The sequence below is a fragment of the Oncorhynchus masou genome, chromosome 3 (genome assembly GCF_036934945.1).
Source record: "Oncorhynchus masou masou isolate Uvic2021 chromosome 3, UVic_Omas_1.1, whole genome shotgun sequence".
Lineage (NCBI taxonomy): Eukaryota > Metazoa > Chordata > Actinopteri > Salmoniformes > Salmonidae > Oncorhynchus > Oncorhynchus masou.
This window is the reverse complement of record NC_088214.1, coordinates 21,260,385-21,331,966: the sequence shown is the minus strand read 5'-3', so window position 1 is coordinate 21,331,966 and position 71,582 is coordinate 21,260,385. Positions and strand designations below refer to the sequence as shown.

The following is a 71,582-nucleotide window of genomic DNA, read 5'->3' as shown; positions in this document are numbered from 1 at the left end:
GCCTGAGTAGCCTTGTTTCACTGCCAAAAAAAAAATTCAACCATCTAGTGTTCAGCGAAATAACACAATGTCAAATACAGGTAGCCTTGTCAAATAATTAACATCCAATCACATTAACCGTTACTCCACTAACAATCCGTATGTAGCCAAACGTAGCTGCAGCTCATGTTGGTATCTGTACTGATGGCGCAAAAGCCATGACAGGCAGTTGCTCCCGACACCACTTGGGTCCACTGCAGCATCAACCGAGAGGCTCTTGCTGCCAAGGGAATGCCTGAAAGCTTGAAAGACGTTTTGGACACTACAGTGAAAATGGTTAACTTTGTTAAGGCAAGGCCCCTGAACTGCCGTGTATTTTCTGCACTATGCAATGATATGGGCAGCGACCATGTAATGCTTTTACAACATACAACATAAACAGAAGTGTGCTGGTTATCAAGGGGCAAAGTATTGACACATTTTTTTGAATTGAGAGACAAGCTTAAAGTTTTCTTTACCGACCATAATTTTCCCTTGTCTGACTGCTGCATGATGACGAGTTTCTCACTCGACTGGCCTATCTGGGTGATGTTTTTTCGCGCCTGAATGATCTGAATCTAGGATTACAGGGACTCTCCGTAAATATATTCAGTATGCGGGACAGAATTGAGGCTCTGATTAATAAGTTGGAGCTCTTCTCTGTCTGCATTAACAAGGACAACACACAGGTCTTTCCATAATTGTATGATTTTTTTGTGCAAATGAACTCAAGCTTACTGACAATGTCAACTGTGATATAGCGAGTGAGTTGGGTGCGCATTTACTTGGGACTATAAAAAGTTTGGGAACTGCTGCTCTAAGGGATATTCAATGTCAGATTTGTTCATTTTTACCCACGAATGGGTACGAATGGGTGCTATTCTTTGTGAGTCATTGGAAAACCTCCCTGGTCTTTGTGGTTGAATCTGTGTTTGAAATTCACTGCTTGACTGAGGGACCTTACAAATAATTGTATGTGTGGGGTACAGAGATGAGGTTGTCATTAAAAATCATGTTAAACACTATTGTTGCACACTGAGTGAGTCCATGCAACTTATTATGTGACTTGTTAATCAAATGTTTACTCCTAAACTTATTTAGGCTTGCCCATAACAAAGTGGTTGAATACTTATTGACTCAAGACATTTCAGCTTTTCATATTTAAATAATTGGTAAAAATATCTAAAAACACAATTCCACTTTTACATTATGGGTTATTGTGTGTGTGTTGGCCAGTGACACAAATCTCAATTTAATTTCAGGCTGTAACATAACAAAATGTGTAAAAAGTCAAGGGGTGTAACTACTTTCTGAAGGCACTCTATTAGTGTGAAAACTACTACTTTTTTACATGAATGGATGCAGACGTAACGATGGCCATTATTTATAAACTAAAAGCGAGTGTTTCCACATCCTATTCTACTCAGTGGCTATCAGTTTCCCTTTCCTTTGAATACAGTTTGGGTCAGTAGGGTAAGAGTTAATCGTTTTTCTACTCTCTGAGGTGGATGGGATGGTTACTGCCGATAGTAAATCAAATTGGATCTAACAGGATACAGATTTTGAGATCTCAAATGCATTGTTTCATTTCAAGCTGAAACAAAACACACGGCTCGGCTGACTCACTTTATCTGTGTTTGCCATGTCAGTGTAGTGCTCTTTAATTTGTATTATTGTTCTAGAACTCTGGTGGGTAGATAAAAGGAGCATGCATGGTGACAATGTATTCCAAGGCCAGAGAGTTAGCCATTTGCCAGATGAAGGCAAATCCACACCCAAGCATAATCTTCCAAAGCCAAGACCTAGGTTCAAAAACAATTTGAGATAATTTCAAATAACTGCACTTGATTGAGTTTACCGGTTGCAATGGAACCAAAAAGGTCCCAAAAGTACAAGCCCTGCCCACCTGGCACTCCAGGCAGGCACTAAAGCAATCACTCAAACTATTTGAAAGAGAGAGTTCAAATGGCATTTGAACCCAGGTCCGCTGCAGCCTTTTTGCAGCCAACAGGGTTAATAAGTTTATCGGTACCACATCTAGGCGGTGCCAGCAGGGTTGTAAAGCAGCCTTTTACTACTGTTGGTTCAGCAACAACATGCTAGCTACGAGGCAGATCCTGGCCCTCATAGGTCGAGAGAGAGGGAGAGCTGTGTGAGCTGTGCACTTACTTCCAATGCATTCAGTGCAGACAGGGTAAATGAACACATTTTTTAGGACAAGCCAGGAACATCGTGTTCCTGCTCTCTGTAGCTAGTTAAGAGTGTGACGTCTGCTGGCACTCTGCCTAGCAGGGCCAAGTTGATTCAAATAAGAAAACGTGCTGCTGGGCTGCTGCTGCGTGGGCTAGGGTGGGTGGTTGACAGGGTAGGGGGCTAGTAGGCTGCACTGGGGTGGGGTGAGTGGCTGACAGGGAAGGGGGCTGGTAGACTGGGCTGAGTGGCTGACAGGGAAGGGGGCTGGTAGGCTGCACTGGGGTGGGGTGAGTGGCTGACAGGGAGGGGGACTGGGGTGGGGTGGGTGGCTGACAGGGAAGGGGGCTGGTATGCTGGTCTTGTCTGCACATGACAGGGTGGAGAGAGAGTGTCTTTAAGATTTTTCCACATGGGAACCTATATCCAGGTGTGCTGTGAGTGCCCAACAAAACAGTAGTAAAACACAGTGTTCTGTTATTGTTAGTGTAACAGCATGTTCCTTTGTGCCCACCCTTTATAATTCCACATAAGTTCCTTAATCCTCATTGATGACAGTTTAAGAGAGGTTTTTGATCCTATTGTACATAATACTAGATTTGCGATAATATGCCACATAAAGGCATCCAAGTGTTGGATCAAATATTTGAATGAAGGAAAAGACCTGCCAAAACAATGACAGTTGGAATGAACATATTACATTGATATTATGGTATGATGTGTAAAGCTCTTAATAATAGACTAATGGCAGACACTGACATCTCCAACTACCCGTCTGATGGGGATGGAGAAGGAAAGAGCAATGACACCCTAACCTAGAGCAGACTGGAAGCCGGGGTTGTTGCTGAGTGTCCTATGCAGACTGGAGGCTGGGGTTGTTGCTGAGTGTCCTATGCAGACTGGAAGCTGGGGTTGTTGCTGAGTGTCCTATGCAGACTGGAGGCTGGGGTTGTTGCTGAGTGTCCTATGCAGACTGGAGGCTGGGGTTGTTGCTGAGTGTCCTATGCAGACTGGAGGCTGGGGTTGTTGCTGAGTGTCCTATGCAGACTGGAGGCTGGGGTTGTTGCTGAGTGTCCTATACAGACTGGAGGCTGGGGTTGTTGCTGAGTGTCCTATGCAGACTGGAGGCTGGGGTTGTTGCTGAGTGTCCTATGCAGACTGGAGGCTGGGGTTGTTGCTGAGTGTCCTATGCAGACTGGAGGCTGGGGTTGTTGCTGAGTGTCCTATGCAGACTGGAGGCTGGGGTTGTTGCTGAGTGTCCTATACAGACTGGAGGCTGGGGTTGTTGCTGAGTGTCCTATGCAGACTGGAGGCTGGGGTTGTTGCTGAGTGTCCTATACAGACTGGAGGCTGGGGTTGTTGCTGAGTGTCCTATACAGACTGGAGGCTGGGGTTGTTGCTGAGTGTCCTATACAGACTGGAGGCTGGGGTTGTTGCTGAGTGTCCTATGTAGACTGGAAGCTGGGGTTGTTGCTGAGTGTCCTATGCAGACTGGAGGCCGGGGTTGTTGCTGAGTGTCCTATGCAGACTGGAGGCTGGGGTTGTTGCTGAGTGTCCTATGCAGACTGGAGGCCGGGGTTGTTGCTGAGTGTCCTATGCAGACTGGAGGCCGGGGTTGTTGCTGAGTGTCCTATGCAGACTGGAGGCCGGGGTTGTTGCTGAGTGTCCTATGCAGACTGGAGGCTGGGGTTGTTGCTGAGTGTCCTATGCAGACTGGAGGCTGGGGTTGTTGCTGAGTGTCCTATTCAGACTGGAGGCTGGGGTTGTTGCTGAGTGTCCTATGCAGACTGGAAGCTGGGGTTGTTGCTGAGTGTCCTATGCAGACTGGAGGCTGGGGTTGTTGCTGAGTGTCCTATGCAGACTGGAAGCTGGGGTTGTTGCTGAGTGTCCTATACAGACTGGAGGCTGGGGTTGTTGCTGAGTGTCCTATACAGACTGGAGGCTGGGGTTGTTGCTGAGTGTCCTATGCAGACTGGAGGCTGGGGTTGTTGCTGAGTGTCCTATGCAGACTGGAGGCTGGGGTTGTTGCTGAGTGTCCTATGCAGACTGGAGGCTGGGGTTGTTGCTGAGTGTCCTATGCAGACTGGAAGCTGGGGTTGTTGCTGAGTGTCCTATGCAGACTGGAGGCTGGGGTTGTTGCTGAGTGTCCTATGCAGACTGGAGGCTGGGGTTGTTGCTGAGTGTCCTATGCAGACTGGAGGCTGGGATTGTTGCTGAGTGTCCTATATAGACTGGAAGCTGGGGTTGTTGCTGAGTGTCCTCTGCAGACTGGGGAGGGAGAGGACAGCAGATGGTCGGTCACTGACTGGGTCAGGTCCACTCAGGCAGTGCGGCAGACGCCCCAGAAACATACCGACAGGAACTCCAAGGACCCATAGGACTCCAACAAAAAGAAAAGGACATTTCAAAGGTTTGAAGACTAAAGACAAAATTAACATTTTCCATACATACACTTTGGTTGGAGTCATTAAAACTTGTTTTTCAACCACTCCACAAATTTCTTGTTAACAAACTAAGTCATTTTTCCAACAATTGTTTACAGACAGATTATTTCACTTATAATTCACTGTATCACAATTCCGTAGGTCAGAAGTTTACATACACTACGTTGACTGTGCCTTTAAACAGCTTGGAAAATTCCAGAAAATGTTGTCATGGTTTAGAAGCTTCCGATAGTCTAATTGACATAATTTGAGTCAATTGGAGGTGTACCTGTGGATGTATTTCAAGGTCTACCTTCAAACTCGGTCCCTCTGTACTTGACATCATGGGAAAATCAAAATAAATCAGCCAAGACCTCAGAAAAACAAATTGTAGACCTCCACAAGTCTGATTCATCCTTGGGAGCAATTTCCAAATGACTGAAGGTACCATGTTCATCTGTACAAACAATAGTATGCAAGTATAAACACCATGGGACCACACAGCTGTCATTCCGCTCAGGAAGGAGACGCGTTCTATCACCTAGAGATGAACGTACTTTGGTGCGAAAAGTGCAAATCAATCCCAGAACAATAGCAAAGGACCTTGTGAAGATGCTGGAGGAAACAGGTACAAAAGTATCTATATCCCCAGTAAAACGAGTCCAATATCGACATAACCTGAAAGGCAGCTCAGCAAGGAAGAAGCCACTGCTCCAAAACTGCCATAAAAAACCCAGAATACGGTTTCCAACTGCACATGGAGACAAAGATCTTGCTTTTTGGAGAAATGTCCTCTGGTCTGATGAAACAAAAATAGAACTGTTTGGCCATAATGACCATCAATATGTTTGGAGGAAAAAGGGGGAGGCTTACAAGCCGAAGAACACCATCCCAACCGTGAAGCACGGGGGAGGCAGCATCTTGTTGTAGGGGTGCTTTGCTGCAGGAGAGACTGGTGCACTTCAAAAAATAGATGGTATCATGAGGTAGGAACATTTATGTGGATATATTGAAGCAACATCTCAAGACTTCAGTCAGGAAGTCAAAGCTTGGTCGCAAATGAGTCTTCCAAATGGACAATGACCCCAAGCATACTTCCAAAGTTGTGGCAAAATGGCTTAAGGACAACAAAGTCAAGGTACTAGAGTGGCCATCACAAAGCCCTGACCTCAATCCTATAGAACATTTGTGGGCAGAACTGAAAAGGCGAGCAAGGAGGCCTACATCCCGGACTCAGTTACACCAGCTCTGTCAGGAGGAATGGGCCAAAATTCACCCAACTTATTGTGGGAAGCTTGTGTAAGGCTCCCCAAAACGTTGGACCCAAGTTCAACAATTAAAGGCAAAGCTGACAAATACTAATTGAGTGTATGTAAACGTCTGAGCAACTGGGAGTGTGATGAAAGAAATAAAAGCTGAAATAAATTCTTCTCTCTACTATTATTCTGACATTTCACATTCTTAAAATAAAGTGGTGATCCTAACTGACCTAAGACAGGGCATTTTTACTATGATTAAATGTCAGGAATTGTGAAAAACTGAGTTTAAATGTATTTGGCTAAGGTGTGTGTAAACTTCCGACTTCAACTGTATGATCTCTCTCATAATAAGCTCGATCTTGGATATTGAGAAACAATGCGAGGGAAATAATCATCGTTGCATGGCACGCACACAAACATTCACAAGGTCTGCAGATGTTTCCAGGACGATGCTGCTGATCAAACGGCTACCTGGGTGACATAATGTCGGTACCACATGTCACTATCATAGCTAAGACCCTTAGATAAGACATCCTTTCTCCACAGAGTGTAACTACTAGCCTAGCTACTTACTTTCTTTTGAAATTCTACAGTTCCATGTACAGAATCATGTATGTGGACTTTTCACAATCAATTTAAAGTACCTCAACCCGAATTGAGTGCTATTTATGCAGTATTGTTGAGGATACTGAAGGTGGGGTCTATGTGTGGTTTCCTGCAGGGGCGGCCTGGTTGAGTGACTGAACAGGCTCCAGTGCAGACAGAGGTCAACCATCAGCTTCTGGAGGCACCAGTCCATCTCTGACATTACTACAACAGCTACAGGTAATACAGACAACACATGTACAAACAACCAACCAAACACACCAGTCCATCTGACTTTACTGTAACCACATGTAATGTGGGGTGGCAGGGTAGTCTAGTGGTTAGAGTGTTGGACTAGTAACTGAAAGGTTGCAAGTTCAAACCCCCGAGCTGACAAGGTACAAATCTGTCGTGCTGCCCCTGAACAGGCAGTTCCTAGGCCATCATTGAAAATAAGAATTTGATCTTGACTGACTTGCCTAGTAAAAATAGAGAAATACCTAAATATTTTTTTTTTACCTTTAGTATGCATGTAAAAACAAGGAAACAGCATACATACAGAAGTCAAATGAAACTGTTGTAGCCACTTGCATGATCACAGAAAATGGTTATTAGAACAGCACAAACATTAGCATTACAAAACATAATTGTGCAGGGTGGGGAAAGAAACCTAGTGGTGCTTATGAAAGGGTCCTCATTCTTACCACACGTTCCTACCTACATACACTAGCTACTCTCCGTTTAGGGTTCAAAATGAACTTTGATTTTATGCTCTCTCTCAAGCGGGCATGATGTTATGCTCTGATCTGTGGTCTCGTGAAGACTGAGGGCGCATGGAGGAAATGCTGGTTGCGGCAACAGTGAACTTGGTCGCGGCCAGTATGTAGGTGACAGAAAACGCTCTGCTTGCTGACTTGCTTTTTGTCTTTCCATGGTGTAACCGGAGCACAAGTTTGTCACTCAGTCATTGGCTCTTAGATAATTAGGTTGAACAACATAACGTGACAGTTGATCGTGGAAAAAGACAACACAAAAAACGCCCACCTTTTCCAACTCACGTTCAGTCAGTACAGATGACTTGGTTATCTTTTGACGGAGTGAGGGAAGAACATGAATATAGAATGTTCAGGCAAAGAGTTTTAGCAGGGCTGGGAGTTGCCAGGGATTTCGCGATACAATATTATCATGATCATTAGGTGCCAATATGTGTATTGCGATTCTCACGATTCTATATGTATTGGGATTTGATACTTCGATTTTATTGCATTTTGATGTTCCAAACATATTGCTCACTATACAGTGCATTCGGAAAGAATTCCGACCCCTTGAATTTTACCACATTTTGTTAACTTACAGCCTTAGTCTAAAATTGATTAAATACATTTTCCCCATCAATCTACACACAATACCCCATAATGACAAAGTGAAAGAGGGTTTTAAAAAGTAAAACAGAATTACCTTATTAACTTTCAGACCCTTTGCTATGAAACTCAAAATTGTGCACAGGTGCATCCTGTTTTCATTGATCATCCTTGAGATGTTTCTACAACTTGATTGGAGTCCACCTGTGGTAAATTCAATTGATTAGACATGATTTGGAAAGGCACACAACTGTCTATATAAGTTCCCACAGTTGACAGTGGAGGTCAGAGCAAAAACCAAGCCATGAGGTCGAAGGAATTGCCCGTAGAGCTCGGAGACAGGATTGTGTCGAGGCACAGATCTGGGGAAGGGTACCAACAAATTTCTGCAGCATTGAAGGTCCCCAATAATACAGTGTCCTCCATCATTCTTAAATGGTAGAAGACTCTTCAAGACTCTTCCTAAACCTGGCCGCAAGGCCAAACTGAGCAATCGGGGGAGAAGGGCCTTTGTCTGGGAGGTGACCAAGAACCCGATGATCACTCTGACAGAGCTCCAGAGTTTCTCTGTGGAGATGGAAGAATCTTCCAGAAGGACAACCATTTCCGCAGCATTCCACACTTTTTAAAAACCTTTTTGAATTTATACTTTATTTAACTAGGCAAGTCAGAGGACAATAAATAAGAACAAATTCTTATTTACAATGATGGCCTACTCTGACCAAACCCTCCCCTAACCCGGACGATGCTGAGCCAATTGTGCTTCCCTATGGGCCTTTACGGTAGAGTGGCCAGACGGAAGCCACTCCTCAGTAAAAGGCACATGTCAGCCCGCTTGGAGTTTGCCAAAGGCACCTAAAGATTCTCAGACCATGAGAAACAAGATTCTCTGGTCTGATGAAACCAAGATTGAACTTTTTGGCCTGAATGCCAAGCATGACGTCTGGAGGAAACCTGGCACCATCCCTGCGGTGAAGCATGGTGGTGGCAGCATCATGCTGTGGGAATGTTGTCATGGTTTACCTTCCAACAGGACAAAGACCCTAAGCACACAGCCAAGACAACCCAGTGGAGGCTTCGGGACAAGTCTCTGAATGAACTTGAATGGCCAAGCCAGACCCCATACTTGAACCCAATCGAACATCTCTGGAGAGACCTGAAAATAGCTGTGCAGCGATGCACCCCATCCAACTTGGTATTTGGTATTTTATTAGGATCCCCATTGGCTGTTGCAAGAGCAGCAGCTACTCTTCCTGGGGTCTATACAAAACATGAAACATGACATAATACAGAACATTAATAGACAAGAACAACTTGCTCAAGGACAGAACTACATCAATTAAAAAATATTTTCAAAAGGCACACGTAGCCTACATATCAATACCAATACATACACACAAACTATCTAGTTCAAATAGGGAAGAGGTGTTGCTTTATCTTTATTTTTTTAAACCAGGTTTTCTGTTCATTTGAGCAATATGAGATGGAATGGAGTTCCGTGCAATAATGGCTCTATATAATCCTGTACACTTTCTTGAATTTGTTCTGTATTTGGGGACTGTGAAAATACCCCTGGTGACATGACAGAGCTTGAGAGGATCTGCAGAGAAGAATGGGAGAAACTCCCCAAATACAGGTGTGTCAAGCCTGTAGCATCATACCCAAGAAGAGTCGAGGCTGTAATCGCTGCCAAAGGTGCTTCAACAAAGTACAGAGTAAAGGGTCTGAATACTTATGTTAAATGTGATATTTCTGTTTTTTATGTTTTATACATTTGCAAAAAAAACACACAAAAATGTTTGCTTTGTCGTTACGGGGTATTTTGTGTAGATTGATGAGAGAAAAAAAGGGTTCTGAATACTTTCCAAATTCACTGTATATCTGTTGCAGATAGACAAAAGAGAGCCTGAGAAAACGATCAGTAATAATGGTGCTGAAAACATTTTGGCTCACTATTTAAAAAGAAGATGGAGAACAGGCTATTGCGCTAGCTAACGCTATCTATAATTGTTTTGTACAAATCGATAATTGGAGTCATATCAATGCAATATTGTACAAAAATAATAATGCGAAATGTAACTGTATCAATTTTTTTCCCCCCATCACTGGTTTTTAGAGTCATGTGACATCTAGTGAGTATTTGGTTTTCCTGGATCTTGCTATACTACTGTTGGCACTTGTTTGTTGACTTTCTCGCGTTGATTTACGAGCAACTTCTCATAAACAATAATAACGGCAGTTATTAGAACATGACGAGCTTGAGCTATAAGACCCCTGTTTGTGTTCATTCTCACAGGAATTAACTGTATGTGTGTGTCTGTCATTTATGTTATTTCTTCACACACACTTGATTAGATTGAGTTCCAAAGAAAAAGTCATATCTCAGACTGGCCAATAATAATAAAATATTAAGAAGGGCAAAAGAACACAGACACTGGACAGAGGAACTCTGCCGAGAGGGCCAGCATCCCGGAGTCGCCTCTTCACTGTTGACGTTGAGACTGGTGTTTTGCTGGTACTATTTAATTAAGTTGCCAGTTGAGGTCTTGTGAGGCGTCTGTTTCTCAAACTAGACACTCTAATGTACTTGTCCTCTTGCTCAGTTGTCCACGGGGCCTCCCACTTCTGGTTAGAGCAAGTTTGCGCTGTTCTGTGAAGGGAGTAGTACACAGTGTAGTACCAGATCTTCAGATTCTTGGCAATTTCTCACACGGAATAGCCTTCATTCCCCAGAACAGGAATAGACTGACAAGTTGCAGAAGAATTTTTTTCTTTTTTCGTTTTGAGCTTGTAATTGAACCCACAAATGCTTATGCTCCAGATATTCAACTAGTCTAAAGAAGGCCATTTTTTTCCCTTCTTTAATTAGAATAACAGTTTCAGCTGTGCTAAAATAACTGCAAAAGGGTTTTCTAATGATTAAAATTTTAAACTTGAATTAGCTAACACAACGTGCTATTGGAACACAGGAGTGATGGTTGCTGATAATGGGCCTCTGTACGTAAAATTAGTTTCCAGCTACAATAGTCATTTACAACATTAACAATGTCTACACAGTATTTCTGATCAATTTTATGTTATTTTAATGGACAAAAAATGTGCTTTTCTTTCATAAGGAAGGAAATTTCTAGTGACCCCAAACCTTTGAATGGTAGTGTACTTTATTCATTCACAACATCTCTCGCCATAAGAGATATTACATCAAGAGTGACACTGACAGTGAAACTGAAATTGGAATTGCTATTCAACTTCCTCAGTTGAAAACTGAATTGAACCCAACCCTGCAATACAAGGTGCCCCACACAGACACTGACACCATCTGTGATGTTCTTGTCCTTCCTCCATTGCCTGGGATTCTGGAGGTCCTGACAGTCCAGGAGGCGAGCTGTATGCAGCTGGCCCTGTGTGAGCAGCACTACCCCCCTGCTACGGACCAGCGCAGACCCCCTCTCACCACCAGAGCTAACCAGAACCACTCCCCCACTACAGACCGCAACAGACCCCTCTCACCACCAGAGCTAACCAGAACCACTCCCCCACTACGGACCACCACAGACCCCCTCCCCCCACCTTCCTCACTCCCAGCAGCAGTGCCCAGATCCTGGTACTGTTTATTAAGGAGACAGCTGCCCAGCTCATGCCTGAACCTAGAGACATCATCAATGTGTACCCACCATGGTGAGAGTGCACCAGTCTGCAGTAGTTACTGTATTGGTAATGCCCAGCTATGGTGTCATGTTATAATTTTAATGGCACAGGAAATTCCAGAATCATTATGTCATCTATCATCGAGCACGTATCCACCTCATGCAGTAAAGCTATGGTCATATCTCACGTTGAACCCAGTTTATATGTTTTTATATAAGCCTACCAGTACTTTTCTGTTTTAAAATGTGTCATAACGGGAAGCACTATTCGGCTAGTGAGAGGCCCAATAGCCCTCTGTTGCGGTGCAGTAGTGTTATACACACAGAGTAGTTGGGGCGTGTGAGGTTGTTTTGGAACAGGAGAAAGGCAGAGGCTGGTTCCAGCTGTTGAGGGTTTACTTTGGGAGTTCAGCGGTCACCTCTGGAATATCCAGGCTGGGGCCTGGCCTGGTGGAAGCCCAGGGGCCTATTGTCAGCTTTGGAATATCTCGACTGGGGACTGGCCTGTTGGAAGCCCAGGGGCCTACTCTAAGCTCTGACGTCACCAGCTGCTCCAGGGAATGATGCTTCACATTCCTCTTCCTGGCAGTAGAGTAGTTAGGTCATTTCCAGCAAGCCGGCCTGGGAAAAAACACACTGGGATTATTTTCTGGAGCATTTGGGAACTATGTGGAAGAAGCCAAAAGGACCGGATTGAAAACACATGCTGCTCTGCTGCAGACACACACGAATGTGCGCACATGCACACACACACACACACACACACACACACACACACACACACACACACACACACACACACACACACACACACACACACACACACACACACACACACACACACACACACACACACACACACACACACTGTGTAATGTATCATTGATTTGGAATTATTAGAGCAGTTTTATTTTCATCAGCAATAAAGAACAGTAGTCTCCCGCTGACTGTTATTGAAAGCAAAATAATTTCAGCATTTCTAAACAAATGTATTTATTTATTTGAATGCTCTTTCTACTCATGGTCCTTGCCATTGTCTTATTTTGTAAATTAAAATATAGGCCTACAAATTTTCCTTAAATACCCTCCCCCCCAACTTTACTCAAAATATCCTATTTTCTGATATAGAGATTTTTAGAACGTCCAAAAGGGGTAAACACATGTAATTCATAGAATCCTCGGTGCTGGTTAAATTTCTATTTCTTATCTACCAGCTTCCTGTGTGACATGTGAATGGTTCCCACCCCCATACTCCTTCACTGATTGTGCCCCTCCATCCCCCTAGCCGCCTACCACTCCTTGTGAGACAGTGGAGCGGAAATACCTGCCAGCATTATTCACCTTTGCTCTGACGACAGCAGCCGCTCCTTAACCTAACTACCTGTCTGATGACACATGTACTAGTTCCCAACAGTCACCTGCACTGTGCAGGGTAACACTTTATGTACTGTTGTTCCTCCAAGAAAGCCTTTATCACTGATAGTTGAGCGATTTAGGTATAGATTCAATTTAGAATATGGAGTCTTTGAAACCTTAATAATGACACTGATTGAGTGTGATGAGGCACTCTATATACCCTTTATATTAAGAGGGTTTATTAACATTGAGAGATCGTAGGCTAAACTATAACTAAAACATTACATGTGTGTAGCTAGAGTGTGTGCACTTGTTCACTTCTGTCCAACATCTCAAACATTAGTCTATTCTTGATCATTTCCTGATGATTCGACACAACAGAAATGTACACCTTTTGAATAGCAGATAACATATTATATTTTAAGTGAACTCGATGACATGAAATTGCTAATTTGTTATATTGACAGCACCTGTAACCTACATTTTTATGAAGTGTGATTAATTATCCTGCCTCCTCTATCATATCACCAGTCAGAGGCAGGCTGGAACATGTAGGCCTAGCTGGATCCACAGAGACTGTGGTTGTCTCTGAGTCAACTATAAGCCATGTTGTTATTACCTGTGCCAAATCAACATAAAAAAATTGAGTCAGAACATTGCCTTATCCACATAATAAAGATGATGCGATCTAAATAAGATTTCTTTTTAAAGGCTGGATATTTCTTGGTATATTAACGTTCAGGAAACCTTAAAGTGAATCCCCTTTACGAGCTGTAATACTTGACTGTTGATTTAAAAAACTTTTATTTTCTCAGTATTTGTCCTCCTGGTATGAAAGGAACACCACATGTTTCTCCATGATTAGTCTCCCCAAAAAATATAATATTTTCATTTCACTGCAGCTATCATTGCACCTACTGTGCATTTGGAAAGTATTCAGACCCCTTAACCTTTTCCACATTTGGTTATGTTATAGCCTTATCTTAAAATGGATTAAATGAGTTGTTTTCCTCATTAATCTAAACACAATACCCCATAACGACAAAGTGAAAACAGGTTTTTAGAAATGTTGGCAAATGTATTAAACAATAAAAACAGAAATACCTTATTTACATAAGAATGCAGACCTTTTGCTATTAGACTCGAAATTGAGCTCAGATGCATCATGTTTCCATGATCACCCTTGAGATGTTTCTACAACTTGATTGGAGTCCACCTGTGGTAAATTCAATTGATTGGACATTATTTGGAAAGGCACACACCTGTCCATATAAGGTGTCAGAGCAAAAACCAAGCCATGAGGTTGAAGGAATTGTCCATAGAGCTCCGAGACAGGATTGTGTAGATTGTGTCGAAAAAATGTCTGCAGCATTGAAGGTCCCCAAGAACACAGTGGCCTCCATCATTCTTAAATGGGAACCACTCTTCCTAGAGCTGGCCACCCGGCCAAACTGACAGAGCTCCAGAGTTCCTCTGTGGAGATTGTAGAAACTTCCAGAAGGACAACTCTCTGCCGAGCTCCACCAATTAGGCTTTTATGGTAGAGTGGCCAGTTGGAAGCCAGTAAAAGGCACATGACAGCTCACTTGGAGTTTGCCAAACGGCACCTAAAGGACTCTCAGACCATGAGAAACAATATTCTCTGGCCTGAATGTCACATCTGGAGGAAACCTGGCACCATCCCTATGGCGTGGTGACAGCATCATGCTGTGAGAATGTTTTTCAGAGGCAGGGACTGGGAGACTAGTCAGGATTGAGGGAAAGATGAACAGAGCAAAGCACAGAGCGATCCTTGATGAAAACCTCCAGAGCACTCAGGACCTCAGACTGGGGGCGAAGGTTCCAACTGGACATTTAAGCAGGAGTGGCTTCAGGACAAGTCTCTGAATGTCCTTGAGTAGCCCAGACAGAGCCCAGATATATTTAAATTATTTTTTTTAAACCTTTATTTAACTAGGCAAATTCTTATTTTCATTGACGGATTTGTACCTTGTCAGGACAGGGGTTTGAACCTGCAACATTCTGGTTACTAGTCCAACGCTCTAACCACTAGGCTACCCTGCCACCTCACTTTAACCTGATCGAACATCTCTGGAGAGACCTGAAAATAGCTGTGCAGCGAGGCTCCTCATCCAACCTGACAGATCTTGAGAGGATCTGCAGAGAAGAATGGGAGAAACTTCCCAAATACTTGTGTGCCAAGCTTGTAGCGTCATACCCAAGAAGAGTCGAGACTGTAATCACTGCCAAAGGTGCTTCAAAAAAGTATGAGTAAAGAGTCTGAATACTTGTGTAAATATAACATTTCAATAGTTTATTTTTAATACATTTGCTAAAATCTCGAATAATAACCTGTTTTTGCACAACATCAACCCAGATTATATGGGACTGCTTTTTTCTACCACATCACCAGATTCCTGCTGCAAGCTCTGGACCATTCCACCGGATCATCGCAGCTAGCTGGCCTCAACTGAGTGGCTATTGCTGGCTAACGCCTCTGTCCTGAAGCAAGTACCAGTTAGTCTTGAGCTAGCCTCGAGCTAGGCCCATCTCCCGGCTAGCCGAAGAGGTTTACCAGCTATTTTTTGGGCTACAATACCTCTTTTGCCAATTGGCCTGGACCCTTTATTGCCTACACGGAGCCCCGCCGATCAATCACGACTGGTCTGCCAGTGAAATCGTTCGAGGTGGTTTCAACAGGCTTTTCTGTTGCGATGTCACCGAAGGTCCATCTGCTAGCCCCGGCCCACTAGCTTTCTGAATCGCCGTGTCTCCCGCTCGCCTAGCGTAGTAGCGACTACCGAATGGCTCCCTGACTCACCTATTGCTGCTCATTGGACCCTATGACCACTCGGCTACACGTTTCTTCCTAATGTCAATATGCCTTGTCTACTAAAAAACATCCTGTGGCGTACTGCATTAGCATCGAATAGCCCCCGTGATATGCAACTTCTCAGGGAAGTCAGGAACCAATATACACAGTCAGTTAAGAAAGCTAAGGCAGGCTTTTTCAAACAGAAATTTGCATCCTGTAGAACTAATTCCAAAAGGTTTTGGGACACTATAAAGTCCATGGAGAACAAGAGCATCTCCTCCCAGCTGCCTACTGCACTGAAGCTAGGAAGCACTGTCACCACCGATAAATCTACGATAATCGAGAATTTCAATACGCATTTTTCTACAGCTGGCCATGATTTCTACCTGGCTACCACTACCCCAGCCATCAACTCTGCACCCCTCGCAGAAAATTGCCCAAGCACCCCCCGCTTCTCCTTCACCTAAATCCAGATAGCTGATGTTCTGAAAGAGCTGCAAAATCTGGATCCCTACAAATCAGCTGGGCTAGACAATCTGGACCCTCTCTTTCTAAAATTAACGGCTGAAATTGTTGCAACCCCAAATACTAGCCTGTTCAACCCTTGTTTTGTTTTGTCTGAGATCCCCAAAGATTGGAAAGCTGCTGCCGTCATCCACCTCTTCAAAGGGAAACACTCTAGACCCAAACTGTTATAGACCTATATCCATCCTGCCCTACCTTTCTGAAATCTTCGAAAGCCAAGTTAACAAACAGATCATCAACCATTTTGAATCCCACCGTATGCAATCTGGTTTCCGAGCTGGGCATAGGTGCACCTCAGACACGCTCAAGGTCCTAAACGATATCATAACCGCCATCGATAAAAGACAGTACTGTGCAGCCGTCTTCATCGACCTGGCCAAGGCTTTCGACTCTGTCAATCACTGCATTCTTATCGGCAGACTCAATAGCCATGGTTTCTCAAATGACTGCCTTGCCTGGTTCACCAACTACTTCTCAGATAGAGTTCAGTGTGTAAAATCGGAGGGCCTGTTGTCTGGACCTCTGGCAGTCTCTATGGGGGTGCCACAGGGTTAAATTCTCGGGCTGACTCTTTTCTCTGTATATATCAATGATGTCGCTCTTGCTGCGGGTGATTCTCTGATCCACCTCTACGCAGACAACACCATTCTGTATACTTCTATCCCTTCTTTGGAGACTGTGTTAACAAACCTCCAAACAAGCTTCAGTGCCACACAACACTCCTTCCGTGGCCTCCAACTGCGCTTAAATGTTAGTAAAAATAAATGCATGCTCTTCAACAGATTGCTGTCCACACCCACCCGCCCGACTAGCATCACTACTCTGGACGGTACTCTGGACTTAGAATATGTGGACAACTACAAATACCTAAATGTCTGGTTAGACTGTAAACTCTCCTTCCAGACTGACATTAAACATCTCCAATCCAAAATGTAACCTAGAATCGGCTTCCTATTTCGCAACGAAGCCTCCTTCACTCATGCTGCCAAACATACCCTCGTAAAACTGACGATCCTACCGATCCTTGACTTTGGCGATGTAATTTACAAAAATAACCTCCAACACCAATACTCAGCAAATTGGATGCAGTCTATCACAGTGTCATCCGTTATGCCACCAAAGCCCCATATACTACCCACCACTGTGACCTGTATGCTCTCGTTGGCTGGCCATCGCGACATATTCGTTGCCAAACCCATTGGCTCCAGGTCATCTATAACTCTTTGCTAGGTAAAGCCCCACCTTATCTCAGCTCACTAGTCACCATAGCAGCACCCACCCATAGCATGTGCTCCAGCAGGTATATTTCACTGGTCATCCCCAAAGCCAACACCCCCTTTGTTCGCCTTTCCTTCCAGTTCTCTGCTGCCAATGACTGGAAAGAATTGCAAAAATCACTGAAGCTGGAGACTTATATCACCCTCACTAACTTTAAGCATCAGCTGTCAGAGCAGCTTACCGATCACTGTACCTGTACACAGCCCATCTGTAGATAGCACACCCAACTACCTCATCCCCATATTGTTATTTTAATTGTTTTGCTCTTTTGCACCCACTATCTCTACTTGCACATCATTATCTGCACATCTATCACTCCAGTGTTAATGGTAAATTGTAATTATTTCGCCACTATGACCTATTTATTGCCTTACCTCCCTAATCTTACTACATTCATCCCATGTGTAACTCTGTGTTGTTGTTTTTGTCACACTGCTTTGCTTTATCATGCCCAGGTCGCAGTTGTAAATGAGAACTTGTTCTCAACTGGCCTACCTGGTTAAATAAAGGTGAAATAAATAAGACATTTAAAAAAAATAGGGTATTGTGTGTAGATTGATAAGGCGAAAACTTTTTTTTAAATCAATTTTAGGATAAGGCTCTAACGTAACAAAAAGTGGAAAAAGTCAAGGGGTCAGGGTACTTTCTGAATGCATTGTAGTTTATTGCTCAGAATTTAAATTGAACATGGCATCAAAAGAACAGCAAAGAAGCAAAGAACCAGGGCTCGACTTTCTCTGACTGAGAGCTTTGGATCTTACTGTGAAATACGTTTGGTCGGGCTTTTGCTTCTCACACTATTCTGAGCAGCCCGTGTTTGAATTCACTGTTCTGGAAAATAAAATGGCACCTTTATATACAGTGAAAGATTCCAAACTTATCAGTTCAGTTGTATTTTTCCATGGAGCATGAGGGCGTTTAACCCACCTGAACCTGCTACGTGCCTGGGGGAGGGTGTTTAGAGTGTGAGGAGACCAATGGAGGTGGAGGTGGCTGCCTTCTTATCAATCTATCTACATTTGATATCATACATCTTCTTCAGACTTCCTGCCTCTGCCTGCAGTCTTATGCAAGAACAGAACTCCCCTAGTCCCCTCTATATGTTTACTCAACCCCTTCCACACCCCTTAAAACCTCAATATTGCTTATGTTACAGATAATCTACCTTAAATTCCTTCTGTAGTTTTATGTCAGTTTGGAATTATGTTCTGTATTTCAAACAGATCCCCCCTCCACTCTTTGCAGTCAAAGTCTCATGATCGAGGGTGAACCCAATACTGTTATTCTCAAAACACACTTCAGCCAGAAGGTCTACTCTGACACCAAACAAGCCAGCATGTCCCTCACCAGGGCACTGGTCCCAGTAGAGAGAGATGCATCCCATACTGTCTGACCAGGTCGTTTGGCAAGCTGGAGATCAACAAGAACTCACCAGAGGGAGACAGCACTGTCAACCATGTAGGTTGGGTTTCATTACTGTCACGTTCTGACCTTTATTTCCTTTGTTTTGTCTTTATTTAGTATGGTCAGGGCGTGAGTTGGGGTGGGCAGTCTATGTGTGTTTTTCTATGTTGGGGTTTTGAGTTTGGCCTAGTATGGTTCTCAATCAGAGGCAGCTGTCAATTGTTGTCCCTGATTGAGAATCATACTTAGGTAGCCTGGGTTTCACTTTTGGTTTGTGGGTGTTTGTTTCCTGTGTCAGTGTTTGTGCCACACGGGACTGTTTTGTTTCTATTCACTATGTTATTTTGTATTCTGTCGTGTTCAGTTTGTGCTATTAAAACATGGACACTTACCACGCTGCGTATTGGTCCGATCCTTGCTACTCCTCTTCAAACGAAGAGGAGGATTGCCGTTACAGAAACACCCACCACAAGAGGACCAAGCAGCGTGGTAACGGCGAAAACACAAGACTCCTGGACTTAGGAGGAGATTTTGGACGGCAAGGGACCCTTGGCACAAGCAGGGGAATATCGGCGCCCTAAAGCAGAGCTGGAGGCAGCGAAAGTGGAGAGGCGCTGGTATGAGCAGGCAGCATGGCAGCGTGGCTGGAAGCCCGAGAGGCAGCCCCAAAAATGTATTGGGGGGGGGAACGGGGAGTGTGGCTAAGCCAGGTAGGAGACCTGCGCCAACTCCCCGTGCTTACCGTGGAGAGAGAGGGCGTCGTACTGGGCAGGCACCGTGTTATGCGGTGGAGCGCACGGTGTCCCCGGTGCGTGTGCATAGCCCGGTGCGGTACATTCCAGCTCCTCGTATTGGCCGAGTTAGAGTGGGCATCGAGCCAGGTGCCATGAAGCCAGCTCTATGCATCTGGTCTCCAGTGTGTCTCCTCGGGCCGGCGTACATGGCACCAGCCTTACGCATGGTGTCCCCGGTTTGCCAGCACAGCCCAGTGCTATTCCACCTTGCCGCACTGGCCGGGCTACGGGGAGCATTCAACCAGGTAAGGTTGGACAGGCTCGGTGCTCAAGAGCTCCAGTGCGCCTTCACGGTCCGGTCTATCTGGTGCCACCTCCACGCACCAGCCCTCCGGTGGCAGCCCCCCGCACCAGGCTGTCTCTCCGTCTTTTGCCTACAGGTGCTCCCGCCTGTCCAGCGCTGCAAGATCCTTCCTCCTCTCCAGCGCTGCCAGAGTCTCCCGTCTGTCCTGAGCCACCAGTCTGTCAGGAGCCGCTAGAGTCTCCCATCTGTCCTGAGCCGCCAGAGTCTCCCGTCTGTCCTGAGCCGCCAGTGTCTCCCGCCTGTCCTGAGCCGCCAGTGTCTCCCGTCTGTCCTGAGCCGCCAGAGTCTCCCGTCTGTCCTGAGCCGCCAGAGTCTCCCGTCTGTCCTGAGCCGCCAGAGTCTCCCGTCTGTCCTGAGCCGCCAGAGTCTCCCATCTGTCCTGAACCACCAGAGTCTCCCGTCTGTCCTGAGCCGCCAGAGTCTCCCAACGGGAATCGCCCTTCACTCCGGAGCTGCCGGAGTCTCCCGCCTGTCCGGCGCTGCCGGAGTCTACCGCCTGTCCGGCGCTGCCGGAGTCTCCCGCCTGTCCGACGCTGCCGGAGTCTCCCGCCTGCCCGGAGCTCCCGGAATCTCCTGTCCATTCGGGACCCATGGCTACGGTCCCCAGTCAGAGGTCAGCGGCGAGGATCACCACTCATAAGAGGCCACGGGGGCGGTTGAGGAGGCGGACAAAAAACTGGTGGTGAAGTGGGGTCCACGTCCCGCGCCAGAGCCACCACCGCGGACAGACGCCCACCCAGACCCTCCCCTATAGGTTCAGGTTTTGCAGCCGGAGTCCACACCTTTGGGGGGGGGGTACTGTCACGTTCTGACCTTTATTTCCTTTGTTTTGTCTTTATTTAGTATGGTCAGGGCGTGAGTTGGGGTGGGCAGTCTATGTTATTTTGTATTCTGTCGTGTTCAGTTTGTGCTATTAAAACATGGACACTTACCACGCTGCGTATTGGTCCGATCCTTGCTACTCCTCTTCAGACGAAGAGGAGGAATGCCGTTACAATTACATTTACTGGCACATATCTGACCTTGGATGGACAATAAAGTTCTATTTAGTTCTATTATTTTCTATTCTATTGCTGTGAACCTAGGTTTGATTTATCATATCATTTTGATGGTCTGCCCTGCACTTTACAAAGCGTGGGGTGTGACTCCCTCCTGGAGGCCATAGAGGGGCCAGGCTAGGTTGGTGCAGATGGTAGTCCAGAGGGTTTACGTTACCCCTGGCAGATCCCGCTCCAAGGCAAAAGCAGGTAGAGTATAGACGTCACATCTTATCGTGTTGTACAAAACCCATCTAGCTCTCTTTTAATGGTCTTTCGACAGATTTGAACCAACGATCTCCCATCCGCTCTTTTCTTCTTTTTTTGAGATCTGGTGCTCTTGTTACTGAAGCTCAAATGGTGTGTTACTCATGTAGGCCATGTACTTCCTCCTCTGAATTTGATTGAATGTAACTGTATAATATCATTTTGGTTTTTGACCACATGGAAAGTTTATGCCCTCAATTAGGGTGGCAAAGGGTCGGAAACCTTCCAGAAATTTTCCAAGGGACGCTAATCCCGGGAATTTTGCTTAAATTCATCAACATTTAGCTGACAACAGTGAAACTTTTTTGTGGGATACACATAAGGTAATTCTAGGTCTTGTGGCATATTTTGGTTAAACTATCCCCAATTCAATGGAATTGTAACCCTCTGCATGCACAGCACATTGTTCCATCACATGTACAGTGCACTCTTCCATCACATGTACAGCTGCTTCTCAATATCTTGCACACTAATGAGATGCTATTGAGCCCACACTACTACACTGTCTGAGCCAAGGACTACATGCTTTCTGGTAAGTTTTGATTACAAAACTGGGTGGGGTGAATATATTTTATATGACATACATGATTTTTTATTAACTAGTAAATAGTTAAGTGTGTTTAAATAATTTCTAACTTGTTAACAATTTCTGCTAGTTTGTTTTTGCTATCATGTGGGTTTTAGCTTGCTTGAGCCTGCTAACTGAGGAGTGTTAATTGTTTCCATACATTATGTAAAGTGTGCGCTGGAAGTCGGGAAACAAGTTCAGGGAGTGAATAATTTAATCAATAAATGAAACATAAAAAGCAAGAAACACAAACAACGCACAGACATGAAACAGAAACAGTGATGCCTGGGGAAGGAACCAAAGGGAGTGACATATAAAGGGCAGGTAATCAAGGAGGTGATGGTGTCCAGGTGAGTGTCATTATGCACAGATGCGCGTAACGATGGTGACAGGTGTGCGCCATAACGAGCAACCTGGTGACCTAGAGGATGAAGAGGGAGTAGACGTGACACGTTTAATTTTAAAACATTTATCTTACAAAGGAGTTGTTTAATCTAACTGCTTATCTATTTATCTTTACATGGAATTGTATTTTTACTAATTTCTTTTTAATCTTTACAGGAAAATACCACGGGCACTATCTGATGTGTAGAGACATTTCACTGCAGCTAATATAGAAGGACAAGCTGTGTACATTTGCAAATACTGTGCCAAATCATATGTGAAGAATACAACAAAGATGCAGAAGCATCTGGCCAAGTGCATAAAGTTCCCTCGGCGCTCACAACAAGCAACCTCTGACAAATGTCCCTCTACTTCTATTCAAGGTGAAAATGATGAATCAGACACCTTATTGATAGCAACAGTTTGTGGTTCTACTGGAATCAGACATTTTTTGACTCATTGGAGGAACGCATTCAGAGAAATGCTGATGAATGTCTTGCTCGAGCTGTGTATGCAACTGGTTCACCTTTGATGCTCACATGCAATGTGTATTGGAAGAAATATCTGAATGTTCTTTGCCCTGCATACACCCCTCCAACCAGACATGGTTTATCTGCTAATTTGCTGGATGCAGAGTTCATCAGAATTCAAGCAAAATAGAGAAAGCAGACTGTATTGCAATCATCTCTGATGGGTGGTCGAATGTACATGGGCAAGGAATAATTAAGTACATCATCTCCACCCCTCAACTAGTATTCTACAATAGCACGGACACAAGGGACAACATACACACCGGTCTCTACATTGCAGATGAGCTGAAGGCAGTTATCAATGACCTTGGACCACAGAAGATATTTGCACTGGTGACAGACAATGCTGCGAACATGAAGGCTGCTTGGTCTAAAGTGGAGGAGTCCTACCCTCACATCACTCCCATTGGCTGTGCTGCTCATGCGTTGAATCTGCTCCTTGAGGACATCATGGCACTGATAACAATGGGTACACTCTAAACTCTACAAGAGAGCCAAGGAAATGGTTAGGTATGTGAAGTGTCATCAAGTTATAGCAGCAATCTACCTCACCAAGCAAAGTGAGAAGCATAAGAGCACCACATTGAAGCTGCCCAGCAACAACTGTTGGGGTGGTGTTGTCATCATGTTTGACAGTCTCCTGGAGGGGAAGGAGTCTCTCCAAGAAATGTCAATATCACAGTCTGCCGATATGGACAGCCCCATCAAGAGGATCCTCCAGGATGATGTATTTTGGGAGAGAGTGGTAAGCAACCTGAAACACCTGAAACCTATATTGCCTTACTAAACATTAACTAATTTTCGACCAAATGAGCAGTTACTGCCTTTTTGCTTGGTAGGGCAGTATAGCAGTAGCCCTTGCACGGATTGAGGGAGACAATGCCATCCTGTCTGATGTTCAGACTCTGCTTGCAGATGTAAGAGAAGAAATCTGTACTGCCCTGCCATCTTCACTGTTGCTCCAAGCAGAGGAATCTGCAGTTCTGAAGTACATCAAAAAGCGTGAAGACTTCTGTCTGAAGCCCACACAAGCGGCAGCGTACATGTTGGACCCCAAGTATGCTGGCAAGAGCACCCTGTCTGGTTCAACAAGGCCTATGGTGTCATCATTACCATGTCTTGCCACCTTGGCCTGGATGAGGGCAAGGTTCTTGGCAGTCTGGCGAAGTACACTTCCAAGCAAGGGCTTTGGGATGGAGAAGCAACATGGTAGTTTTGCCAACATATCTCATCAGACACCTGGTGAAAGGGACTTTGTGGATCTGAGGCTTTCCCCTGTTTTCCCCTGTTGCTTCCATCATCTTCCAAATTCCACAAACATCAGCTGTTTCAGAGCGCAACTGGGCCTTGTTTGGGAACACACAGACCAAAGCACGCAACAGGACGACCAATACAAGGGTTGAAAAATTGGTGGCCATCCGAGCAAATTTTGGACTTTTTTAGCCTGACAACGAGCCATCCTCAATAAGGTTGGAAAGTGGCAGTGAAGATGAGGCCTCAGAGTCTGATATTCAAGAGGTGGACATTGAGGAGGTCCAGGGAGAAGACATGGAAGCCTGAGAGTAAGACAACCAAAGCTTTAGTTTATAGACTATCATTTTACAGATGTACTGTATGTTTAATGCTATGGATCATTGGGGATCATTTAATATTCCCTTTCTTTTGTTGTTCAGTGAAATCCTCCCATGTGAAGAGTCAACTCATTTAATTAAATTTACATTTGTAATTAAATAGTTTTTTACATTTATATTGGAAGGATTTAATCATTTATGATAAGGTAAAAGGTTTATGTTTCTGTCTCCATATGATATGGTAAATATATCCAATGCAAAGAAACATCTACATTTAAATGGTATTAATATTAATTTGCATATATTCCCGTTAATTCCCATATCTTCCCAATAATTCCTACGGAAACTTTCCACCGCTGAATATTCCTCAAAATGTGCAACCATACCCTCAATGATTATTTTCTGCAGCAAGTTTCTCTGCCTTTTCTCTGACATTTGCCTTGGCTCTCCTTGGTGGCAACATGTGCCCCAGTTAAGTTTCTAGCTTTTGGTAACTGAACAGACCCCCTCCACAGAGGGCTCTCTCTGTCTGCACTCTCCAGCCATATGGCATTGCTTGACAAAGGACACAAACATTTCTAATTTAATCCAGCCCTGCTGTGCTGTGAGTCGTGCTCCACCAGGCCAATTCTCTGGAACTAAAGACAGCATGCTGTGTTGTGGAGCTCTAGGGAGGGTCCCATTGGGGCCTGGCTGGGCTGCAGCATCCCAGAGATGAGGGAGGGGATGCCCAGTATTGCCCACTCTAACCTTTGATTAAATGGCAGCCTACATGAAACCAATTTCCATTTATTGATTTTTATAATGTTTTATTGTTAATGTTTTATATATATTTTTTCACACCAAATACAAACAAACAACAACTTACAGACGCACACACATGTCTACTTCTCATCTGCCCAGACCCGCAGGCTCACACACCCATCCCTAGTGCCTGCATTATTGTTTGCCACATGGTCTGAAACCGCACCATTTTGTTTTTCTTCGTTGTCCAAGCACTTTCCATATTTAAATAATAAATCATTCGATTTTTCCATTGTGTTAATGATGGCGGATTATTTGATTTCCACATTTTATTACGCTTTTTTTCAAGATGAGTGATGAGAAGAGAATCGTCCAACACATCGGCTATCTCATTACACCCCCATATGACCATTGAATTCTCTTGTTCAGAGAGCAATGGCTATTTGCTTTAGGGGATAGCTTTTTTTTATTTATTTTTTATTTTAGGCAGGCTTGACAGTTGCCTGAATATGGACCCTGGACTGGAGCTCAAAATGGAAAGGATGGTCGTTATATATATATATATATATTTTACAAATTGCACTGGAAGGAATAAAGTGCTGGGATGTGAAAGCAAGGCCATTTGCAGTATTATGTTTGTTTAGGAGTCATATTGTTGAATCGCTACCATGCTTTATTACTTTTAGTACTCCCGGTGACTTTAAAGTCTTGTCGTGTTGGTTAATGAACACACTAGCACACTACAGCCCAATCCTGGCCTGCCTGCCTTACGCATGCATGTAGTATATGACCTTTTGTTCCCTTCCCTGGCCTGTTGTTTTTGTTCTATCCCGCTGCTGAAAAGTACGGCTGTGGTTTTTGGGGCGGGGTGTCTGTGTGTCTGTGTGTTGGGAACACAGTGAGGCACACGTGAGGACTGGAGTGGTATGTTAGGGTATAAGGAAGGGGAGAGTCCCGGTCAGCTGACTAAGCTGTCACCTGACCAGCGGTAGTAATTTGACACCTCTGCTCCTGCCATGCTGCTACCGCTGATAAACACAGGAAACACACACACAGGCACATGCACGCACACATTGGAACACAATGCACAGGCTTCAGCCTCACTAGTCCACAACCAGATTGAGCTGGCTCAGGTGGGGGGCTCAAGGATATGGCATTGAGGTCTGGGATTTCAGATTATGCCCCTGTCTGCCTGCCTCTCTGCTTGAGCCTGTTATTCAGTGTCCAGTGTTGAGTAATAGGAATTTGCCCAATTTTAAAATATTGTTTCCACTTAGTCAACTGAAGTGATAATGTTGTCATGTGCTTTTTGGGTGTAGTAATGCAATATTGAAAGGAATCTTGGTTCTGTTTTTTTATTTAGTGTTTGTTTTAAGAAATTATTATTGATGGATTGGGAGCCGAGTATTATTGATGGATTGGGAGTGGAGTATTATTGATGGATTGGGAGTGGAGTATTATTGATGGATTGGGAGTGGAGTATTATTGATGGATAGGGAGTGGAGTATTATTGATGGATTGGGAGCGGAGTATTATTGATGGATTGGGAGTGGAGTATTATTGATGGATTGGGAGTGGAGTATTATTGATGGATTGGGAGCGGAGTATTATTGATGGATTGGGAGTGGAGTATTATTGATGGATTGGGAGTGGAGTATTATTGATGGATTGGGAGCGGAGTACTATTGATGGATTGGGAGCGGAGCTTTCTACAATGTAGAAAATATAAAAAATAAAGAAAAGCCAGTTAATGAGTAATTGTGTCCAAACTTTTGACTGGTACTGTATGTTAGTGTAATGTAGGCCTAGTCTATAACCCAATGGAGGCCTAGTCTGGCCCAATGGCCCCCTTAAGTCATCTAGCTCAGGGATGGGCAACTGGCGGCCATCGCAGCCCCCCTTTTGTTCCCCTTTTGTAGGAACTCAGTCATGGTCTCAACTTACTGTTGAGAGTTAGAATAGTAGAATACACAAGCTTCAATTTCGACATTCGGTTGTACATAAACATTTTTTGTCTGCTAACATTTTTTATACTAGTAAGTTAGTCTAGTGGCAAGCTATCTACAATTGTAGTAAACATGGTCGGATTACTGACCGGGGGGGCCCCATTGATTTTGTTAGTCACTTTCACTAAGATATTATATTAAAAAAAACTGCAAATGTTAATTTCCATTCTATGGCAAACTGTGTAGAATTGCAGGAAATTAACTTTAAAATGTATTTTTTTCTCTCCGCTGGCAAGAGGGGGGCCGCTAAGTGTTTTTCTCACAAGGTGGGCCCAACAAAATTTCACTTAGGACCCTCCAAAAGGCTAGGGGCGGCCCTGACTGCATGTGTGGGTATGGATGTGGGTTTGCAAACCCGCGAGCCACTGTGGCCCCTCATGATGAGTTCAGATTTTTTTGTTGCCCCCACCCCCATCGAAGTTGCCTGTCCCTGGTCTTGCTAAAGGAAGTAGGATGGGTGACCTGAAGACCTTGTACTCAGCCCCCAATATATATGACTCACTCTTCTGTTCAGCTAATTTTCTCTGGTCCTGTTGTTGTTGGATTTATAGACTGTTCCTTTCACATACACATGGGACAGAGGAATCCAGGATTATATTTATGCTCGAAGAAGATGTTTAGTTCCAGTAAATTCGGAATTGAATAAACAAGAAGATTAACTGTTTGCAGAGAGGGAGTGAGGAGTAGAGAGGAGAGGAGGGAGAGAGGAGGACAAGATGGGTGGGAGAAGAGGATGAAGGGGGAGAGGAGAGGAGGGGAGTGAGGAGAAGGAGGGAGGGAGAGAGAGAGAAGAGGGGGAGGAGAGGAAAGGAGGATGAGGGTGGGTATTTTCGCAGTAGAGCAGGGAACACAATGTGCTGCAGGGATCCAGTTACATGCATGTTTATCACACTCTGTGACATGATTGGTGGACTGCACAGAGGAAGGAATCCCGCCTCCACACCTCCTGCCAATGAGGCCTCTCGGCTGTGTTCTTAGTGTGTGGGTCGCTTACTTACTGTGGGGCCTGCCAAGTGGTGTGTGGGTGAGTCAATGTGTGAGGAGGTATGTGTGCTCAATGGATCTTAATTCCTGGAAGAACCCCAGAGTTGCTGAGAATTCCTGTGATTGCTCACAAATTCCCAAAATCAGCCTGTGACTGTTTGAGGAAGTGGTTCTGGAGAAGGCTAAAAACAGGGGCTGAATGCGGGATAGTTTTAGTTTAGAGGCTGAGTGGGTGGTTGTTTATGTCAAGATGGTAATAGCACGAGACTCCTCTCTCTATCTCTATCTCTCTCTCACCCCTCTCCCCAACTATCTCTATATACTCACTTTAGGTCTTCAGGTTTGAACCTGCTCTGCTGTGGACAAAATTCTAAACTTGTTTTGGCTTAAGTTTTGTGCCACAGTTAACTCTAAAACTGTGCCTGTTTAGACTGGCCATTGTGGACAAAGTGAGCTATTCTGGATCAGACTCTGATTTCAGGTCAATTTTGTTAACATTCAAAAATGAGAAGTGATTGTCAGTTTAAATCAGAGAGTAAGGGGTCTTTTTATTTAGTTCCACCCAAAATTATCAATCTTCCAAATGAATGTAGCTATAAATATGTGTTTGGTAACTAATATGCACTAAGATACACAAATGCACAAATGTCTTGACCACAGCACAAAGACATACTAGCTGTAACAGGAGACATGTCAACACTATATTTAGTGTCACTGTAAACAATTAAATATTAGACTGCTTCTCTGTCCCTGCCTTCATTGTTTGTTTGTTTTTAAATCACAAAAGTCCAGAAGTTGTGGGCGGAGCTAAAAAGTTGGCTGTCAGAAGTATTACAATGTAAACTTTTAAACCGTCTGTCTGCTTCATTTCAAGGCATGGTACATGGGGGAGTAGTGAGATAGCTAATGGGCTGGACGATTCTCGTCTCATCACTCATCTTGAAAAAACATGGACTAAAAACTTGGAAATAAATTCCTCCGCCATCATTAACACAATGGAAATATCTAATTATTTATTATTGAAATATTGATATACAGTTGAAGTCGGAAGTTTACATACACTTCGGTTGGAGTCATTAAAACTTGTTTTTCAACTACTCCACATATTTCTTGTTAACAAAAAAGTTTTGGCAAGTCAGTTAGGACATCTACCTTGTGCATGGCACAATTCATTTTTCCAACAATTGTTTACAGACAGATTATTTCACTTATAATTCACAATTCCAGTGGGTCAGAAGTTTACATACACTATGTTGACTGTGTCTTTAAACAGCTTGGAAAATTCCAGAAAAGGATGTCATGGCTTTAGAAACTTCTGATAGGCTAATTGACATAATTTGAGTCAATTGGAGGTGTACCTGTGGATGTATTTCAAGGCCTACCTTCAAACTCAGTGCCTCTTTGCTTGACATCATGGGAAAATCAAAAGAAATCAGCCAAGACCTCAGAAAACAAATTGTAGACCTCCACAAGTCTGGTTCATCCTTGGGAGCAATTTCCAAATGACTGAAGGTACCACGTTCATCTGTACAAACAATAGTACTCAAGTATAAACACTATGGGACCACGCAGCTGTCATACCACTCAGGAGGGAGACGCGTTCTGTCTCCTCGAAATGAACATACTTGTTGTTCTGGGATTGATTTGCACTTTTTGCACAAAGTGCAAATCAATCCCAGAACAACAGCAAAGGACCTTGTGAAGATGCTGGAGGAAACAGGTACAAAAGTATCTATATCCACAGTAAAAAGTGTCCTATATAGACATTAGCTGAAAGCCGCTCAGCAAGGAAGAAGCCACTGGTCCAAAACCGTCATAAAAAAGCCAGACTACGGTTTGCAACTGCACATGGGGACAAAGATTGTACATTTTGGAGAAATGTCCTCTGGTCTGATGAAACAAAAATAGAACTGTTTGGCCATAATGCTGAAGAACACCATCCCAACCGTGAAGCACGGGGGAGGCAGCATCATGTTGTGGGGGTGCTTTGCTGCAGGATGGCCTGGTGCACTTCACAAAATAGATGGCATCATGAGGTAGGAAAATTACGTGGATATATTGAAGCAACATCTCAAGACATCAGTCAGGAAGTCAAAGCTTTGTCGCAAATGGGTCTTCCAAATGTACAATGACCCCAAGCATACTTCCAAAGTTGTGGCAAAATGGCTTAAGGACAACAAAGTCAAGGTACTGGAGTGGCCATCACAAAGCCCTGACCTCCATCCTATAGAACATTTGTGGGCAGAACTGAAAAGGCTCAGTTGAAAAGGCTCAGTTGACTCAGTTAGACCAGCTCTGTCAGGAGGAATGGGCCAAAATTCACTCAACTTCTGGTGGGAAGGTTGTGGAAGGCTACCCGAAACGTTTGACCCAAGTTCAACAATTTAAAGGCAATGCTACCAAATACTAATTGAGTGTATGTACACTTCTGACCCACTGGGAATATGATGAAAGAAATAAAAGCTGAAATAAAACATTCTCTCTACTATTATTCTAATATTTCACATTCTTAAAATAAAGTGGTGATCCGAATTGACCTAAGACAGGGAATTTTTACTATGATTAAATGTCAGGAATTGTGAAAAACTGAGGTTAAATGTATTTGGCTAATGTGTATGTAAACTTCCGACTTTAACTGTTGCATGGGTGACCAAGGAAAAACAAATTGATACAGTGTTAGGTAACGTGGCAAACAATCATGCAGGCACTAAGGATAGGGGTGTGAACATGTGGGTCTGGGCAGAATAGATGTAGTTATTTTTTGTGTGCGTCTTGTAATTGTTGTTCGTATGTGTAAGTTTGTATATGCAGTGGATTTAAAAAACAAACATTTTTTATGAAAAAATATTATTAAAAGAAAATTGTCACAACTATTTTCTGATAAGTATATACTATTATAAATAATGACAGTATAAGCATGGATGATGATTACCTTATTTGCCTTATTGAGTAATTGGAACTTTGCCAAAGAGTGCAGTAGACTGATATTTCTTCTTTGTTTATTGGACTCATCCATTGTCTCCTATACTTGAGTAGGATTTAGATTGGTAATTGTCAATTACCAAACCAGTTAAAACAACACCTTCATTTAACACTATACCGTTCCCTAGGAAAGTAATGTGATGTGAAGAATGTAGTGAGATATTTTCAGGTCCCTTGAAATGAACACAGACAGACCAATGTTTACCAACACCGTTTATATATCCAATCATGTGACTAGAATGGAAACCAACAGACTCAAAACGTTCCTAATGTCTGGAAAATAAAAATTGAACATTTGTCTGTTACGAGCCTATCCCTTCTCCTCCTCCTCCTCCCCCTATTTTTCCTCCTTCTCTCCTAACGGAGGGCATAGAGCACTCAGAGAAGCAGTCCCCTCCCTGTTGTCTTTAACCTGTCTTTCACCTCCCACTTAGGACTGGTAAGTACAGGGGCTGTGTCTGGACTTGAAGGGCTGACTCCTATCTCCTTCTGCCAAAACTTACTGCTAACTCCTCATATTAACTCCTACTAATTCCTCCTGCGGACTCCTCCTGCTAACTCCCTCTGATATCCCTCTGTTAGTCCTAGTAACTCCTCCTGCTAACTCCCTCAGATATCTCTCTGTTAGTCCTAGTAACTCCTCCTGCTAACTCCCTCTGATATCCCTCTGTTAGTCCTAGTAACTCCTCCTGCTAACTCCCTCTGATATCCCTCTGTTAGTCCTAGTAACTCCTCCTGCTAACTCCCTCTGATATCTCTCTGTTAGTCCTAGTAACTCCTCCTGCTAACTCCCTCTGATATCCCTCTGTTAGTCCTAGTAACTCCTCCTGCTAACTCCCTCTGATATCTCTCTGTTAGTCCTAGTAACTACTCCTGCTAACTCCCTCTGATATCTCTCTGTTAGTCCTAGTAACTACTCCTGCTAACTCCCTCTGATATCTCTCTGTTAGTCCTAGTAACTCCTCCTGCTAACTCCCTCTGATATCCCTCTGTTAGTCCTAGTAACTCCTCCTGCTAACTCCCTCTGATATCTCTCTGTTAGTCCTAGTAACTCCTCCTGCTAACTCCCTCTGATATCCCTCTGTTAGTCCTAGTAACTCCTCCTGCTAACTCCCTCTGATATCTCTCTGTTAGTCCTAGTAACTCCTCCTGCTAACTCCCTCTGATATCTCTCTGTTAGTCCTAGTAACTCCTCCTGCTAACTCCCTCTGATATCCCTCTGTTAGTCCTAGTAACTCCTCCTGCTAACTCCCTCTGATATCTCTCTGTTAGTCCTAGTAACTCCTCCTGCTAACTCCCTCTGATATCTCTCTGTTAGTCCTAGTAACTCCTCCTGCTAACTCCCTCTGATATCTCTCTGTTAGTCCTAGTAACTCCTCCTGCTAACTCCCTCTGATATCCCTCTGTTAGTCCTAGTAACTCCTCCTGCTAACTCCCTCTGATATCCCTCTGTTAGTCCTAGTAACTCTTCCTGCTAACTCCCTCTGATATCTCTCTGTTAGTCCTAGTAACTACTCCTGCTAACTCCCTCTGATATCTCTCTGTTAGTCCTAGTAACTACTCCTGCTAACTCCCTCTGATATCTCTCTGTTAGTCCTAGTAACTACTCCTGCTAACTCCCTCTGATATCTCTCTGTTAGTCCTAGTAACTACTCCTGCTAACTCCCTCTGATATCCCTCTGTTAGTCCTAGTAACTACTCCTGCTAACTCCCTCTGATATCTCTCTGTTAGTCCTAGTAACTCCTCCTGCTAACTCCCTCTGATATCCCTCTGTTAGTCCTAGTAACTACTCCTGCTAACTCCCTCTGATATCTCTCTGTGAGTCCTCGTAACTACTCCTGCTAACTCCCTCTGATATCTCTCTGTTAGTCCTAGTAACTCCTCCTGCTAACTCCCTCTGATATCTCTCTGTTAGTCCTCGTAACTCCTCCTGCTAACTCCCTCTGATATCCCTCTGTTAGTCCTAGTAACTACTCCTGCTAACTCCCTCTGATATCTCTCTGTTAGTCCTAGTAACTACTCCTGCTAACTCCCTCTGATATCTCTCTGTTAGTCCTCGTAACTCCTCCTGCTAACTCCCTCTGATATCTCTCTGTTAGTCCTAGTAACTCCTCCTGCTAACTCCCTCTGATATCCCTCTGTTAGTCCTAGTAACTCCTCCTGCTAACTCCCTCTGATATCCCTCTGTTAGTCCTAGTAACTCTTCCTGCTAACTCCCTCTGATATCTCTCTGTTAGTCCTAGTAACTACTCCTGCTAACTCCCTCTGATATCTCTCTGTTAGTCCTCGTAACTACTCCTGCTAACTCCCTCTGATATCTCTCTGTTAGTCCTAGTAACTACTCCTGCTAACTCCCTCTGATATCTCTCTGTTAGTCCTAGTAACTACTCCTGCTAACTCCCTCTGATATCCCTCTGTTAGTCCTAGTAACTACTCCTGCTAACTCCCTCTGATATCTCTCTGTTAGTCCTAGTAACTCCTCCTGCTAACTCCCTCTGATATCCCTCTGTTAGTCCTAGTAACTACTCCTGCTAACTCCCTCTGATATCTCTCTGTGAGTCCTCGTAACTACTCCTGCTAACTCCCTCTGATATCTCTCTGTTAGTCCTAGTAACTCCTCCTGCTAACTCCCTCTGATATCTCTCTGTTAGTCCTCGTAACTCCTCCTGCTAACTCCCTCTGATATCCCTCTGTTAGTCCTAGTAACTACTCCTGCTAACTCCCTCTGATATCTCTCTGTTAGTCCTAGTAACTACTCCTGCTAACTCCCTCTGATATCTCTCTGTGAGTCCTCGTAACTACTCCTGCTAACTCCCTCTGATATCTCTCTGTTAGTCCTAGTAACTCCTCCTGCTAACTCCCTCTGATATCTCTCTGTTAGTCCTAGTAACTACTCCTGCTAACTCCCTCTGATATCTCTCTGTGAGTCCTCGTAACTACTCCTGCTAACTCCCTCTGATATCTCTCTGTTAGTCCTAGTAACTCCTCCTGCTAACTCCCTCTGATATCTCTCTGTGAGTACTAGTAACTCCTCCTGCTATGTCCTTCTACTCCTAGGTCACTGAGAGCAGCATTATGCAGTAGCAGAGCAGCACATCTTGTTTACTAGGCCAAAGGTCCTCTCTCTCTCAGCAGCCAGCCTGTCAAACCAGCCACCAACCTCACACAATTCAACATAAACCCTATTCACAAAGCAGAGGGTTTGGGTTTGGTTCAAAGCAGTGGTTTGGTTCAAAGCAGTGGGTTTGGTTCAGAATGTTGGTTCAATTAATATTATATTCTTACGCCATCAACAACATAAATTATTATATGAATACAGATTATAAATTATAGTCAATGGACTGGCAAACAACAACCTTTTCTTGCAACCCTCAATTTATTTCCCTCCATTCTCCCTGTTCCTATGTGGATTGATCCCAGGCTGTGTGAGCTGGTCCAGGACTGCTAGGGGATGTTCACTGTGGTCCAGCTCCACACCCTGCCAGGACCTCCTTCACCTCTACACAGGAGGTCAGAGAGAGTCGCACACACACCTACGGACACAGATTCACACACACACACAGACACACACATACACACCATCTAATGTAGGCCGTTCCACCTGAACTTCAACTTAGGGCTACAGACTATTGTTAGTCCAAGGTTTGTAAGATTGTAGTGATTATTTGCGAGTCTCCCTAGCAGGGCCAACACAGCTCTGGACCAAGGCCTGTGATATCTGATATCCGAGCCTGAAGCTACAGCTACAAAAACAGGTGTGAACTGTGAATGATCAATAGCTGCCAAATGTGTCGCCAATATGAAAGTCATGGACAGTTTCCACTGCACTCATTTAACCTATGTACCTCTCATAAGAACGTTCCATCCTGAGTTCAAGATGGCCGCCCACTGATCATCCTGCCATGTCACTGTCCCATGTTTACATGTAAAGTGATACATCATCGGTGCACGCACTGAACCTATGAGTTACTTTCCACAGTCAGGAGCTCAGATTAGTAACAGTTTAGGAACTGGTGTGGGGACACTTAGAGGAGGGGTTAGAGTGCATCCCATCATTTCGCAGGGTGTTGTCTACAGTCAGCCATGATGGATATATCACCTTCAGGAGCAAAAACAAAGGCCCAATCCCAAATCGACCCCTAAGCCCTGTGCCCATGTGGAGATCTGAGAGGATTGGACAGGTGAAAGTACGGTGAAACTTCCACCTAGCCTATCAGAGGTCAAGGTGGTGTGATAACCATATTACATACACCTGTTAAATCCTCTCAGATCTCCAGAAGTGCATAGGGTTTAGGGGTCAATTTGGGATTGCACCAAACAGATATAGCCACCATTTTATACTCTGTGCAAAAGAAAACATCCATGTCATATACAATAGCTGGTGTTCAATCTTTTAAAAGCCTCTCTATCAAGGCTTAAACTAGTGTTATTAATAATTTGTTGGCACTTAAAAACCTCCATATTTTAACCATCATTAAATCAACAATTACATAACGCTGATATAATGATGTACAGTCAGTTTAAGATAAATGTTAGTGTTGTCCTTGACTCCCCCTTTTCAGTACTCACATACTCCCACATGTAGAAAGCTACAATAACGCTACATTCAGATCTCAGTAACAAAATAATGTGTGAGGTGAGCTCAGTCTTTACCCTGACCTGTTGGACCAGTCTGGGCTGCAGAGCCAGTTATGTACACAGATACCCTGTGATTAGGACCTGGGGAACTGGTTCCTAACAACAGACTGAGTGACAGCATGAGGAGGAATAGGAACATCAACTCCACCTTTCACACACTGACTAACTGGTGGTCCTGAACTCAAAAAGGACAAGTTGAATTCAGTTTGGTTTCAGGGTGGGGATGCTATCGCTTTTTTTCAGGTTTTGCGACATCCAGACCCTCAGCCATCAAAACTGTCAATTGAAACCAATAGAAGCCATACTTGTTTTTGTGTGTGATTTACATAGGGTGTTTGTTCTAAGTTCCACTTTTCAGTGTGTGTGAGATTGATAGTGATAAAGGGAGGTGTGTGTGTATCGCACCAGTCTCAGCATGCTTTCTGTTGATTCTGTGAAACTATAAAGTGCCCCGCCTTAACAGATCTGTGATTCCATAGAAGTGAAATGAACGGTGATATTGTTGCACCTCCCTCCCTGTATAGCTTGTACCTCACTGTCTTCTTCATCTTCTCTCTCGCAGGTATAACAGACTCTTACCTGACAGACAGTATGGCCACCTGTGATACCACTCTAATTTATATTGAGAACCCATGGTATTGTGGTTCATTTATGTGAGCATAAGAAACTGCCTATGCAAACTCTCTGTACGGACTGAATTAAAGCTCAGACACACCGGTAGGATTGTCAACCGTTTGCCTGCCGACAGTACTTAGCACCTCTGAACAGTGTCGGAAGTCAATCTCTTTTGTGTTCAAACAGCAAAGACCTTGGAAGTCAACAGCTTTTATCCCCTCTATACCTGCCTCCTACACAACAAACCCTGAGACATACTGCAGGTAACTAGTGACACACACACACACACACACATACACACAGAACTGAAGTCTAACCCAACTCAACAGTTTGAGATGCTTTCGTCTCTCCTCCTTGTTTTTACCTCCCCAACTATTCCTCCAAACTCCAGATTACACCATTTTCCTTTACTCTGACTCTTTGTTGAACCTGTAGAAATCAAATATGCATTGTTGTAAGTAACTACCTGTTATGTGTTTCAGTGTGAGCTGAGCAGCCATCGCTTTAGCTGTCATCCACAAGTAAAATGCAGGTACTTTCAAATGCATCTTGGAATTCAATAAGAATGTATAGACATCACTGAGAAACTGTCATCTGTGATATGTATCTTATTAGAGACGTGTAGATGTAAATCAACTGAAGAGTTGACAGGAACATGATCACGTCCTGTTGTGGTGGACAGACGCTGGTGATTTGAACTGACTGTTGATAAGACAAGAGGCAACAACTGACGTAGAGAGCAGCCTTCACTATCTGTATGCATACTAAAATATCTACCAGGCAATATTTTCCATTGATCTGTGAAACCTTTACACTTTGACCTCTGGGATGGAGAAACAGTAATAGCCCAGAACAAAGTGAGTGGCAAAGTCAAATGCTTTCTGTCTATACCACTCTTTTTCATGTCAGTCATCAAATAAATGAATCAGAGCAACCACACTGAACCAGCAGAGCCTTGTGCTTTTTATTTGACAGTTAGACAGAAATGTGTTTTTTCACTAAGACACTTGATAAGTGTCTTACACTGACTAAGGGACTGGAGTTAGCAGTATGTGTGTGTGTCTATTGAGGCAGCACATAAGGGAGTGCTACACACTTAGGATTGCACTTTGCAAGTAAGCTCATAGTTTCTCACACCCATTTCTTTCTCTCCCTCCCTGTCTCTCTCTCTCTCTCTCTCTCTGTGTCTCTCTGTGTCTCTCTCTCTCTCTCTGTCTCTCTCTTGTCTCTCTCTCTCTCGCTCTCTCTCACTCTCCTCTCTCTATTAATCTGCAGTAATGACTGATCCCCTCTCCCCTTTCTCTTGTTCTCTTTATTATGATATTGGCTAATATCGGGGCGGCAGGGTAGCCTAGTGGTTAGAGCATTGGACTAGTAACCGGAAGGTTGCAAGTTCAAACCCCCGAGCTGACAAGGTACAAATCTGTCGTTCTTCCCCTGAACAGGCAGTTAACCCACTGTTCCTAGGCCGTCATTGAAAATAAGAATTTGTTCTTAACTGACTTGCCTAGTTAAATAAAGGTAAAATAAAAAAAATATATGAATGATACCTCCTATTCCCATCCCCCACTATACATCTCACTCTTCACCCATCCCCCACTATATCTCTCACTCTCCACCCATCCCTCTCCCCTCCAGTCTCAATGTAGTGATGTGGGTCAGTCTGCAGCAGTGTGCATTCATGTGCATTCATCTTAAGACAGCTAGGTGAGACAACCACATATCACAGTTGTAGTCAGAACACTATCTCAAAAAAGAAAATATCAGCAAAGTCAGTGCTAGTAGGAAAAGACAAGTGCCAGGTTGTTGTCATTTATCACCTCCAATGTCAGGTTCAAACTACTTTTTTATGATGCTATGCCATTATTTCTCTCCATGTTCAGGTTTGTGCGTGGATCCTGTGCGTGGAGCAGTCATTTGTGCAGCCTCTGTGTGATGCCCAGATACTGGGAGCACAGTGGACCCATGGTCACCAGCATCGTCTCAGACCCAGTACTTACCTCAGCCTCTACCTCAAGCCCAGCCCCAGGCTTTACCATATCCTGTGAGGCTGGATCCTCTGAGCCCAGAAACACCACCTAACTCTCTTTGCATGTTCTCGGGTCAGTATATATACTGTACACGTCATTCACCTTTGTGGCTTGAAAGTCACGCTGTCTTCCTTTATCAATTATTTTCAGGGTTGGCCCAGATGTTGTTTTGTTACAGAAAGACAAACAGTTGTTATTTTGAGTGTTTTGTGGCTGTAGCCTAACTGTATGTCTTGCTTTGTGAGAAACAGAGAGGCGTTCTTGTGGTGAGTCGAATGCATTGTGTTCTTCCGCTGTTATTCACAGTTTCCCTCAAGCAGTTGAGCCACTGATTCTGACAACCTTTTAAGGCCCTCCAATATAGCTAGCTGTGGACTGAAGAACAAATCATTCAAGGAATGTACTTTATAACACTCACACCTTGTTGGTATAAATGCAAAGTCATTTGTGAGTAAAATGTACCTGGTTTGTGTTCTTTTTATTGGATTAATCCAATATGTTTTGGTATGTGTTTATTGAATGACTTATCAATCAGGACAAGCTGCTCTTTCTCTATTTACTAATGGTAATTAAGAGATAACAGACAAGCTTCCAAGATATGTAACTTTCAAAACACAGAAATCTGGCCATTATGCATAATACGGGCCAGATTTATGAGTTTTGAAAGTTACATATCTTGAAAACTTGATTGCTGACATGCAATCAACATATCAACAATGTACTATTGAAACAAATGGCAAAATATATTGTATTTGGGTGGAGTTGTCCTTTAAGTGATCAAATCAAACTGAAGAGTAATGTAAGCCCTTAAGGTACTGGAAACAAATCCATTCACTGTCTGTCTGCATTACAGCCTATTTTATGTGCAAATGTAGGGAAAGTTGAGTAAATCACGACAAGCTGCATCTGTTAACATCCTGTGTCACAGCAGAGATCAAAGGTGAAACTGTGAACCCTCTGGATTAGTTCAGTTCTCCTTCCCTTGTCTTCCATGTTGGATCAAACTGTGAACCCTCTGGATTAGTTCAGGTCTCCTTCCCTTGTCTTCCATGTTGGATCAAACTGTGAACCCTCTGGATTAGTTCAGGTCTCCTTCCCTTGTCTTCCATGTTGGATCAAACTGTGAACCCTCTGGATTAGTTCAGGTCTCCTTCCCTTGTCTTCCATGTTGGATCAAACTGTGAACCCTCTGGATTAGTTCAGGTCTCCTTCCCTTGTCTTCCATGTTGGATCAAACTGTGAACCTCTCTCGATTAGTATGTTGGAACCCTCTCGATTAGTACCCTCTCGATTAGTACAGGTCTCCTTCCCTTGTCTTCCATGTTGGATCAAACTGTGAACCCTCTGGATTAGTTCAGGTCTCCTTCCCTTGTCTTCCATGTTGGATCAAACTGTCTTCCATGAACCCTCTGGATTAGTTCAGGTCTCCTTCCCTTGTCTTCCATGTTGGATCAAACTGTGAACCCTCTGGATTAGTTCAGGTCTCCTTCCCTTGTCTTCCATGTTGGATCAAACTGTGAACCCTCTGGATTAGTTCAGGTCTCCTTCCCTTGTCTTCCATGTTGGATCAAACTGTGAACCCTCTGGATTAGTTCAGGTCTCCTTCCCTTGTCTTCCATGTTGGATCAAACTGTGAACCCTCTGGATTAGTTCAGGTCTCCTTCCCTTGTCTTCCATGTTGGATCAAACTGGATTAGTTCAGGACCCTTCTGGATTAACCCTCTCGTTCAGGTCTCCTTCCCTTGTCTTCCATGTTGGATCAAACTGTGAACCCTCTGGATTAGTTCAGGTCTCCTTCCCTTGTCTTCCATGTTGGATCAAACTGTGAACCCTCTGGATTAGTTCAGGACTCTCTCACTGGTCTTTCATGTTTGATCAGCTGGCAGAATAATACAACAAACACCAATGCCTGAATCACACTACTTACACGAACCTGAACCATGCTGTCCTGGCTCGGATATTTTTTTTTCTTCAAATTGTCCTTTCCAGCACGGTTCGAGCAACTATGGTAACCAGGCCAGCACTGTACAGCTCTGCTTGGCTCTGTAGTATAGAAAAGGGTTTAATATATCTTCGTCTACACTCGTAAGTACCTTCTAACTTTTGACAGCTTGCCTTGGCTCTGTGTGAAGGCTCAGAGTTTTTTTAATCGAGTTGGAAATGATCTATGGAAAGTATTCATCCCTTCAGAAAGTATTCATATCCCTTGACTTATTCCACATTTTGTTGTGTTGAATTCTGAATTCAAAATGTATTAAATGTATTTGTTTTTCACCCATCTACACACAATACCCATAATGACAAAATTAAAAATGTGAGCACATTTGTGAGCACATTTATTGAAAATGAAAAGCAGAAATATCTCATATACATAAATATTTACACCCACGAGTCAATACATGTTAGAATCACCTTTGGCAGCTTTTACTGCTCTGAGTCTTTCTGGGTAAGCTGGTCTTGTCCTTTCCAGCACGGTTCCAGCAACTATGGTAACCAGGCCAGCACAGTACAGCTCTGTAGTATAGAAAAGGGTTTAATATGTCTTTATCTCCACTCATATACTTGGGCGGCAGGTAGCCTAGTGGTTAAAGCATTGGGCCAGTAACCTGAACGGTTGCTGAATCAAATCCCCGGGCTGACAAGAGAAAAGATATGTTGGTCTGCCCATGAACAAGGCAGTTAACCCACTGTTCCCTGGTAGGCCGTCGTTGTAAATAAGAATTTGTTCTTAACTGACTTGCCTAGTTAATAAATAAAGCTTTTTTTTTAAAAGCGTTGTACAATATTAGCACATTATTATATTTATAATTCTTCAAGATCTGCCAAGTTGCTTGTTGATCATTGCTGGACAGCCAAGTCTTGCCATAGATTTTCAAGCAGATTTAAGTCAAAACTGTAACTTGGTTACCAACACCAGTGTACATTATTTTTTATCCTGTACAGGTTTCCTTCTTTGCACTCTGTCATTTTAATTAGTATTGTGGAGTAAATACAATGTTGTTGATTCATCCGCAGTTTTCTTCTATCACAGCCGTTAAACTCTGTAACTGTTTGAAAGACACCATTGGCCTCATGGTGAAATCCCTGACCTGTTTTCTTCCTCTCCGGTAACTGAGTTAGGAAGGACGCCTGTATCTTTGTAGTGACTGGGTGCATTGATACACCATCCAAAGTATAATTAATAACTTCACCGTACTCTAAGGGATGTTCAATGTCTGCTTTTTTTATTTTACCCTTCTACCAATAGGTGTCCTTCTCTGTGAAGCATTGGAAAACATCCCTGGTTTTTGTGGATGAATCTGTTTGAAATTCACTGCTTGACTGGGGACCTTACAGATAATTGTATGTGTGGGCTACAGAGATGAGGTAGTCATTCAAAATAGTGATACAAAATCTACATTTAATACATTGTTTATTGAGGCTCTAAGATTTTTTTGGGGGGGGGGTCAAGGGGTGTGAATACTTTCTCAAGGCACTGTATCCTACATAAGTTGGTGTGCATGTGTGATCCCGGCCGCATCTCGTGCCATTAACTGAGAATGTGTCAGTTTGGTTAAGGGAGTAAACGCTTGCTATCCTTATCATCTCACAGATAAGAATTGCATTTTTATTTTCTCACAGAGCTAGTTATATCTTTCGTTTTTAAGCCAAACCACAGTGGAATATTGACAAGATGATTAAACCGCTAAGTCCCAGTTTCCGCACTTGCTGCTTGCCTATGTGAACCAGGTTGGTCAGTGTGGTGTCCTGTAGTGGTTTGTTTCTCTGGCTGGTACTGATGGTTGTGTTGGTGTTTGCAGGGTGTGATAGTTGGTGTGGATGAGGACATAGCCTACTCCTGGCCAGTCTGCAGCTTATGTGGGAGTGACTGCTTGGAGATGGCACCCCAAAAGCTGTAAGTCTTCAATGCACTTGCTGATAAGCTATAGTGGATAAGCCTAATAAACTGATTGAATTATTGGTTTACCAATACAATAGAATATAATAACTGAATTTTTCCCAGAGGGGTCTCGGGAACTCGGGATGGCTGGGAAATGTGAAGTCATCATCTGTATTATAACACCTTATGTCTGTGCTGTCTCTAGTCAAGCATTCGATTGTGTGGCTTGTGATTCCCTGGTGAGAGTCTGTGATTTTGAGTTCTAGTTATGTAAATGTGTACTGGCAAATGTCTGTATTTTCAATGTGTGATAGCAGTGTATACGCATATAGTATCAGAAATTGAAGTATGATCAAATCTAATCTTAATCAAGGTGTGAGCTCAAAACATCGTATCACTTTAAGGTTATCCTCATACTTCTGTATTTTCTTATAGTGTCGCTGTCAAATAAAGTCTTTGACTGTATCGTTATGAGAAAGTGAAACTGTCAAAAAATGCTCTGAAATAAAGTCCATGCTTATAATATCTTATAACATTCTTATAATGCATGTGCTGTAATATATGAAGAACTGTAGTTTGATGGACCAGTACAGGCCATTCAAACACCTAGTATGGTGACTATTCTCTCTCTGTGCTGTTTTCTAGCTCCAGCAGAGCACCATCATGCCTGTGTGTTACTCTGCAGCCTCTGGCCATGAGGGGAGTTCTCTCTCGCTCACCTGTTATGTAATATGCGGTACATTACCTTCCTTTTATTTATGCAGACAGACAGTGCTTATCTCTCAGTTAAGTATGGTTAAGTGCACCAGTACAGCATCTGGATCCTCCCATGTGTCAGAACAAACTCAGTATATTTGCTGACACAGTGACATCATTGTCATCTGTCCAATGTCCCGTAGTTAGACTGTGATAAGAGATCTGTGTCAGATTGGTAACAATGATTTGAAAGACAGGCGCAGGAATGCGTAATATTTTTTTAATTATACCCCATATTACGGCGTGTAAAGGCACGGGGACAAACACCAAACAAACACAGGGTTGAAACCCAAACAAAAGAGCGAGGAGTACCTCAAATAAATACACACACGCACAATGATTAACACACGGGACGAGACCCGTAATCATCTGCGCAATCCACAAGTGCACAAAAGCCCAAAACACACAGCACAGGTACTCACACGCACCAATGTACATTGTAACAATAATGGACAACACCATGATGAACAAAGGGCACATATATACAAATACAATTTGTGGGAATAGGGGCCAGGTGTGCGCAATGAAAGTTCGAGAGGGATCCGTGACAATCTGTTTAGAACAATGGCCTCACTCACTCACACAGATCAATAGTGTAAGAGAAGCCACATGATACTAGTGTCGCTGAAGTTGGCTCTATATTGCCTTCTAATATATAACCACTAGTTTCACCACATACCACCATCAGAGCCATATATCTAAATGTATGGCTCTGACCATCATATACCATCAAGCATTCTTGGTATATTCTTGGCTTACATCCATTATTGAGAATCCGGGCAACCCAGGTTAACTGAAGTGGATCAGCACCACATACCGTATCCAATACATATATTGTCTATTGAATTTTTGCATTTTTCCCCCCACCAATCTAATAATAACAATACTGTGTTTTGTCGTCAGAAACTATATTATACGAGTAACATTGACATTTGATGGTTAGCTTAGCTCCAACTTTTGTTCTCATTAAGCATGTCTAACTTGTATGTAAGACCATATCCTAAGACTATTGATCCATGGTTAGGTTTTGATTGCCCATGTGCTGGAGTTTCCAGGTTGCAAGATGGAGAATGTGTTGGGGAGGGAGGTGGGCCCCATCAGCGCTTACATTTGTGTGGTCACCAGGAAACCTGCCCTGTGCATCGGCCTGGAAGACATCTGCCTCTGAGGCTGTCAAAGTGGGGAGTGGGACCCCATGAAATAAATCTGTAAGACTGAGGCCTCCTCAGCCCAGCTCCACAAGCTCTCTCTGTACAGAATGTGAATAATTGGTGAACAAATAGATCTGTTTGTGTGTTACTGATGGGTCAGGACCCAGGAGCTGACAGCCCAAGGTTAGAACTGACAGACCAGAGAGGAGCAACATGTCAGACTTGGCCCACGTGGGTCCAACTGGTGACTGTAAAATATGCATGTTTGCTGTAAATAGCCACACGTTTCTCTGTGTTTCCTTGAATATCTACCTCCTAATATATTTCTGAAGATGAATGGTACTTATACTCTGTCAATAAACATTGTATTATGCTAGTGTATGTATAGTTATTTTTTCATTTAAAAAAATTATTTTACCTTTTTCTGGTCTTTATTTAAATAGCCGTGAAAATGTCATTCTACAGAGGTGGCCCAACTCCAACTGAGGTAGATTCTTGGCACCACCAGATCCAAATAAAACCCACTTTAACCATTCCAAGTAATTTATAATCACTGATGTATACTAATAATCTATGCATCTCAAACACACACACATAGACCATGATTTGTATGACTTTTCAGCACTTTTATTAGAGATTCCATAGACAAATATTTCAAGTTTTTTATACAAACTATATACAAAAACTCAAACTATATACAAAACTCTTATACAAAGTTTGGAATTATAAAAACATGTATCATATCTGGTATAACAATATGTAAATGAAGCGGTAAAATAATTTAATATACAAAAACATTTTTCCCAAAAACGATTATGGCAGCAATATGGGAGTAGGCCTCCGGTTTCCAGTACATTTCCAGTGCCATAAATGTACGCTTTTTGTAATGCATCTGTTACACAGATGGTAATAAAAGTCTGTTGAGGTATGTATTTCAAAAGCTCAGTTCAGTTCATTAGAAAGTGACAATTTGTCACCGGATGTCCCCACCCGTGGTCCCCACAAACGAGGAATTGTGATTGGGAAGCTGCTTGAAGAAATCCCTCAGCCCAGTGAGCTCACGATTTAGCTGATCGATGGTTTTGTGTAATCTGTCATTCTCTGAACCCAGTTCAAGCATATTTTGCTGCATTTCCACGTTGCGTTGCTTTGCCTTGTCCCTGCTTTTCCTCACCGCAACGTTATTCCTCTCGCGTCTCTGGCGGTACTCATGACTGTACCTGTCAACATTATTTTTCCCTCTGTCCTTGCCGACCTTCCGGGGAGAGGACTGGGTTGAGCTGACACTGGAGTGGCTTGAGATGGGCTCTGGGGTTGTTGGCGGAGTTGGTTGTCCCATGAGACGGCTCACGGAGGTCTTTTCGCAGGTTTCTATCTGTGAAGGTAACGACGAGGACATGTCACTGTCGCTCCAGTCCGATTCCTGCTTGACCGGTGCGCTGAAGGCCCCCTTGTCAAATCCCCCCTTGAGTTTCCTCTCGAACTCTTTTTGGCTTCCAAATGCGTATGCGTTGGTTGAACAACTTGACATATGTTGCATGTTGCTGGACGATGTTGTCGAGGCGGACATGCATAAGTCGGTCTTTTCTTGCTTCACAGTGTTGAATAAGTCAAGGAAAAGTTCATCGTTGCAGAGTTCCAGGTGTGGCACTGCTGTCATCGACTCGATGTAGGAGCTGAAGTCGATGGCACTCTCGTCGTCGTACATTGCAGGGGCTGTACTTAACTCGGCCATGGTGTTTTCCTCGGCCGTGCCATGATCACCTCTACCGGGTTTACAGACCCCCTGGAGACCGCTGCTCAGTTTATTGTCGTAGAAGTTGATAGGCTCCACCGCCCAACTCATGTTGCATTGTGAAGATACGCACTGAGAATCCAGGCTGTATATGTCGCACATGAACTCTGCTTTCTGCCCTCGTGGGATCGGACGTCAATATATTTCGTTAGTAGTCAAGTAGTTGGAACAAGCTTGATACAATGCAACAATGTATCACGCTCACTCTGTATTAATGGAGCTTCTTTTTTATTTTCCACCCCGTTGCTTCTTTCAAGTGGTGTTTAGGTTTATCCTAAAATAGTGGCTGCATAGTCACTGTAGGTTATGACCTGTTTCTAACTTCTCTGAGGCGTCTGTATTTCGCGGAGTGTATTTTGTACTTTCCCCTGCTTACGTCAAAGGTTTAACTCCCCCTTTGACAAGCCAGTAGAGTTGAGTTTGAATCACGTGGTCGCCTCTTTTACTACGCCACCCTCTTTACTACGAGTGGTTTGATTCACAAGTGCATAATTTCATGCTGCGTATACCAAGCCAGAGTTTATAGACCCCTTTGTATTTGCAAACATTGCCGCAAGAGGGCGATGCGGGCAAATTGGTGGCAGAACACGGGGAGTTCTTATAGAACGCCTGCAAAAAAGCCTCTATTTACATGTTGTTTATGAGTGCATTTCACACAGGACATATGAATGTCCTGCTTAATATAATGTGTGTGTCATAATCGCAAATCAACTGCATTTATGTTTAAAAAACACTTCAACCAGTAAAATGGCGCATTGGCTAACTTTTGCTACAGTTTATGCCAATGAGCACAAGCATTCCAGATAACAACTGCTGCATCCAAAATAATTATTTTACAAAAAAAACATTTGGAGATGGCTTTCTTACTGCAGCCAAGAGTCGCGCGTGACGTCAGTGTGTAGTGTACTGAAAAGGGTCGACGGGCATCAATCACCTGTAAACAGGCAAGTGAGGTTTGAGGTCATACTGAGGAGTATTTCTGTCTGTAATAAAGCCCTTTAATGGGGGAAAAATGGGTCGGCCTTGTTTCCAAGTGGGTGGACCTATGCTCTCCCAAACCCACCCATGGCTGCACCCCTGCCCAGTCATGTGAAATCCATAGATTATGGCCTAATAATTTTATTTCAATTGATTGATTTCCTTATATGAACTGTAACTCATCAAAATAATTGAATTGTTGCATGTTACGTTTATATTTTTGTTCAGTATATTTGGAATCACAAATTTGGTGTTAAACTTTTGCTGTTCAAAATACGCAGTTATCTACGTGAATGAAATTCAATGTCCATGATGACCCTGGAAATTATTATGAATTTATTTTATATAGCAGGGAATGCAGTCATTACTAATAAGAGCAATTATGCATGTTTGATGTGTTCCCACGGATATGCATTCAGTATTTTTCCAGGGATGATATTCAAAACACACAGACATTTCTAGTGACACATATGCAACCTACTGGCAAACATTGACACTATGGCCCCTGAGTGGAATATATGTAGGGCTAAACGAAATCAGAAGGGGTGATTACCCAGCAATTTTAGGTACACACACAGTTATTGCAGTGAACAGAATGGGTCTAGTACTGAAAATAAGAATTAAAGGCTACAACAAAAACAATTATTAATGTACTTCAAGAAAAATGTTAACAACCGTATTTACTGATCTAAGACATTGACACCTGAACCCCCTCGATGTACAAGTGCTAATGGTTAGCGCTCAAGTAGTTTTGCTTTGCTATTGGTGCAAAGTTTCCCGGGAATATGACGTGCCAACCACAATTTCGCGCCAAATTCATTGCAGCCGCACGACATAGCTACATCCTACAGAAGGTAAGATTGTAAGATATTTCTATGGTATCAGAAGATAAATTAACGATATGGGTAATTTCGTATTGAATATTGTATGCTATTAAAGAGAATTCAGATGACCTGTATGTGTTTGGGAGTTAAAGTAAAGTCACTCAGTAATCTACTGGGTTTCCTCGGCTAAATTAGTGTCTTGCACGCTATAACGTTAGCTAGCTACTGTTTACAGTTGTCTTGAACATGCCAGCCATTGTTATTTAATTCAACATGATTAGGATGATGAGGCTTAATTTAGAGGAAGTAGCTCGTTTAGTATTTAGAATAAATTATTTCTTTCTAGTTTACAAGTTTTTCGGGAGTTTCTAGTCAACTGTTCAGCTAGCTAGCTAATGTTGTTAGTTAGCTGGCTAGTTGTGCAATGAAAGTGAAACAATGCATATGTCAAAGGGATGCAAGTACCAACAACTAGTCTGGCGTTATTATTATCTAACTGTAGCTCAACTCAGCTATGTTACATGCTGGTTGCATAATGTTTTTGTAAAAGTAAATTACGCATGCATGTATTTCACTTTTGTTTTTGACTGTTTTAGCTACTCTACCAGATTTTATATCTAGGACCTGTGATCATTCAGGATGTCTTCACCAACATCAACTCCCGTTGGAAGCAAGCGCAGTAGGGATGACATTCCAGTCACTCGTAAGTTATACAGAAACAGGTTATCTGAGTCATATTTACAGAGTTATGTTGATTGTTGACTTGGATATGTGTTTTTTCTGTCTGTAGCCAGCAGTGATGGCCTGGCCTCTCCTCCTTCCCAGCGGCGACGAGGTCAGGACTCATCCAACGGGGATCTGCCAGCCATGCCCACATCTCCAGCTACAGATATTGCCAGCCCTGCAGTCCATGACACCTCTCTGTTCTCCAGCCCACGCCGTTCAGGTAACTGCTTTACCACCATTGACACACAGAATTCTGCAGGATGCTATTTGAGAGCCCTTTTTGCAGTTACAAAAAAATGTTATTTCTGCTGTATTGCCATTTCTGGTACGGAAACACTTCTCCAGGCTTTGACATCTGGACCCTTATCCGCAAAGTGTCTCAGAATAGGAGTGCTGATCTAGGATCAGTTTTATATGGAAAGATCCTAGATCAGCACTCCTACTCTGATATGCTTTGTGGATACGGGCCCAGATAATTTGTGCAACAACTGAAAAAAATAATCTGGAAATGTACTTGAAAGAACTGAGATGCTGACCCTATGATATCACTCTGAATGTCATGTCAATGTCCTATCCTCTTCTCCCCAGTTCTCCCCAGTGAGGTGGACATGAGCTCCCCTCTGATGTACGGGACTCCTAGCTCCAGGGTGGAGGGTACCCCCCGCAGTGGTGTGCGTGGCACCCCAGTCAGACAGCGCCCTGACCTGGGTTCTGCCAGGAAGGCCCCCCAGGTGGACCTCCACACAGAGCTAGTGAGTAGGGAAACTCCTATATGGAGAATTATAGTCAGGAATTCTAGAACTGCTAATGCTACATAGATATATAATGATACCATTAGCAAATCTCTAACACTTTAGGACATTTTCTACTCCACCAGCCAAGTGCAGATGGTGCAGTAGCCAGTGAGCAGGCAGCGGGACAGAAGCTGGTTATCTGGGGCACTGATGTCAATGTGGGAACTTGCAAGGAGAAGTTTCAGGTATGGACATTGTGTGCCTTCATTGGTGTAGAAAAATAAATCATGAAAATGTAATTGATAAAGAAAAGTTTAGTTAAATCTATTTAGATTGATAGAAGCTCGTTATCTGAATGCTTCTATTGTTAATTTTCCTACAGAGATTCCTGCAGAGGTTCATTGACCCCACTTCTAATGAGGATGAGAATGCTGGTTTGGACCTGAATGAGCCTCTCTACATGCAGAAGCTGGAGGAGGTAGGGTCTCCCATCTGTGTGACACCAAAACCGTCATCAACCATTTACCTGTAGTTCATCTTGTATTTGGTTTTTTTGAGAAAAGTAATGCAACATTTTGCTTGTCATTTTGCAGTGATGTTCATTTTCTTTTTCTGTTGTCCCTCTAGATCAGTGTGATTGGTGAGCCTGTGCTGAATGTCAACTGCAGCCATGTGCAGTCCTTTGATGCAGACCTGTATAGGCAGCTCATCTCCTACCCCCAGGTAAATAAACATGCATACATGTGCCAGATGGTCTTGCACATTAATATTAATGGAGGATAGTGAGCTATGAATGCAAAGTTTAAAACAAATTCCCGTATGACCGTATTAAATCCAATTGTGATAGCATGCACAGGCGGTTTTCATTATTCATCTGCCATTTATTACCATGGGCCTTACCCATAGAGACACTATGTTTAATGATGTGGGCATACCAATATAAATGGTGATTCATAATGTTTCTCCTAAATCTATATCACAGGAAGTCATACCTACATTTGACATGGCCGTCAACGAGCTGTTCTTCGAGCGTTTCCCAGACTCCATCTTGGAACACCAGATCCAGGTGCGGCCATACAACGCCCTGAAGACCAGGAACATGAGGAGCCTAAACCCTGAAGGTAATAGTCTAGACCAGGGGTCTCCAACCGTTTTTAATTAGAGAGCTACAAAAAAGTCTTTTTAAAAATAACTTTTAAATAGGCACATTCTTCTCTGGTGTACAATAGCTGAGTCTGTCAATATAGCTGGTAAAATAATGGTAATAAACAACTTTAAGGGGCCCTATCAAATTATATATATATATATATATATATATATATATATATATATATATTTTCCCTGGTTTGGGATGTTTTCTTCTTGTTTTTTACTCTTAATATTAGAATTATTCATAGACAAACAATGACAATGGATGGTCTGAGCATAAACACTGTACATAAGTATTCAGGCCCTTTGCGATGAGACTCGATATTGAGCTCAGGTGCATCAAGTTTCCATTGATCATCCTTGATGTTTCTACAACTTGATTGGAGTCCACTTGTAGTAAATTCAATTGATTGGACATGATTTGGAAAGGCACACACACCTGTCTATATAAGGTCCCACAGTTGACAGTGCATGTCAAAGCAAAACCAAGCCATGAGGTTGAAGGACTTGTCTGTAGAGCTCCGAGACAGGATTGTGTCGAGTCACAGATCTGGGGAAGGGGACCAAAAAATGTCTGCAACATTGAAGGTCCCCAAGAACACAGTGGCCTCCATTGTGTTAAATGGAAGAAGTTTAGAACCACTAAGACAGTTTTTAGAGCTGGCCGCCCGGCCAAACTGAGCAATCGGGGAAGAAGGGCCTTGGTCAGGGAGGTGACCAAGAACTCAATGGTCCTCTGTGGAAATGGGAGAACCTTTCAGAAGGACAACAATCTCTGCAGCACTCCACCTATCAGCCCTTTATGGTAGAGTGGCCAGATGGAAGCCACTCCTAAGTAAAAGGCACATGACATGCTGTGGGGATCTTTTTCAGTGGCAGGGACTGGGAGACTTGTCAGGATCGAGGGAAAGATGAACGGTGCAAAGTACCGAGAGATTCTTGATGAAAATCTGCGCCAGAGCACTCAGGACCTCAGACTGGGGCGAAGGTTCACCTTCCAACAGGACAACGACCCTTAGCACACAACCAAGACAACGCAGGAGTGGCTTCGAGACAAGTCTCTGAATGTTCTTGAGTGACCCAACCAGAGCCCGAACTTGAACCTGATCAAACATCTCTGGAGATACTTGAAAATAGCTGTGCAGTGATGCTCCCCATCCAACCTGACAAGAGCTTGAGATGATCTGCAGAGAAGAATGGGATAAACTCCCAAAATACAGGTGTGCCAAGCTTGTTGCGTCATACCCAAGAAGACCCGAGGCTGTAATCTCTGCCAAAGGTGCTTCAACAAAGTACTGCGTTAAAGGTCTGAAATACTTATGTAAATGTGATATTTCAGTTTTATATTTTTATACATTTGCCAAAATGTATAAATACCTGGTTTTGCTTTGTCATTATGGGGTATTGTGTGTAGATTGATGAGAGAGAAAATAGTATTTATTTAATTTTAGATTAAGACTGTAATGTAACAATGTGGAAAAAAGATCTAGCTGTTGGAGACCCCTGGCCTAGACCATGTCATTTTATGGATGTCTAGCTTCCCTGAGAAATTCATGCAGATCTGTTACACAATCATATGAAGACTGAATCATGTATTTGTTTTTCTTTCAATTTCAAGCACTTGATCATGTGTCCTAGAGTGCTAAATGGTTTGCACTTTTGGGACTAAATATCTATTTGAACCCAGGTCTGGTGCTTAATGTGTGTATTAAAAACTATCTTGCCTCGCTGTCGCTCTCCTCCCAGACATTGATCAGATGATCACCATCAGCGGCATGGTGATCAGGACCTCCCAGCTGATCCCAGAGATGCAGGAGGCCTTCTTCCAGTGCCAGGTGTGTGCCTACACTACCCGTGTGGAGGTGGACCGTGGCCGCATCGCAGAACCTGCAGTGTGCCGCAACTGCAACACCACCCACAGCCTGGCCCTCATCCATAACCGCTCTGCCTTCTCCGACAAACAGATGGTGAGCTATGGGGAGAGGAAGAAGGCACTAGTAGTTGTTTTTGATAATCGGACAAGACGCCAATACATGAACTACTGCGCCATCTGCAACTAGAGCCGTTCCGTATAGACCTGGTCGATCCAGGGGCCGTGCTGTGTGTGTAGGCTACTGTGAGTGTGAGCAAGTGACACGTGGGAGAGACGACGACCAACCAAGCCGACTCGTGCTACAGTAGACTAATATCTGCCCATAGCTAGGTTATTTATCATCCAATATGATTACGTAGTACCTGTCTTGACTGCATCAAACCAGGAGAAACTAGTTAAGCTAGCTTGGTCAATCAAGGCATGTGTTTTCTTGTCCTACACAATTGCAAACCACCCCATTCAAAATATTAAGTAGCAGCCTGCCTGTTAGCCTGTACTTCCTTTTCACTTTGAATTCTGTCATTTTAATTCCATCTTCCATTTATTAGATATCTCATAACTTTTTCCACACGGAGGTAAAATGTACCCCCGCACATTGACACAGTACCAGCACCCCCTGTATATAGCCTTGTTGTTTTATTTTTTTTAAACTTTCATTTATTTAATATTTTCTTCACTATTTATTGAACTGCATTGTTGGTTAAGGGCTTGTAAGTAAGTATTTCACAGTAAGGTCTACACCTGTTGTATTTGACACGTGACATGATTTGTAGCATATTGCCGCTTTGACTTATGATTGTCCAACAAGGTACACGCACCACTATTATGAAAAGAGCAGCAGCATAAATGTAAATGGTTCACATGCAACAATTTCTCTCTCTACTGCAGCTAAGTTAAAGTTACACATACCCGTGACAATCAGATCCAACCCAGACCGTTGACATTATTTTGAATTCTGGATCCGGACCCGCTCGGATCTCAGGTATTCAGGTGGATCCTTGAAAACCTCCCTCTACCAAGGAGAGGGGATGACTTTATACTGTACGACAGTATGCTTACTTTCAATGGAAGATATACTTTTCTTTCATGCTGCTGAACAGAACTGATGAGATAATGGTTGTTACCCATTAGAGCTTATCTTCCTGGGTTTGTTCACAAATACAATACTAGTGTATTCCCAGCCACAACTAAAGCAGAGCGCCTTTTATTTCTCACTGATTAATTTTCTCCTCTCTCTTTTCAGATCAAAGTTCAGGAGTCTCCTGATGACATGCCTGCTGGGCAGACCCCTCACACCACCATAGTGTACGCTCACAACGACCTGGTCGACAAAGTACAACCAGGAGACCGCATCAACATCACTGGTGAGCTGTTTGACCCCCAAAAGAAATAGCTGTGAACCGATGGCTGTATAGCTTTGCTGTTGGTGATATGGTCACACAGGCTATGAAGGGCTAAGAGTTTTAACTTTCCATGTGATCTGACCAAGAAAGACTCTGCTCTAGTTAAAGGGGCAATCCGCAGTTGCTACACCAATTTTTCTGATTGTAAATTAATTATATATACTTATTGATTATTGAGGAATATAACTTAAGTGCCTCATGAGCTTAGTTTAACTGCCAGAAACCAAAATATAAGCTTGTTTTACTTTAATCTTTGTATACACTGTAAAACCTCAATATGCTTAAAGCTATAATTTTGATATCTTGGATGGTTACATTTCTCTAAGCCCATCCCTCAGCTTAAAAAAACAACAACAAAAAAGAGGTGGGGTGCCTACTTTATTGATTCAACTGCAGATTGCCCTTTAAAGCCTATAACCATGGGCCTAGTTTTCCTGGTCCAGTCACGTGTCAGGTAAAGCTATTGGCTAGTCATGCATACTGCTGCTGTGACTTACTGCAGTTTGGTCCTATAGACCCATTTTCTGTCTTTGTCATGAAAAGTTGCGCTCACAGTTCATCAGAAACCTCTTTGTTTACCCAGCAGTGGATATGATCACATGCAACATAAAATGCAGCTTGTGCAAGTTAAACAAACACGTAATCAAATGGGTATCATCTACAATATTGCAAATGTCATCAGAGGATTGATTACCTAGCAAGCCAGCGAGGCAGGGTAATATATCCCAACTAGAGCTTGATAAAACCAGAAGAATAATATACTTGTTGAACATGACTATAGCCATCAGCCTTGTGTGTTTTTTATTTTTATGGTGATCACTCACTCAGTTTGTCAAGATTTATGAGACTCCCAACAGTGTTAGCTATCCTTCTGCAGAGCTTTTTGATGTCAGGATGCGAGTACATCACTGTAACGTGACATTTGATGGTAAACAAAAAATGACTATCGTCATTACTAAACTCATCTCCACAACAGGTATCTACAGAGCGGTTCCTATGCGTGAGAACCCTCGCCAGAGCACCGTGAAGTCGGTGTACAAGACCCACATCGACGTCATCCACTTCCGTAAGACGGACGAGAAGCGCCTTCACGGGCTGGATGAGGATTCAGACCAGAAGCTTTTCACTGAGGAGCGCGTCCAGACACTGAAGGAGCTGGCCGCCAAACCAGACGTGTATGAGCGTCTTTCCTCCGCCCTGGCCCCCAGCATCTACGAACAAGAGGATATCAAGAAGGTCAGTGGGGATGGTTATCAACTATCAGTCAAGGATGAGTTTCCCAGAAGCAACATTGCAGCTCTAAGATCATATTTTCTACATTGCTTGCTGTGGTTATAAGACGTTGTGCGACAATGCTTTTGGGAAACTCGCCACAGGACAACTGTCCCATCGATCAGATGACCATAGCAGTGTGGCGTCCTCTGCTGCCAGGGATGTGTAACTGCAGTCTTTCATATTAGTGGATTTTGCTTTTATGCAACATCTATGAACAGTACTATAAAGTTTGTCATTCTTTTCCCAGGCATTTTACTGCAGCAATTGTTAGATTTTTGGCTGCGTTCAGATTTTAATTAAAGTCATGACCAGGACAAACTTTCTCTTCCACAGGGTATTCTTCTCCAGCTGTTCGGGGGCACCCGTAAAGACTTCAGCCAGACAGGCCGCGGTAACTTCCGTGCCGAGGTAAACATCCTGCTCTGTGGAGACCCCGGTACCTCCAAGTCCCAGCTGCTGCAGTATGTGTTCAACCTGGTGCCCCGCGGTCAGTACACGTCTGGGAAGGGCTCCAGTGCTGTGGGCCTCACAGCTTACGTGATGAAGGACCCAGAGACCAAGCAGCTTGTACTGCAGACCGGAGCCCTGGTGCTCAGTGATAACGGGATATGCTGTATTGATGAGTTTGACAAGATGAGCGACAGCACACGCTCTGTGCTGCATGAGGTCATGGAGCAGCAGACTCTCTCCATTGCCAAGGTGGGTTTAGAGAAGGACAAAACAAGTTGAGACTGAAGTTTCAGCGCAATGCTCAGGACTAGTCCTAATGACCAGTGCACTTCTGAGAAATGTTAAATTTGTGTTTTGAATGTGGTGTTGCTAACAGAATGATTAAATAGTTTTACTACTGTAGAAGCATTCTGATTTGTTTCTGTTTTGATAGATTGTTAGTAACAGTGAACGACAGGGTAGTTTCTCACTAAGCTCTTCTCTTTGTGCAGGCTGGAATTATTTGCCAGCTCAATGCTCGCACCTCTGTCCTGGCAGCAGCCAATCCCGTGGAGTCTCAGTGGAACCCCAAGAAGACCACCATCGAGAACATCCAGCTCCCTCACACACTGCTGTCAAGGTAAATATTACCTGATAGCTTAACAGCCCTGAACACTGTTGATATATGGTGCTGATTGTTAATAATATCCTATTTGGGTCGCTTCACTGGCGGCCACTGAACCTAAAACAACTGAGCCTTGTTGGCATAGATAAATATTGCACTCACAACATGTATATAATTTACATTTTAGTAATTTAGCAGATGCTCTTATCCACAGCGACTTACAGGAGCAATTAGGGTTAAGTGCTTTGCTCAAGGGCCCAACAACATACTTTTCACTTAGTCTGCTCAGGGATTCAAACTGGCGACCTTTCGGTTACTGGCTCAACACTCTTATGAACTGTTGTAAATAAGGTTGAAGTATGTTAGCTATTAAATATCATTCATATATAGATATCTATATACACACAAACAAATCAAAATGCCATTTTCTTCCCTACAGATTTGATCTGATCTTCCTGATGCTGGATCCTCAAGACGAGGCGTATGACCGCCGCCTGGCTCACCACCTGGTTGCGCTCTACTACCAGAGCGAGGAGCAGATCGAGGAAGAGTTCCTGGACATGGCAGTGCTGAAGGACTACATTGCATACGCTCGCACTTACATCAACCCCAGACTGAACGAAGAAGCCAGCCAGGCACTCATTGAAGTACGATATTTAAATAAAATGCTCCAAATTGAAAGTGGTTGTGATGTAGATGTAACTTCAGGGCCTGCCATTAGCACCATGCCACCAGATAAATACGGGTAAAAAAAAGTATTCAGTGACTGGCTAGTAAACAAATGTCATCCATCCACTGGCTGCTGGAGGAAAATATTTGATTCTGGCCCCGGGTTGTGTGGAAGTGCTGGTTCCAGGTTTATGCCAGACAAAGACGTTCTGGTCAAAACATTGCACTAAAATATCATGCGAGAGCATTCAAGTGTGAAAAGGCTTTATAAAGAAATTGTATTGACTATGGGTATCTTTCTCTCCCAGGCCTATGTGGACATGAGGAAGATCGGCAGCGGGCGGGGGATGGTGTCTGCCTACCCCAGGCAGCTGGAGTCTCTGATCCGACTGGCCGAGGCCCATGCCAAGGTGCGCTTCTCTGACAAGGTGGAGACGGTCGACGTGGAGGAGGCCAAGAGACTACACCGTGAGGCCCTCAAGCAGTCTGCTACAGACCCCAGGACTGGCTTCGTAGACATCTCCATTCTCACAACTGGTATGGAAGCCTTTGTCTTAAACAACACTTTCCACTAGCACTGGCTGCTGAGAAATACTTTAAGGGAACATTGACTTGATACGATTTGTGATGTTGTCTCACCTAGCTATCTTCAGATGAAAGCACTTCGCTCTGCGAATTCCTGTCTGCCATGTTTGTTTAGAATTGGTTGACTGTGCAAACCCAACCTTAGTCAGTATCTTAAAAAATGTGTATTGTGGAGCAAGTATTAACCTGTCTTGTTTTTACTCAACCCAGGAATGAGTGCCACGGCCCGTAAGCGTAAGGAGGAAGTGGCCCAGGCTCTGAAAAAAATGATCCAGTCCAGGGGAAAGACCCCTGCAATGAAATACCAGCAGCTGTTTGATGACCTCAGAGGACAGTCTGAAGCCGTAAGTAGTACCTACCAGCTCTGCTTTTCCCATTGATGAGAACTAACTATACAGGAAAACCTTTAAACTATATTTAGATATGCCTGCCATCCAATTAAAATACATCTTTATTCTGAATATGGTGTATATCTGACCCAATTATTATTTTTGTTCAGGCAATAACGAAGGACATGTTTGAAGAGGCTCTGCGCGCCTTGGCAGATGAAGACTATCTGACCGTCACTGGAAAGACTGTTCGCCTGCTGTAAAGAAATACATCACCTTCTTTCCTTGTACAGTCATTGAATTCACATGTATTTCCCTGTAGCAACAGCTTTCTCTCTACTGAGTACTGGTGTGTAAAGAATGTTTGACCATGATGATGGCTAGCTTTGTATGCTTTGATTCCTGGTAGTGCTTGGTGTCTCGGATGTTATTATGGTGCGCAATAAATAAATGCTTTTGTATGTTTTGAGGTTTGCTTTTATTTTTGATTTGTCTATAATATTTCAATGAACATTGGACCAACAGAGAAGGGTGACTCAGTTTTACTCATGCTAATCAAGGACAAATGCTGATGACAAACATGCCAGTGCTACAATGCACAACTCTGACAGGGTGTGCCATGGTGACCGGTAGTTTGCACTTTGGAATACTGTATATTATTTTATAAAGACCTTTCTCTGCAGTCGGGTGTTAGTTACCCGGCATAGACCAAAAAGAGCAAGCAAAAACTCCCTAAATTTAGTCTTGAGTGGTCCATCCTCTTCTGGCTGTATCAGCTGAGGTCCTGTGTATATACTCAGCATTATTCTTAAGCTTATTTTGTAGCTGTGTGATGCGCACCTCCTGCTATTGACCACCTTGTTAGCCACATGCATCTTAGAATATTGTCCAGAATCTAGTAGTGTATAGTCGAATACGAGGAAGGAACCGGTGGGAGAGTTTTCTGCAGACACCTAACCTGACACACCCCTCGTTTATGGCACTTTTTGTGTGCTTCTGGATTTGGCTGAAGAAGATGGCGGCCTCTTCAGGTTTGTCTGCTTCACTTTGGGAAATATGTAGAGATTTAAATATTATATAATTGGAGTCATAGAACATATCATGCTGTTTACGCGAAAACAATGTTTAGAAGATAAACCTGGGGTCAAATGCTTGCAGCATGATAGCCAGCAATCGAGTGGCGGCTAACGTTCGCTAGTTAGCAAAATTCAGTGGTGTATTCACTACTCTAATTTAGCCAAACCAGAATGTTATGTGTATATTTTCATTATCTATACAAAGTTGGCCACAAACTGGCATAAATATTTGATGGGATTAGGATAATTTAGTTAGCCTACCACCAGTAGAATATATTTACGTTTAGCTAGTACAGTAGTTCGTTAGGTAGCTAGCTTGGGTGCTTTGCTAACTTTGGTTATAAAGTTGCAGATTTTTACAATAAGCTCGCTAGTTAGTAGCAAACAGAACTTGCATCATTTTAGAAGAGACCACTGGTTTTCTTAATAGTTCGCTAGCAACTCACATGCAGCAAGGAGAGGAAGCTGGTTTAGCGCTCGTGCAACTGTTGTATTTGGTAGCTAACTGGATTTGTATATACTAGCCGTGGAGCGTGAAGTTGCTGCAGTTTATTATGCATGCCAGACCAAAATTTCGTATTAATTGAAGGAAACGTCATATCACACATTTACTATGCAACCATTTTTATTAATACATTACCTTTCTCAGTTCGCTGTTTGTATTGCAGCTGTAAGAATAAAGGAAGTTGGCCCATGTCAGGTCTGATATTGCGCTGGTGGATTTTGAGGAATCATGACGGCTGCATTCTATAAGTTTCATAGCCAAGCACGAGGGTTCCATATCTCTGGTTCCACCCTGGCATACAGAATGATCCAGAACACAACACCCACTCAAAATCGCACATATGCATCTTTGTATCTCATCATTCCCCCTGGATTCATGTAGGATGAGGTTAGTCCAGGCCATCATCACTAATTATCCAGTGTTCAATAGGCTACATATAGATAAGGTTCATGACTGTTAGGATGATCTCTTAATTATTAACTTTCATGGGGTCAAATAGGGAAGCTCATGCCAGGTCAGACTGATGTTTTACCATCAGTGTACAGTTGAAATGGTACCCTGCATTGACATCACCCATAAGAAGTAAGTATTAATTCCAGTGACATACAGCACAAGGGATAGTGACAGTTGGTTGCCTGTTTTCAGCCACAAGCAAATAGCAAGTTCTAAGAATTTGTTGCATTTCACTTGCGTGAGCAGTTTGATATGGTATTGTGTGGCATGAACAGTTGAGGGTAGCATGGACAAACCCTCCCCAGGATTGCCTCTTCTAGTTTTTAAAATCTTGTCTTGTTTTTATTCCAGGAGTTAAAGTTCCACGTAATTTTCGCTTGTTGGAAGAGCTTGAAGAGGGTCAGAAAGGTGTTGGAGATGGGACAGTCAGCTGGGGCCTTGAAGATGATGAAGATATGACGCTAACACGGTGGACAGGCATGATCATCGGACCTGCACGAGTAAGTGTGACCGCAGCAGGAGTAAGTAAGAGACATCTGCGCGTCACATGACTGTGTTAGCCAGCTGAGCTAAAGTAACAAAAGTCTCAGGCAAGGTTACACCGCACTCGAGGTTTGATTACCAAACGACCTCTGTAACATAAGCACATCACCGTGCCATTTCCACTAGGAAGTGGAAAAGTAATAGTTGTGTGTTCTAAGACCACGCTTTGGCAAAATGTTGTTGTTGAAAATGCTTTAAGAAAAAAAACACAGTAAGTCAAGACAGGCACAGTAATGAGCATAGCTCATCACCATTACCCGGACCAAGCAATGTTTGTTTCTGTGTTTTGTTTTCCAGACTAATTATGAGAACAGGATATACAGTCTGAAAGTGGAATGTGGTCCTAAATATCCTGAATCACCTCCAATTGTTAGATTTGTAACAAAAGTTAGCATGAATGGCATAAATAATTCCAATGGGATGGTAAGTAACATCACATTTACATTTTTTGCCCTTACAAATGAAACAGGTCTAAATATGAATATATAATTATTAATGTACATGTGTTTTTGGTAAACTCAGTGGCTAGTGCTCATCAAAGGATGATCACTAATTTGCCTCTCCTCTCTCTCTCAGGTGGATACACGTAGCATACCAATTCTATCTAAATGGCAAACCTCTTATAGCATTAAAGTTGTTCTTCAAGAGTTAAGGCGTCTAATGATGTCCAAAGAGAATATGAAGCTTCCACAACCACCAGAAGGACAAACCTACAGTAATTAACTGTTCATGGATTGTTTACTTTTGACCCCTATTGTCTTAAACCGTATTCTCCTTGAAATGATTGCGTAAGCCATCACAATCGTGATGATTCTCACTCCACTATTTTAAGAATTTAGACTAAGCAAGATTGGACATTTCTTTTAGTTAGCCTATGGTCATTCTAGAACGTCCCCACTGCGAGTGAAATTACGTTTTTAAGACCACAAGTGTACACAGTTATTTCTCTTCTATTGAAGTTAGTGTGACCATTCACTTTATGATCGTGAGATGTATCAAGTTGGCTTTACAAGAGAAGAATGGCACCAAGTGTATACCCAAGTCAAACAATTTATGTTTCGAATGGCAGGTGACTAAAATAAATAATTGAAATGTGTGTATGATGGCATGCTTTAACAAATAAATAGTTGACCAAAAGCTACATTTAAGTTGTAATTTAGTAAAATGTAGGAGGTATGTTGACATATCATGCAGATGAAGATTAAAATATGGCTTTAGGCCAGAAGTAGTGTCACAAGTTTTGAAGGATTTAAAAAAGTATATCTGTATTTGACACGATTCCAATAATGTTTCTGTTCTGCAGCTCTTTGAATTGTAACGTATGTTCAAGCCTGTTCTGAAAAAAATACCCCATGTATTTAACTTCTAGAGAAAATTACAAGTTTATGACATTGCGATTTCTCTGACATTAAAATCACTGTCTTGAGAAATACTGTATGTTGCAAACTGGATTTCTTTTTACTCAATCTACAATGAAATATCTGTGGAAGATGAAGATTATACAGCAGCAGTTACAGTGGGGCAAAAAAGTATTTAGTCACCCACCAATTGTGCAAGTTCTTTCACTTAAAAAGATGAGAGGCCTATAATTTTCATCATAGGTACACTTCAACTATGACAGACAAAATGTGAGAAAAAATCCAGAAAATCACATTGTAGGATTTTTAATGAATTTATTTGCAAATTATGGTGGAAAATAAGTATTTGGTCAATAACAAAAGTTTATCTCAATACTTTGTTATATACCCTTTGTTGGCAATGACAGAGGTCAAACGAGTCTTCACAAGGTTTTCACACACTGTTGCTGGTATTTTGGTCCATTCCACCATGCAGATCTCCTCTAGAGCAGTGATGTTTTGGGGCTGTTGCTGGGCAGCACAGACTTTCTACTCCCTCCCTTTTTTCTCATTTTGTCTGTCATAGTTGAAGTGTATCTATGATGAAAATTACAGGCCTCTCATCTTTTTAAGTTGGAGAACTTGCACAATTGGTGGCTGACTAAATACTTTTTTGTCCCACTGTATATTGAATACATTCTGAATAATGCCTTGGACTCTCAACAATTCTCATAGATCAGCAATATATTTTCTAGCTTTTTATCTCCATTTGTGATGCTGTATAGAATGCTTTATATAATGGTTTGTCACTTGTTAGCCTTAAGACATTTGCTTTCATGCTTTAAATGGGGTTCGGGGATTAACCACGAGCAATTGGCACCTAAACAATTACAAGGGGGATGTCAGGCCATTTGGATAGTGTATAATAGCCATTTGCCAAGCTATCGTCAAGTTATTGTATTAGCAGATAATTATAACACTATCCGTTAGCTTGAGTTTTTACGAGCCCCCTTTTCTTCTTCATACAGTTATGAGCTGTATGTGTTAAAGGCAATACATTCTGATTAACAATACTGATAAATTCATGATTTTGGAGAGTTATTTAACACCTTTTTCCTATACTGTCTGTCAGAACTCTGGATTGCAGGAGAGGGTCAGTATCAGTACAGTACAGCTTTCATGTTACAGAGGATTGTGTGACGTTAGACTCGGGGGTGACTGTAATGGTTAGTGACTGCAAGTCCACCGTGCCAGTCCTCCACATGACCTGACCACATAAATCTCCCCCACTGCAGTGGCCTGACTGAGAGCAGCTTGACTGTCTTGTGGCTGAGCATCACATTCACTGCAGGGTAGACCGCCCATATCGTTGTGGACTGGACATCACACACACATACACGTAGTGTACACACACACCACATAACCTCAGTATGGGAGAGCTCAATGTCAGCATAACCACAAACATTTCCTTTGTTAAATGTATTCATGCATTCTCTCTGCTGTATTTGTTTATAGATCCCAACTTAAGATGATAGGTTTACATAAACAATGGATATATATTCTCAGCAGAAAAAAATCCCAAAAGATGAGGAAGAAAACAAAGAAATATCCCATTCCTGAATATTTCCTTTACTGTAAATAACACTGGTGTTGAACTATAAACCAGCATGGTCATCTCACTAACAGCATATTAACTCATTATAGCAACCTAAATATACAAAGGAAATATCTACTGGAGGAGTACACAGGAAAAATGTCACCAATGTCTTGAGTCCATATTTTGGTGTGATTTACACATCATGGAGTCACTACTGTACAACTTATCATTTGTCTGTTCATTTGTGGTGATGCTGGGAAGAAACCAGCTTTGAAAAGGTGCTTTGGGAAGACCTGGTGGAGGATCTCTTCTCCCTGATGGACTGAATCTCAATGATCTTTCCTTGATTCTTTGCGTCCTCTCCATCCTGGATCTTCCCGTCTGGTGTGATTTGAGAAGGAGCTAAAGTGGGAATCAAGGAAAAAAATTCAAATTCTTGACGAATCAAGGAAATCCGATTAAAGATTCACCCCGTCTTGTTACATAGTGTAGCTTCAGCCCTTCTATAATAAATCAGCTGTGACATCATCATCCCCTAGAGGGAGCTATATACCTGTGAGATAATACTACTGGGTGATCGGGCTGTGGTTTCTGCTCCAGGGGCCATGACGGTTCTAAAAGGCAGGGGCAGCAGTGTGATGCTGCTTAGGTTTGTCTCCAGGGCGTCCATTGCTGCATGTTTACATTACTCTTAAGAAAGAAACATGCTTTAGACTGAACTGATTGCCAAAGGGAAGTATGATTGCACAAGCTACTCGTGTTGTGCAGTGCAGCCAGCCTGTTAGCCAGCAGTCACCGTGTGTCCTCCTCATTGTGTCTTTGAATTGGTGTCCAAAGCACAAGCTATAAATTATTAATTGATGTGTTTAAGTCATCATTCTAGACACCCGCCAGTGATTATTTGGTAACAGTTTATTTGGATAGTCCATCTGTAGATGCTCTACAGACTGTCAGTAACATTTCAACTAACTATTTACTAGCTCTAACCTTAACCCTTATCCTAACCTTTTTTTAAATTTTATTTTTACCCCTTTTTCTCCCCAATTTCGTGGTATCCAATTGTTGTAATAGCTACTATCTTGTCTCATTGCTACAACTCCCGTACGGGCTCGGGAGAGACGAAGGTTGACAGTCATGCGTCCTCCGATACACAACCCAACCAGCCACACTGCTTCTTAACACAGCGCACATCCAACCCGGAAGCCAGCCGCACCAATGTGCTAAAGGAAACACAGTGTACCTGGCAACCTTGGTTAGCGCACACTGCACCCGTCCCGCCACAGGAGTCGCTGGTGCGCGATGAGACAAGGACATTCCTACCGACCAAGCCCTCCCTAACCCGGACGACGCTAGGCCAATTGTGCGTCGCCCCACGGACCTCCCGGTCGCGGCCGGTTACGACAGAGCCTGGGCGCGAACCTATCCTAACCTTAACCCTTACCCTGACCTTTGTTCTAAGCCTAACCGTAACCTTAGCAAGTAGTTGCTTATCCACAGATAGTTTGTTGAAAGTATGGCCATCTGGCGCATCTAAAGATGGCAAAATCAGGATCAAAATAAAGTGACTGATTATTTCTCCGAGATGTCCTCGGTGGAGACTGAAATGCAACCAGATAGAGAACACTATTATTCCATAATTTTGTCAGAAGGCTTTGAATGTACAGTACCAGTCAAAAGTTTGGACACACCTACTCATTCAAGGGTTTTTCTTTATTTTTACTATTTTCTACATTGTAGAATAATAGTGAAGACATCAAAACTATGAAATAACACTTGGAATCATGTAGTATCCAAAAAACTGTTAAATAATCAAAATAAATTATTGGCATTCTCTCAACCAGCTTTATGAGGTAGTCACCTGGAATGCATTTAAAATAACAGGTGTGCCTTGTTAATTAAAAGTTCATTTGTGGAATTTCTTTCCTTAATGCGTTTGAGCAAATCAGTTGTGTTGTGACAAGGTAGGGTTGGTATACAGAAGATAGCCCTATTTGGTAAAATACCAAGTCCATATTATGGCAAGAATACCTCAAATAAGCAAAGAGAAAAGACAGTCCATCATTACTTTAAGACATGAAGGTCAGTCAATCTGGAAAATCTCAAGAACTTTGAAAGTTTCTTCAAGTGCAGTCCCAAAATCCATCAGACACTATGATGAAACTGGCTCTCATGAGGACCGTCACAGGAAAGGAAGACCCAGAGTTACCTCTGCTGCAGATAAGTTCATTCGAGTTACCAGCCTCAGAAATTGCAGCCCAAATAAATACTTCAGATTTCAAGTAATAGACACAGCTCAAATGTTCAGAGGAGACTTTGTGAATCAGGTCTTCATGGTCGAATTTCTGCAAAGAAACCACTACTAAAGGACACCAATAAGAAGAAGACTTGCTTGGGCCAAGAAATATTCCATCTAATTGACATTAGACCAATGGAAATCTGTCCTTTGGTCTGATGAGTCCAAATTTGTGATTTTTGGTTCCAACCGCTGTGTCTTTGTGAGATGGATAATCTCTGCGTGTGTGGTTCCCACCATGAAGCATGGAGGAAAGAGGTGTGATAGTGCAGGGGTGCTTTGCTGATGACACTGTCTGATTTATTTATAATTCAAGGCACACTTAACCAGCATGGCTACCACAGCATTCTGCAGTGATTCGCCATCCCATCTATCTATCATTTGTTTTTCAACAGGACACTGACCTAAAACATACCTCCAGGCTGTATAAGGGCTATTTGACCAAGGAGAGTGATGTAGTGCTGCATCAGATGACCTGGCCTCCACAATCACCCGACCTCAACCGAATTGAGATGGTTTGGGATGTGTTGGGCCGCAGAGTGAAAGAAAAGCAGCCAACAAGTGCTCAGCATATGTGGGAACTCCTTCAAGACTTTTGGAAAAGCATTCCTCATGAAACTGGTTGACAGAATGCCAAGCGTCTGCAAAGCTGTCAAGGCAAAGGGTGGCTACTTTGAAGAATCCAAATATATTTTGATTTGTTTAACACTTTTTTGGATACTACATGATTCCATATGTGTCATTCCATAGATTTTTAGATTACAATGTAGAAAATAGTAAAATTTAGAAAAACCCTTGAATGAGTAGGTGTGTCCAAACCTTTGACTGGTACTGTACTTTTGGTCCGTGTGCTGATATATTTCTATTTACCAGGTTTTGTGTCCATAGAGGGTGTGATGGTTGCATGGGGAAATGAGGGAAGTATGGTACAATAGTATTAAAGGGATGGTAACCTACTGAAAGTATTGATAGTATAATGTCTGACCTGATGTGACATGCTGGTTGTGGAGTGGTTGACAGTACTCTGAGGGAAGTCCCAGGCCAGTAGCACTATGAATAATTTGAAACACAACCAAAACACACTGCAAATACCCATCCAACTAGTTTTTCACTTGATGTAGTCATTGAATGCAAGAAATATGGGATCAAATATTAAATGTTTGACTACTCTAATATACTATAAGTGAATTTTTACCAAATACTTATGACTTCTTCAAATGGGGGGGATACTAGATACATAAAGTGCTTTAATTTCTAAACGGTAAAACAGAAGATGACATTCTGTACTGTCACGCCTCATATGAAACATTTGATCTCAAATCAAAAATGCCATAGATTATAGAGCCACATTTTAAAATGTTTGCTTCACTGTCCAAATACATATGGAGGTGAGTGCATATGCTGTTGGTTGGTATATGGATTAGCAATCACTGGAACAGAGTAAGGTCAACATGTATTTTTACTAGTCATTTTCCATTACAATACAATGCTATTTATACTTTATTCAAACATGCAATAAATAATTTTCTGTCTGGACAAGTACAGTGTGTGCTGCTGAGGCTGGATGACGAGATGCTTCTTTTTCAAATATACTAGTGGGAGGTAGGGACAACCAGCATACTTTTATTATAAGTCATTACTGTAACTGATTTACTCAACCCACATCTGAAGAGCACCAATTCCCAGTTACAGGAATATATTTATGCATACTATTCACCTTAAAAAACAATGTTTTATTGTCACATACACAGAATAGGTGCAGTGAAATGTGTTGATTTACAGAGGTGATATTCAACGTCGAGTTCGCCAATATACAATAAAAAATATATACTTTTTTTGGAACAAAAAATGGAGAGTACAGATTATTGTATGGTACAATATACAATTCTTTTTGAGAAAGATTATTTGAAAAATATAATTTTACTGAGTAAATGTATTTATTGGTTTCATTTTGATAACAGATGAAAATGCAATGAATTGAAAGTTATTTGTTGATGTTAAAATCTAAATTTGCCGATTTCAAGGTTGTGCCCTTAAATTTGGGGAACTTTGGGGGTACAGTGGGGCAAAAAAGTATTTAGTCAGCCACCAATTGTGCAGGTTCTCCCACTTAAAAAGATGAGAGAGGCCTGTAATTTTCATTATAGGTACACTTCAACTATGACAGACAAAATAAGAAAAAAAATCCAGAAAATTACATTGTAGGATTTTTAATGAATTTATTTGCAAATTATGGTGGAAAATAAATATTTGTTCACCTACAAACTTCTTCTTTAAGAGGCTCCTCTGTCCTCCACTCGTTACCTGTATTAATGGCACTTGTTTGAACTTGTTATCAGTATAAAATACACCTGTCCACAACCTCAAACAGTCACACTCCAAACTCCACTAAGGCCAAGACCAAAGAGCTGTCAAAGGACACCAGAAACAAAATTGTAGACCTGCACCAGGCTGGAAAGACTGAATCTGCAATAGGTAAGCAGCTTGGTTTGAAGAAATCAACTGTGGGAGCAATTAATAGGAAATGGAAGACATACAAGACCACTGATAATCTCCCTCGATCTGGGGCTCCACGCAAGATCTCACCCTGTGAGGTCAAAATGATCACAAGAACGGTGAGCAAAAATCCCAGAACCACACGGGGGGACCTGGTGAATGACCTGCAGAGAGCTGGGACCAAAGTAACAAAGCCTACCATCAGTAACACACTACGCCGCCAGGGACTCAAATCCTGCAGTGCCAGACGTGTCCCCCTGCTTAAACCAGTACATGTCCAGGCACGTCTGAAGTTTGCTAGACAGCATTTGATTGATCCAGAAGAAGATTGGGAGAATGTCATATGGTCAGATCAAACCAAAATAGAGCTTTTTGGTAAAAACCCAACTCGCCGTGTTTGGAGGACAAAGAATGCTGAGTTGCATCCAAAGAACACCATACCTACTGTGAAGCATGGGGGTGGAAACATCATGCTTTGGGGCTGTTTTTCTGCAAAGGGACCAGGCTGGAAAGACTGAATCTTGTAAAGGAAAGAATGAATGGGGCCATGTATCGTGAGATTTTGAGTGAAACCCTCCTTCCATCAGCAAGGGCATTGAAGATGAAACGTGGCTGGGTCTTTCAGCATGACAATGATCCCAAACACACCGCCCGGGCAACGAAGGAGTGGCTGCGTAAGAAGCATTTCAAGGTACTGGAGTGGCCTAGCCAGTCTCCAGATCTCAACCCCATAGAAAATCTTTGGAGGGAGTTGAAAGTCCGTGTTGCCCAGCAACAGCCCCAAAACATCACTGCTCTAGAGGAGATCTGCATGGAGGAATGGGCCAAAATACCAGCCACAGTGTGTGAAAACCTTGTGAAGACTTACAGAAAACGTTTGACCTCTGTCATTGCCAACAAAGGGTATATAACAAAGTATTGTGATAAACTTTTGTTATTGACCAAATACTTATTTTCCACCATAATTTGCAAATAAATTAATTAAAAATCCTACAATGTGATTTTCTGGATTTTTTTTTCTTCTCATTTTGTCTGTCATAGTTGAAGTGTACCTATGATGAAAATTACAGGCCTCTCTCATCTTTTTAAGTGGGAAAACTTGCACAATTGGTGGCTGACTAAATACTTTTTTGCCCCACTATATAAATGGGGTCCCCAGAAATTCTGGGGTAAAAAATGGCATCCCCGCTGAGATAGCTGTGGCACAGGCAGCAGTTTGAAGATAATCAGCACTGTATTTACCATTTAACCTGTCGTACAACGAGCTTTCCATATAATAAAGTATTTAACCTAAGAGAGATTCATCTTAATAATAGGAGCCGCAAATCCACACTTGACTCTTTAACCATTCTAATCTGAATTTTAGCTCTGAACAGCTGAACAAAGACATCAATTTAATCCATTTTCTTATTTTCTCAAGGCTCTTTCTCTCTGCAGGAATCTCAAATGGAGGCTTTTACTGAGATTATTTCACTTTTTACATCCACAGTGTCTCTGTCCTCTCAGTCTCAGCTCTCCAGCCATGCAGTCAGGCAACCAGTATCTCACCGTTCAAAAGCGTGTGAAATTAGTCAATCTTGGTTTGGGTTTGAGTGACTTATTTCAATGCAGCCTGAGAGTGTTTCAGTGATCTAAGTTGGGAAGGAATGTGGTGAGGAGGACATGAGACTTGTCTACAGACTGGCTGCTGGAGCCAGCCCTCCTTAGTGGGTTCCCAGAGATCTCACCTTCTGCCCCCCGGGGCCAAAAGGTCACGTCTTCCGTCTGTCAGTACTGTAAAAAGCTTTGGCTCTTTTACAGCCCACAGGATAGGAGGAATGAATGGAAATGGAGAATGTCTGTCTATCAGAGGCACATTTTTGTATACATTTCACAGGATTTACCCATGATTGTCTGAGGCTGAGTTTGTGCACATTGAGTCTGAACATATAATAGGCCCAGTTGAAGTGAATAAACAAACAAAAAGATAAATAAAATAAAAAATAGATAATTTATTTGTTCTGAGCTTGAAGCAATTTGAGGCCCATTTTCAAAGAATGGATGAACAGACTGTATTTGTTACAACAATGGCAACGTGGAACAACAGAGAACATGATATTTCCCAGTATTAGGGTATTGTTTATGTATTTTTTGGATGTGAAAAAATGATGTTGATGATAACAAAAAATGGCATTGTTTACTCCCAATGAGGGAATTGCTCACATATAAAATGTGTGGTGCTGTGAAAACAAGGAAGGTCTGTTATGTGTTTTAAGTGCTGTATTTACAGTGAGCTAGTACATGAATTGCCTCTTCTCACTGTGAGAAAAGGGACAGATTAGAACCACATGTCTGCTTGCACTCTTGGCTCCCTGGGCAATTGACATGCACTTCACAGACAGAGTGCAATAATCATGCAGATAGCTAGGCTTCAGTCAGCTTGTGTATACTCTGACCCATTGTGCTTACTGCTCACGGCTATTGGAATCCATAGAACAAAATATCAGCTAGTCAAGGGGAAGTTCTCTATCTCATGGCCAATGTTGTATTATGATAATAAACATACTGTCTGAAACATCAATTAAAATGGCCTATTTATTGCCACTTAATATGTGGCCAATGTGATATTAAAGAGGGCCTCACGTCAACTGACAGAATTTTGAAAAAGGGGTAAGAAAAAATATATATTAGCAAATGAGCTGTGTTCTTATTGCATTTCAAGCTATTTATACGGATGGAAGAAAAGTCACTAGACTTCATGTCTCTACTCTGCGGGAACTATTAAATTACAGCTGGATGTTTCTAATTACCTCACTATAAATGTTGGAACACAACACTTCTCAAGTGTTAGAGGGCCCTTATATTGTCTCCTCACATGTTTAGGGAAACACTGGCTCATGGTGCTCCCTGTATGTGTGTTTCTGGCATTGGAATTGTGGCTTAGTGAGAGAAAAGTGAGCATTCCTTCTGCTGGCGCAAGGGGAAAGGAAATGGGTAATAAAACCCAGAAAAAGAAAAACTCCCTCGCTCCGCTGCGCGCTGGAGCCAGTGATTCTGACTGGTATCCACTTAATTGCTTTTAAATGAAAAATATGTTTGACTTCCCATTTTGCTGTGTTTAAGAAAGTCAAGTCAAATCCCATATGTATAGCAGCCAAAGCAGGGAGCGCTGCGGCCGGCCACTCTCATCCTGCAGTATAAAGACTAATCCTGCTCTCTCAGCGCGGTGCCATCAGTAATATTATTATTAATATTGAGAGGAGGACTGTGTGCAACGGTAACCAAAGTCTGGAGGAGTCCGACTGACTGTCCAGCCTCCTTTTCTCTTAGCCCTACCGCCACATGGAATGTGCAACATGTTGAGATGGTTCAGTTCATCATGTCATTTCCCTCAGTGTTTTATAGAATGTAGCTTATGTTTAAAATGTTTGTTATTCTATATCCGCATTGATCGGTGCCATATTTTTTTTAAGGACATTTATAAGGGGAGCACATTTTGTTAATATTCAGCACCAAATTATGTAATAGTATGTGGCCACTTGTACATACTGCGTGATAAACAGTTTGTCTTCATAGTACTGTAGACCTGTCAACCAGAGTCCATAATGACTATAATGTTACGTTAGACTTTCATGTCGTGTCAGGCATTTTGCTTTGTAGTGTAGTGTAGTTAATTGTTGAGGAAAAGAAGTGTCACATCACCAACAGTCATTGGTTACATCCCTGAGCTGACTGCTGCTGTCTGTCCCCGTGGGCCCCCCCCCCCATGCCCAGGGCCTACTGGTTGGTTAGTTGGTGCTATTGTG

General features: G+C 42.8%; 3 protein-coding genes and 2 long non-coding RNA genes across 10 annotated transcripts; 3 read left to right on the top strand and 2 right to left on the bottom strand.

The window, feature by feature from the left end:
* Positions 1–34,720: 34,720 nt before the first annotated feature.
* Positions 34,721–44,482, top strand: LOC135512656 (uncharacterized). Of its 3 annotated transcripts, none has more exons than XR_010451446.1 (5): positions 34,721–36,549; positions 36,769–36,818; positions 38,170–38,388; positions 42,117–42,932; positions 44,008–44,482. It is a non-coding gene; the product is annotated as an uncharacterized LOC135512656 (long non-coding RNA). The 3 variants fall into 3 exon arrangements; XR_010451445.1 differs by having other exon boundaries at positions 34,723–36,549; positions 42,117–42,211; positions 42,842–44,482; XR_010451444.1 differs by having other exon boundaries at positions 34,724–36,549; positions 42,117–44,482.
* Positions 44,483–44,708: 226 nt separating this feature from the next.
* LOC135512649 (CCAAT/enhancer-binding protein delta-like) lies at positions 44,709–46,251 on the bottom strand. The gene has a single exon (XM_064934891.1). It carries the CDS (start codon positions 45,998–46,000, stop codon positions 45,077–45,079), a length of 924 nt encoding a protein of 307 aa, XP_064790963.1. The 5' UTR covers positions 46,001–46,251; the 3' UTR covers positions 44,709–45,076.
* A 1,386-nt stretch (positions 46,252–47,637) lies between these two features.
* LOC135512616 (DNA replication licensing factor mcm4) lies at positions 47,638–57,963 on the top strand. 3 transcript variants are annotated; one of them, XM_064934832.1, is made up of 17 exons: positions 47,638–47,730; positions 48,297–48,403; positions 48,491–48,646; positions 49,015–49,178; positions 49,304–49,405; positions 49,543–49,638; positions 49,788–49,883; positions 50,143–50,281; positions 52,056–52,276; positions 53,426–53,546; positions 54,562–54,821; positions 55,194–55,559; positions 55,802–55,929; positions 56,354–56,561; positions 56,892–57,120; positions 57,379–57,512; positions 57,668–57,963. In XM_064934832.1, exons 2-17 carry the CDS (start codon positions 48,340–48,342, stop codon positions 57,758–57,760), a joined length of 2,577 nt encoding a protein of 858 aa, XP_064790904.1. In that variant the 5' UTR covers positions 47,638–47,730; positions 48,297–48,339; the 3' UTR covers positions 57,761–57,963. The 3 variants fall into 3 exon arrangements, with proteins under 3 accessions (XP_064790904.1, XP_064790912.1, XP_064790920.1); XM_064934840.1 differs by having other exon boundaries at positions 47,645–47,730; positions 48,309–48,403; XM_064934848.1 differs by having other exon boundaries at positions 47,682–47,730; positions 48,322–48,403.
* LOC135512645 (uncharacterized) lies at positions 54,362–59,519 on the bottom strand. The gene is made up of 2 exons (XR_010451440.1): positions 59,214–59,519; positions 54,362–54,796 (listed from the first exon to the last, which is right to left on the bottom strand). It is a non-coding gene; the product is annotated as an uncharacterized LOC135512645 (long non-coding RNA).
* LOC135512634 (ubiquitin-conjugating enzyme E2 variant 2) lies at positions 58,266–61,507 on the top strand. 2 transcript variants are annotated; one of them, XM_064934862.1, is made up of 4 exons: positions 58,266–58,528; positions 59,883–60,052; positions 60,372–60,497; positions 60,651–61,507. In XM_064934862.1, exons 1-4 carry the CDS (start codon positions 58,474–58,476, stop codon positions 60,795–60,797), a joined length of 498 nt encoding a protein of 165 aa, XP_064790934.1. In that variant the 5' UTR covers positions 58,266–58,473; the 3' UTR covers positions 60,798–61,507. The 2 variants fall into 2 exon arrangements, with proteins under 2 accessions (XP_064790934.1, XP_064790943.1); XM_064934871.1 differs by having other exon boundaries at positions 58,269–58,528; positions 59,883–60,031.
* The last annotated feature ends 10,075 nt before the right edge of the window (positions 61,508–71,582 follow it).

Coding starts and splice junctions, on each gene's coding strand:
- LOC135512649 (XM_064934891.1), bottom strand. CDS start 46,000: ATGTGCGACATATACAGCCTGGATTCTCAGTGCGTATCTTCACAATGC.
- LOC135512616 (XM_064934832.1), top strand. CDS start 48,340: ATGTCTTCACCAACATCAACTCCCGTTGGAAGCAAGCGCAGTAGGGAT. Junction 48,404..48,490: donor GGATGACATTCCAGTCACTC/GTAAGTTATACA, acceptor TTCTGTCTGTAG/CCAGCAGTGATGGCCTGGCC. Junction 48,647..49,014: donor CTCCAGCCCACGCCGTTCAG/GTAACTGCTTTA, acceptor TCTTCTCCCCAG/TTCTCCCCAGTGAGGTGGAC.
- LOC135512634 (XM_064934862.1), top strand. CDS start 58,474: ATGGCACTTTTTGTGTGCTTCTGGATTTGGCTGAAGAAGATGGCGGCC. Junction 58,529..59,882: donor GAAGATGGCGGCCTCTTCAG/GTTTGTCTGCTT, acceptor TTTTTATTCCAG/GAGTTAAAGTTCCACGTAAT. Junction 60,498..60,650: donor TAAATAATTCCAATGGGATG/GTAAGTAACATC, acceptor TCTCTCTCTCAG/GTGGATACACGTAGCATACC.